Below are 71364 nucleotides of genomic sequence, written 5' to 3' on the forward strand. Positions count from 1 at the left end.
TAATGTAGTCATACAGAGTTGCAAATGAAGCCTGGGATTTGAATTTCCCGGACTTCATTTGCATGAAGCCGACCGGCGCCATTTTTAAATGCCGGCTAGGTCAGACCCCGTGCAGCGCGGCTACACGCGGCACGGACTAGCTAGTTCGGATTAGGCGTCATATCCGAACTAGCTGTACGCCTTATGGAACGAGGTGTACAGCTAGTTCAGATTAGGAAGCCTAATCTGAACTAGCTAGTCCATGCCGCATGTAGCCGCGCGGCACGGGGTCCGACCTAGCCGGCATTTAAAAATGGCGCGGCCGGCTTCATGCAAATGAAGCCCAGGAAATTCAAATCCCGGGCTTCATTTGCAACTCTGTATGACTACATTACCCCCCCTAGTTCGAACTAGGGGGGTAGTGTAGACATACCCTGGGTGAGAAGAGGAAGGAGAGGGAAGGGGAAGGTGGAGGATGAGAACCTTGGAGGAGGAGGAGGGAACTGGAAGGAGGAGGAAGGGGAGGAGAGGCTCAGATGTGGAGTTGGGAGTGGCGCTTGGCTCTGGTGATCCCGGGGTCAGGGAGCAGGGGTTAGGGGAGAAGAGGGAGGAGCAGGAGCAGGTGCAGGAGCAGGAGCAGGTGCAGGAAACATGCTGGTGACTAGGGACTGCACAGCTGTGCACATGGTGTGGCCCTGATCCAGCATCTCCCACCAGGTGTCTCACCACAGCTGGATATCTTTCTGCAGTCCAGGGTCAGCTCCGTGCATCAGAGTGCACAAGGTGTTCCCTCTGGAACTCATCCATGGGTCTCCGGTGTCTGCGGGTCCCTCAGGTTCAGGAAGTTGCCCCGGGTAGTGTTGACCGCCCCTCTCTCACAGCTGGTCTGTGGTGGAGAATAAAAAGAGACGGTCAGTCATCGGAGGAGACACTATGCCTGAAGCCTTCCCCACACCTCTGAGCCGAGAGCGACAGTTCTAAGCTCAGACGAAGGCGATGAGGTTGGAGCAAGACCATGTGCAGTCTAGCCAGTGGGCCCTTCTCTGTAGGTGCACAGATGTCCAAGGTGGTGGAGCCTCACTACCCCCACATCCTGGGGACAAGCAGGCATGTGAAGGTGCCGGCCAGACTGGGATCCTGTGGGCAGGCGGGGGGCTATGGAGTGGCTGGGCTTCCCTCCATGCCATGCACATGCCAGGTCCAGCAGTGGCAACATCCCACAGGGAGAGGACTTGTATCCCTGCCCAGTGAAGGAGGGGAGGACACGGTGTTGGGGGGAGGTGTGTGTGAGTGGCAAATGTTCCTGTGCCTCGCTGCACTGTCCTCAGGAGTGGATGCTGCCCCGTCAGTGTGGGCATGTCCGTGTGCAGGACTGCTGAGAGGGTGTAGGTGTGTGTGTGTGTCCATGTCCTCAGCCTCCTTCTAGTGGTGGCTGGTGGAGGGAGGGTGTCCCACCCCAGTGTCATGAGTATGGAACACCCTCCCCAGACATCCTGTGGCCAATAGCACAAGGGTCCTCTGGTGCAGCCTGCTGGGGCTGTGTGCCCTAGAGTGATGCTGCACCTGCTCCCACACACACAGGCTGCTGTGCGATCCTCTGGCCACAGAGGCCAAGCGACAAGTGCGCCCCAGCCCCTCCCTGCCCACCACCTCCATCCTGTGTGTGTGGGGAATGTGATGGTAGTCACCTGGTGTGGCTTCCCTGGCCTCAGACATGCCTGAGACACATCTGGGGTGTAAGGTAGTGGCTCCAGAGTCTGCATGGTCATGGTGCTGGACTCGTCCGGCTCCTCCTCTTCCTCCTCTTCACTGGCTCTGTCCCCAGGAGGAGGATGATAGGCGTCTTGAGCCCCAAGTCCACTACCGGGGGAGAAGGGACTGCTCCACACCCCCAGGATGTGGTCCACGGCCTCATAGTAGGGGCAGGTATGGGGTTCTGCCCTGGAGTGGGAGCTGTCCTCTCAGGACCTAGCATATCCCTGGCAGAGTGCCTTTACTTTCATCCACACCTGCTCCTGAGTGTGGAGCGATCTCATTTGCATATTTTCTGCCGATCTGTTTTGCGCTAGGGGTTTTTGCGCAAAAACAAGCAGTGTGGATGTTTTCTTTTTGCGCAAAACCCGCATTTTCCACAAGATTGGTATACCTCCGCACATAAGGATCTTGTGGGGAAAGGGGGTTTTGCGCAAAAAGAAAATGTCCACACTGCTTGTTTTTTGCACAAAAACCCCTAGCGCAAAAACGGATTGGCAGAAAATATGTGAAGAGATCCATATTTAATATATATTTAAATATACTGTACATAGCAACTCACTTGCTCGTTAAAATTATAGAAATTCAGTGCACTTGTTATGATAACCATAACTGTTGTGCTTAAATGAAAATTGCACTTTGTTTCTTAGGTTATGAATCAGCAGGTTCTGAAGACTGAGATACAATTTGAGTTAATATGTGTAGTGTATGCAGTACAAACCAAAGATACAAATCCTTTGCTTCCTCGAATATTTCAATTCACATATTCAGTTAGCTGCTCTGTGGTATTGCAAAATATCCTCCATTACTTGAAAAACTTGGCTCTTCCTCACTTTTTTGTAATATTGGCTGGCTGATTGCTGGAAGAGCAACAAAGTGGTTGAAGGATCCCCTTAAAAAGTATCTGATACCTTTCTCAGCTTGCTGAGAAAGTTAGGCATTTTGCTGATCTCTGCCAGGACAGTTAAGCTACATGACAGCCAAGAGCAATAAAAAGGGTGATTAAACTTTGAAGTAGGAATAAGAGATCCTCCGGAAAAGGGTTTATTTTCCGGAGAATCACGTCTAGACTGGCTCTTTTCTCCGGCTTATCCCCAAGCCGGAAAAAAGCGGCAGCCATGTTAATGCAAATACCGCGGGAGATATTTAAATCCCCCGCGCATTTGCCTATTCCAAAGTGCAACATTAGCATCCCTTTTCCAGAAGGGATGCCAGTGTAGACACAGCCTATATGTTTATGGAGACAAGAAGGAAATATTGTAGGAAATCTCTGACAAATTTAAGGTCCAAATGCTGCAGTCATGTCAATAGTGGGTAAATTATACATTGGGACAAATCATTGCTCTTGATATGTAAAGCTGCCAACTTGTGCAGGCTGGAATTCTAAGACCAACTTCTGATTACTTGTTTTATACAGAATTTAAATATTTAACTCTGGATTGTATTTCCATATAATAACATCCAAAAATGTAGCTCAATCAGCTCTCTAACAGCAAATTCAGAGTGTGGCTATGGAGCTGCTTCTGAAGCTGTTCTCTGGCCAGCTTGATTCTGAAAAATCTTGTTATTGTTCACGAAAAATATCCTCAGTAGATCACCACTTCACCAACCAGATATGACAGAATTCTGGGTCAGTGTTTTACAAAATGTTTTCTCTTGGGGCTAAATTGTGGCTACATTATTCCTGCAATGATTGTCGCTGACATCCCTTGTGAAATCATCAGAGCCTCGATAAGGATACATTTAGTCTAATGGGGCTACTTTAGTGATTAAGACAAGGAGAGTTGGCACTTTGTTGATGACATTTGCTAATTCTTTGGAGTTCTAGGTGTAGTGATACATTTCACTCCTTTTAGGTCATGATACCATTGTCTGTGCTAGCTTATGGGAAGCACTGATCTTGCTTAAGGAAAATGTTTTATATTAGCAAGGTGTTTGTTCTTGCTTAGTCTAAGTAGTCACTATGACTAGACAGTGGAGTCCACTGGCCTCTATTGCACAAAATATTATGCACAATAAATGTATTGAATGTCATGGAGTTGCACCAAGGTGAATTTAGAACTATATTTTAACAACATATTTTGAACCTTGTGTGGTCATTTACACCTGTGCAAATTGAATGCACTACCATATCAGATGTACACTCACATTTTGCACAGGTGTAAATGACCACATAAAATACAGGAAGTCTCCAACTTACAAACAGGGTGTGTTCCCAAAATTCCTTTGTAAGTCGGTTTGGAACTTGGAATGCATTCTCCCATAGGGTAGTTAGGTTCCCAGGCTAGCCCACAAAAGCCTATTTAACCCACACTGTAGCTGAAATACGATATATTTACAATGAAAAATAGTAGAAATAGTTTTTCATTTAAGCTTGAATGATGGAGCTTGAGGAAAGGCAAGTTTAATTAGAGGCAGTTAAGGAGGTAGGTGGAGATTCTGAAGGGGACTTCTGGGCATCCCTTGGCTGATATCCTCCTTCATGAGCTCTGTTCCATCTTCGGCCACCAGCCTTGCCAGACCTATCTCCCAGTCACCCTCCTTCCCCCATCCCCTGCAGGTTGCACCCAGCCTTTGTTCACCAGAAGCATAGGCCGGAGGACTCCGGAAGAGCAGGGGAGGAGGCGGCATGCAGCCATCAGCTGCAAAGAAGCACTGGTTTCACCTTCAATGCACCGTTCCTCTCCAGTCATTGGCTTCACAACCATCGTCTGCTCCTCTGGAGTCTTCTGCCCAGCGCTTGTCTGCCCACCACCACGTGTGTCTTTCTGCCTGTTCTCCAAGGCTACAAGTGAGCTCTTGTTTGTATGGATGGATGTTTTTAAGTCAGATGTTTATAACTCAGGGATTGCCTGAACACAGCCTGGTGACATCAGGTAACAGTCTGTCATAGATTACATCCATACACACAGTGATGAAAAATATATTCATTACAAATGTAAAGGAAAATTAATGTATAGGAAAACTTGAGTATTGAAATTTCTCTGGTATTTTGCCATTCATTGATCTTTCTAGTCAAACAGGGCTTGTTCCCTAATAGTTATGGAAGAATGCAAATAATGAAGTCACAGGGAAACAAAATGGGCCATGTTGCAAAGGCTGGGGAAAAGCTGGGGATGATCGGCGAATATCCTGCTTCCTGTATTAAACATTAATGCAGAGATCCAAACTAAAGTGCAGTTGTTCCTGGTTTGTGGTCAGGGAAAAATAATGGTGAATCATCTTCAGAACCAACAGATGACATAAAGATGGCCCATGGTGAGTAGATTACAAGCCAGCACAGCCGCGCAGCGCGGTCTGCACATGCGCAGTGTGCCGAACCGCACAGCTGGCGAGCGGGACTCGCTGCCACTTGGTGAGTCCCTGATTATGGGCCTCACTGTAACATTCATTTTCCTCACAGAGACAGTACAGGAGCAGAAGCTCAATAGAATGTGTGATATAGCAACATGCCTTACCTTACCTGGTGCCTTCTATGATATATGGTTTTGTCTGCCGGGTTGCTTTAGCCCACAGAAACAGAAGCCACAAAGGACATTAGAATGTATACCTCTTCCCAGCAACCCACATTCCACCCATGTTGAAGATAAAGAACCTTGCCCTATGAGACCCAAGATACCATCATTCATTTGCCTGAGGCAGAGATGAGGAAAGAAAAATCTCCCATAGCCATCAGCGTACTGTTGCATTTTGGGTGCACAGCTTAGTGACAATGGAGCTAAGCTGCAGCACAAGGAGTAGGAATAAGATCCTCCGGAAAAGGAAAAGGGCGCTTTTTCCGGAGGATCGGGGCCAGTGTAGACGCTCTTTTCCGGCTTTTCTAAAAGCCGGAAAAAAGCGGCGGACATTTTTATTTAAATGTCGTGGGGGATATTTAAATCCCCCGCGGATTTCCCTATTACGATCTCAAAAATTACCATGCCCCTTCCGGAAAAGGGGCCAATGTAGACGAGCCCCTAGTGTTCATTTATATTGGAAAAGTGGTCTCATATCTGTCTGAACTGTTTCCCTTTTATGACAGAGTACTGTGATTTTCTAGGGATCTAGTAATTGAAGTATAGTCAAGGATCTGGATCTTATACTTGCCGACAAATTGATTCTTTAAGGTATAAGAGAACACAACTGGAGATGAACCCTGAATCTAAAGTTTCTTTTTATTTTCAGGATTATCTGCACAGGTTCTTTCCATCTATTAATAAAGTAGGTGGTTGGGACTTAGAAGAGAAAATTAAAGAGATGCAGAAATTTTTCCACCTGACTGTAACAGGAAAATTAAATTCACAAACAGAAGAAATGATGGCACGGCCAAGGTGTGGAGTCCCTGATGTATTAGATTACAGCACATTTCCAGGAACTCCAAGATGGAGGAAGAATGTATTGACTTACAGCTTGGTTATATGCCACGTTTGTGCATTTTGTTTTGTTTTAATGCTGTCATATTATTCCATGCCTTAAATGACAATAATTTCTTTTCTTTTGCTGCTGAAAGGATTCTGAACTATACACCTGATCTGCCTCGTTCTATGGTGGTGAAAGCGATCAAAAAGGCATTTCAGGTGTGGAGTGATGTGACTCCACTGAGATTTCAAAACGTTGCCAGGGGAGAAGCGGATATCCTAATTCGTTTTGCACATGGTGGTGAGGCTACTGCTATGGTTTTAAGAATCCATGAATTACATTTATTTAAAGTTGAAGCTATACTTTAAAAGCTTACATGTTTTCATACCCAAAGGCTGAAGAGAGAACAATTATTTTCATTCTGAGTTCATCCGATCTTTATCATGTCCTGCAGTTTTATATTTGTGTATCAGTTTAACTAATCAACCATCACAAAATCCCTTGGAAGTTCAAACTGTAAAATGAGGAAAATAGTGTCAACGTATATGTGATTGTAAAAGTACTCCTCTGCTAAGATCATTATTCCTATATATGAGCAAACAAGGAGTCTTCACACTTGTGAACGGTTTAAACACCTTGGTCATATGCCTCAAAACATTTTTTTTGCCTCATTAGAGACAAACACAAATACAACAGAGCTTCTTTCCACTGTAGTCCAACGCAAGGGGGACTATTTTGGATTACAGTTTTATTTTAGGCTTCTAAGAAGTCTGAAAGGGGGAGAATGTGTGTGTATACGCACACGTGCACATACTTTAGTTCCTCTCTCACTACAACTACAGGGCACCCCTCTTTCACAAAAGCCTATGCAACTGAAGCACCGATTAGCATATTGTCATGCTTCATTTGCATAATTCATTAGTGGCCATTTTTGCGCAAGAGTCTTTGTGCAAAAAAGAGCCATCTACACAGCTCCTTTTTGCACAAAAACACCCTCTTGCGCAAGAGCTATTCTTTCTGAAAAAATTGAGAAGAATGGCTCTTGTGAAAGAGGGTGTTTTTGCCCAAAAAGGAGCTGTGTAGAGGGCTACTTTTTGTGCAAAAGCCTCTTGTGCAAAAATGTCCCCTGATTAATTATGCAAATGAAGCAGGGAAATATGCTAATCTGCACTTTGTTTGCATAGGCTTTTGTGCTAAAGAGATGCAGTGTAGACATACAAGTGTTAGTCCTCCTCTTAAGTGCTGTTTACACTAGATTTTTATTTTGATAAAGCTATGTCCCTCGGTCGGCCCTGTGAAAAATCCTGACCCTTGAGAGTCATCTATACTAGCCAGTGTAGACTAGTGCTAGGTCAAGAGGAGACTTCTCCCATTGACCTAGCTACCCCTTCTTGGGGAGGTGATGTACCTCCACCAAGGAGAGAACTCCTATTACTGTGGGTGCTACTTATGCTGAAGTGCTACAGTGGTGCAGCTGTAGCATTCTGAGTGTAGCCAAACCCTTAAAGATTCATTCCCAAACATCCAATAGTACAATAATGTTGTACTGTCTTCCTGGGTTATTAATTTTTGACAACTGTCCTGCAAATCCTTGAATTCCAGCAAGAAATTGTAGCCCTTCTTATAGGCAGAAGAGGAGAGTCAACCTTTTCCATCCAACCTCCACTCCAGCTGAAGATCCAGACACCTCAGCCACTCTTACGGGAGAGTCTAACAGAAGACACATTAAATTAGTTTACCAAATGAGAGGCTCAGTTTTTCAAAGCAGTGGTTCCCTAAAATCATTCACTTGAAGTAGCACAGGTAGTGCAGGTAGCATAATCTATCCTTATTATTGCCCAATGCTCTCAATTCTAGGACCTTGCCTTCAGATGCTTATAACTTTGCAAAACTTAAGCCAGATATTTTCTCACTTGGTTTCAGCCTCAGGCCGAAATTTTGGAAAGTTTCAGAGAAGATGAGTTAGCCATTACTGAGAAAATGCCCTCCATAAGACAGAAGTCCATGGGAAAAAATAGTTTGCAATCATGGAATTAAAAACCGTACCATAATGTGCACACACATGGGAGCTGAGTTCATTGAAGAGGCAATCTTAAGTGTGACATTTCCTACCTTTTGAATGTTTGACTTTGCAACCTTAACATTATTTTAGTCTCATTTTAATATATTATTATCTACAATGAATAAAAGCAAATTCTAAACTTCAAGATATGTAACTGTGTTTAAAATGAATCATTGTGTTAATTGATGACATATTAATTTCCTTTCCTATGCAGCACATGGCGACCAATCTCCCTTTGATGGAAGGGGAGGAGTACTGGCTCATGCCTTTGCACCAAGCCCAGGGATAGGAGGAGATGCTCATTTTGATGAAGCTGAGAAATGGTCACAAAATCATATAGGTAAAGTATTTCCTGTGCCCGTCGCAACAAATTCAGCTCCTTCTACACAAAGCCCTGGCATTTTCTTCCTATAACTGTTTGTCCCTCTCTCTTATATATAATGTAACATACTTACCTTTGCCTGCCAGAGCATATATATAAGGTCTGTATTCTGTGGAGCTCAAATCACTTTACAAAAGTGGGAGAGCAATATTATCCTGGTGTTTTTGTAAGTTAGACACAACTTTAAGTGATTGTCAAAAGTGATCTCCATTAACAAAAGGAGAGTCAGGAATAGATTGCAGGTTTCCTGACTTCCCATTCATGGCCTCTGAAAAATTCTTACTAAAACATGGGAGAGCAGATAAACTTAAATTAAACCTATAGGATTTCATCACAATGAAAAGATGTGAATTCTTCTGCTTGTGATTCTCCGTTCCATTGTATGTTAACAATTCTTTTCCTCTTTTTATTATATGAAAAATTTAGGAACAAATTTGTTCCTTGTTGCTGCTCATGAATTTGGCCATTCTTTGGGACTGGGTCATTCAAATGTTCAAGGTGCTCTGACGTACCCTATTTATCGCTACTGGGATCCAAACACCTTCGTCCTTCCAGATGACGACAGACAAGGAATTCAGCGATTATATGGTAATTTCAGCGTCAGATGTTAATTTTGATATAAAAAAATACCAAAAAGGGACAGATTTTGTCATACTTTAAGTACCTTACTCAGACAGCCAAACTGATTTGAATGGTCTACTCTCTGAGCAAGGTACTACTCAGTGAGAGTACCTAAATTTAGATCAAGCCAACATGATATACTTTATCCCTTCCGCCTATTCTTTCTGGAGTCTAAGAGCAAGCTGTCCATATCGCAAAACCACCTAATGGAGTTATAGACCGGGACTGACAAAGGGTCCCCTACACACCAGTGCTTTGCAGAAATCAATGATGGCATGCTGCTAACCTAACTGCCAGTGAGTAGTACCTTGCTCTACCAAAGAGGATATTGAAAGCAGTATGGCTGCTTGCTGAATGTGAGATTGTGCAATGTGGCTGTGTCTAGACTGGCCAGTTTTTCCGCAAAAACAGCTGCTTTTGCGGAAAAACTTGCTAGCTGTCTACACTGGCTGCTTGAATTTCTGCAAGAACACTGACGATCTCATGTAAGATTGTCATTGTTCTTGCGGAAATACTATGCTGCTCCAGTTTGGGCAAAAGCCCTCTTGCGCAAATCATTTGCGCAAGAGGGCCAGTGTAGACAGCACAGTACTGTTTTGCACAAAAAAGCCCTGATGGCTAAAATGGCGATCGGGGCTTTTTTGCGCAAAAGTGCGTCTAGATTGGCACAGATGCTTTTCCGCAAAAAGTGCTTTTGCGGAAAAGCGTCCACGCCAATCTAGATGCTCTTTTCTGAAAATGCTTTTAACAGAAAACTTTTCCATTAAAAGCATTTCCGGAAATCATGCCAGTCTAGACGTAGCCTGTAAGTATGGCAGAATCTGGCCCTCACATCACTGTTCTCGGAGTCAGGACCTACTCATTCTAAGTTACAGTGGCAAAACTATGCTCTAAAACTATGGCACTTGTGTGTGAACATTTGCTTCCATCAGACACTTCACAAAGGGACAGCAATCATGGTACATATTTCTCTGCATTTTGTCTCAAACAAATACCTTATTATTTCCGTATTTCTATTCCACAGGCAGAAAAAGAGAAAACTTCTAAAGAACCATGGTGTTTTTAAAGAGAATGAAGAAGTCAGCAAGTGTACTTTTCTTTCACACCAGAAATGTTTCATTTTATTTCTTTAAATGGCAAATGTTTGAAGCTTAATTTCTGCTCCTATACATTTAGGCTACGTCTAGACAGCAGTTCTATCACAAATAGCTATTTCGCATCTTTAAATGCACCCATTACTTCGAAATATATTCCGGTGTCCCTGTAGCCCTCGTTCCATGAAGGTTAAGGGACTTGCTGGAATAGCGCTTTATTCTGAAATTTCAAAATAATCTATTTCAAAATTAGATTGAAATAAGATATGCAATTTGCGTAGCTCAAATTGCGTAGCTTATTTTGACCTACGGGTGCAGTGGAGATGGACCTTTACTGAGATTTGAAAACCTCTTTAAATGTATTCAGTAGTTTCTATGAAAATAAAAATTCTCCCAGCACTATTCTGCCATCCTACATTCCTGTCTGGTGGTTTGCATTTCACTGGGGGGCTCGGTGACTACTATATGGTCAATGCATGCAGGACAAAAATTGTCAGGTGGGTGCTTGAAGTGCATCTAACATCACGACTTAGGCTCTCTGTTCCCAGCCCATTCCCTTCTCCTCCTTACTGCATATACATATCCAGACTCTGAGTACTCTCCACAAGGCCTAGAGAAAGCATGTAAGGCAGTGAGTGGTTCACAAAGTGTGGTCTGCAACCATCTTGCAGGTAAGCTGCAGGCTCTGGGTTCACACACCCCTATACTGGGGAGCCTACACTGGTGCTCCAGCTCTGCAGCTCCCCTCTTGGGGGAGGATCCACATGGGCCAGATCTAGCTCATGGGGACAGGAAGCAGCTCCATGCACTCCCACTCCTCCTCCTCTGAGCAGGGGGATTGGCAGTCCAAGAAACTGTTCACCTGAAAGCTTTCCCTGCTGCTTCCATTGGCCAGATTCATGGTGCCTGAGAGCGACAGGAGGTACAGAGCCAGGTAAGTGTCGTCCCCTCCGCCCCACCTTCATATCCAAACTTCACACTCCCATTCCCGTCAGGCACCATTACTTTTTACCCTGCAAGGTAAAGTAAGGGCTGGCAGAGCCTTGAGAAGATTGGATGGGTGGCTCACGGACTGGTGGTGTTATCGAGTTAACATCAAGTCAACTCAGGGATGGTCTAGACAGTATGTGGACTGAAAGTAGGAGAAGTAGCAATCAGCTTAATCTGCAGCAAGGGAGATTTAGGTTCAATATTAGGAGAAACTTTCTAAGTAACTATAAAAACAGTTAAGCTAGGGAGTAGGCTTCAAAGGGAGGTTCTGGAATCTCCATCACTGGAGGTTTTTAAGAACCAGTTAGACAAAAGTGTGTAGGAATACTTGGTCCTGCCTCAGCACAGGGAGCTGGACTAGGGGGTCTTTCTAGGTCACTTCCACCCTGCATTTCTATGATTCTCTGTAGAGCTTAACTGGTGATCATCACAGCAAAACTGACCCTCCAGCCTTCACCCAGCTCCCGTCCAACGTGAATTATTAACAAATGAGCTGGTCCCTGATATAGAGAAGTCATAAGACCAGTGAGCCTAGCAGCCCTGTCAGTGATATCTCAGGACAGCCATTCCCTCATAGAACAGTGGGGGAAGCTAGGGGATCCAATCGTTCCTCCCTGATAAAGGTCTGCAAAGCACAAACAGGGACTTAGCTTAAAAAAGCAGAGATGCCTTCCCTCAATCACTATTACAGGCACCTATCCTAAGTCTGTAAGTAAACACATGGGCGACGTCTACATTGGCCCCTTTTCTGGAAGGGGCATGTTAATTTCAGAGGTCGTAATAGGGAAATCCGTGGGGGATTTAAATAAAAATGTCCAACGCTTTTTTCCGGCTTTTAGAAAAGAGCGTCTACACTGGCCCCGATCCTCCGGAAAAAGCACCCTTTTTTGAATAAGTAGGAATAAGATCCTCCGGAAAAGGGCGCTTTTTCCGGAGGATCGGGGCCAGTGTAGACGCTCTTTTCCGGCTTTTCTAAAAGCCGGAAAAAAGCGGCGGACATTTTTATTTAAATGCCGCGGGGGATACTTAAATCCCCCGCGGATTTCCCTATTACGACCTCTGAAATTAACATGCCCCTTCCGGAAAAGGGGCCAATGTAGACGAGCCCATGCAGTTCTCAGATAGCCTTCTGACCCAGAAAGAGACTAGACAAGAGGGAGGGTAACTCACCTGAACAGTCAATGCCACTTACAGCCCAGAATTCATCAGCAACACTGAATTCCCAGAAAGACAAAGTGAAGATGATAAAAAAAACCAGACCCCATATCACTAGCTATAGGGTTTAGATCTAGCTTGGTGTGTATCACAGAAGAGTGGTTAGAGACCCCCAAGAGGCACTGGACTGAGGGTCTTCTACCATCTTAGTGGAGAAAGGGCAAGGGAGAAAACCCTGCATACTGGTTACTTACAGTGGATCTTCTGGAAACCTCAACTTCTCTGAGGGTATGTCTTTGCAGCAAAGTTATTTTGAAAAAACAGCCATTATTTCAAAATAACTTCACTAGCATCTACACAGCCAAACTGCTATTTCGAAATTCATTTGAAATAGCGGAGCACTTATTCCAAATTTGGTAAACCTCATTCCATGAGGAATAAAGCCAAATTCAAAATAGCTATTTTGAAATAAGTGCTGTGTAGACACATCGAAATAGGGGGCCTCCAGCCTTCCCAGGGTGCCCTGGTGGCCACTCCAGTCTCAACCAAGATCACTCCTCTCCTTCCTCCCTCCCCGGAGCCTTTAGGGGTTGACTCTGGCCACAGTGTCTGTGCCAGTTCCAAGCCTGCCAGGCCAGAGCCAGCAGTCACTACCCCTGACCCAGTGGCCCCAAAACATGAGCCAGCAAAGACTGGCAGCCAGCCCTCCACCACTCGCCAGGAGCAGTCTGCCAGCTCCCAGGAGCCTGACAGGGGCTGGAGAAGGCGGGCACCTTCCTGGTCCAGGGTGGAGATCATGGACCTTATTCAGGTTTGGGGGGATTGCCCCCAATGTCCATGATCTCTGCACTAGAGGCCTGGCACTAAAGGCCACATGTGAACCCAGGAGCAAGTTTGCATGAAAATCAAGTTGGTCTGGAGAGCACCCCAACCCTGAGCCTTGACCTTCCCCTCCCCTTTCTTCCCCTTGCTTCCTCCCCCCAAGTTTTCCCCCTTCCCTCTCCCCCCCTCTCTTCTCCCCTCTCCCGCCTCCTTTCCCCAGTCTCACCAGAGTTTCATTCTCCCCCCTCTCCCCCGGGGTTTTGTTAAATAAAGATAGTTTGTGTTCATGAAAATATGTGTATTTTATTTGACATCAGGAAGGGGGCAGAGGGAGAGGTAAGTGGAAGGACGTGAGGGAGGAATGAGGCACAAGCCCCCAGTGGGGCAGACCAGAGAGGCTCTGAGGGCTCCTCAGGATGGAAGCTCTCCCGCAGGGCCTCCTGGATACTGACAGCCCCCTGATGGACCTCTCAGATGGCAGCCTGCAGAAAGTTCAGACTGGTCCGCAGCAACGCGTCCACGAAAAGCACCAGAGTGCCCAGGGGCAGCTCTGGCTTCATGTCGCAGAGTGCTGTGATGTCCCGAGTGAAGGCAACCAGAGCACAGAGAGACAAAATGGTTTCCTGTCCCTCATGGAGGTAGGCAAGCAAGCAGGGAAACCTGAGAACTGGCTGTCCAGGGGGGTGCCTTTAAGCACAGGCCTCAGACAGCCTCAGGCAGCAGCCACACAAAGTAACTCCTGACCTGATGCCCTGCCGGACCTGGTTCTGTCCGGCCTTAAATGCGATTCACCGTCCACTCAGTGTGGACGCGCTATTTCGAAATAGCAAAACGCTATTTCAAAATGCATTTTGTGTGTAGACGCGCTATTTCGAAATAAGATAGTTTGAAATAATGCTGTAGTGTAGACATAGTCTGAAAGAAGAAATCAGGCCCCTGAGTAATTGAAACAGATACTTCAAAGAGTTTAATTGGAAACATGTGCACAGTAAATACAAACACTATATTATTTACAGGGGAGGGTTATTTACAGGTGACTGTTTGTGAGACACAGCATGGCCAGCACCTGAGAAATAAACTTAAAGAGTCATCAGCATTTGTACAATGCCCCTTAATAAATATAATAATATGGGTTGGGATTAAGCTGCTGGATATGGAATGGAAAACAATCTCCAAAACAGGAAACACCACAAGATTAGGGGAACTCCTATTACCTAATATGGTGAATTATCAGAAAGTGTCAATTCAACAGGGGGTCTCCACTGATCCCCTTCCCATATTCAGCCATCACAGGAAGATTCTCTCCCCATTGAGAACCACAGACAATGATATCCCAGACCCCCTCAGCCTTTTACCCTCCTTTGCTAACTGTTGTCTGGTGACTCCTCATAGGCCCAGAACCCAGGAGGGCAAGAGTAAAGTGCTGAGAGAGACTAGAAACCTAACTATTCAGGAAACTTTTTCTATAAGGTGGAGGATCATAGCCTCTAAATTTGGAGGACGAATGATATGTGCACAGTAAATACAAACACTATATTATTTACAGGGGAGGGTTATTTACAGGTGACTGTTTGTGAGACACAGCATGGCCAGCACCTGAGAAATAAACTTAAAGAGTCATCAGCATTTGTACAATGCCCCTTAATAAATATAATAACATGGGCTGGGATTAAGCTGCTGGATATGGAATGGAAAACAATCTCCAAAACAGGAAACACCACAAGATTAGGGGAACTCCTATTACCTAATATAGTGAATTATCAGAAAGTGTCAATTCAACAGGGGAAAACACTGATCCCCTTCCCATATTCAGCCATGACAGGAAGATTCTCTCCCCATTGAGAGCCACAGACAATGATATCCCAGACCCCCTCAGCCTTTTACCCTCCTTTGCTAACTGTTGTCTGGTGACTCCTCATAGGCCCAGAACCCAGGAGGGCAAGAGTAAAGTGCTGAGAGAGACTAGAAACCTAACTATTCAGGAAACTTTTTCTATAAGGTGGAGGATCATAGCCTCTAAATTTGGAGGACGAATGATATGTGCACAGTAAATACAAACACTATATTATTTACAGGGGAGGGTTATTTACAGGTGACTGTTTGTGAGACACAGCATGGCCAGCACCTGAGAAATAAACTTAAAGAGTCATCAGCATTTGTACAATGCCCCTTAGTAAATATAATAACATGGGTTGGGATTAAGCTGCTGGATATGGAATGGAAAACAATCTCCAAAACAGGAAACACCACAAGATTAGGGGAACTCCTATTACCTAATATAGTGAATTATCAGAAAGTGTCAATTCAACAGGGGAAAACACTGATCCCCTTCCCATATTCAGCCATCACAGGAAGATTCTCTCCCCATTGAGAACCACAGACAATGATATCCCAGACCCCCTCAGCCTTTTACCCTCCTTTGCTAACTGTTGTCTGGTGACTCCTCATAGGCCCAGAACCCAGGAGGGCAAGAGTAAAGTGCTGAGAGAGACTAGAAACCTAACTATTCAGGAAACTTTTTCTATAAGGTGGAGGATCATAGCCTCTAAATTTGGAGGACGAATGATATCTGCTGAGTACCTTCTTTGAAGGGCAGAGTGTTCTGAACTCCCAATAACATCAGAGGGAGTTTGAGGACACTCAGCAACTTATGGGACTGGACAATACAAGCACAGTTAAAGGCCCTGGATATCTAAAGGAAATCACCAAAATCCACAGTTAGATGCTTAAATGCCAATTAAAGCCACCCTTAGTGAATTCCCCCGGCATGTGTAATCCCCTAAGTAGTATAAGGGCCCTACCATCAATCAAACGTTAGCCCTGCCCCCTGACCCCGGAAGTCCCCCCCCCTGACCGCCAGAATTCCCTTCTCCCCTGTCACCAGAAGGCCGGCCACTGGATGGTAGTACATCCGGGTCAAGAGGGACAGCTGACCGGGTGTCATGTGACCCCCGTTAGGCCCGTCCCCTGTCACCGGAAATCCCGCCCTTTGGGGTAATTCATCCGGGGTCAAGAGGGGCAGGTGACCGGAAGTAAGGAGTGTCATGTGACCCCTCTAAGGACTCGCCCCGCCTCCCTCAACCAATCAGGAAGGCTTTTTCCCCTGTAGGACCGCCCCGCGAACCGCTTTGACCAAGCGGGGGGGCAGTTCTGGGACCCGATGACTCGCCCAGCAGTGGGTCGTGTGACCCCTCTAAGAACTTGTCCCGCCTCCCTCTACCAATCAGGAGGGGGTTTTTCCCTGTAGGACCGCCCCGCGAACCCCTTTGACCAAACGGGGGGCAGTTTTGGGACCGGATGACCCGCCCAGCAGTGGGTTGTGTGACCCCTCTAAGAACTCGCCCCACCTCCCTCTACCAATCAGGAGGGGTTTTTTCCCTGTAGGACCGCCCCACGAATCGCTTTGACCAATCCGGGGAGTGCAGTTCCGGGACCCGTTGACCAGACCTGAGGCGGGTCGTGTGACCCCTCTAAGAGCTTCCCGTGACACCCTTTGCCAATCAGAGCATAGCACTTCCCCGTAAGTTCTAGCGCCACACAAAAGAGGCCATCTTGTTCCAAGAGCGCATGTTTCAGAGAGCGTGCAAACGCTGAGCGGAAACATGGCTTCTTTCATCAACTTTGTTTTGGTGCTGAGAAGAAAGCGCTACATCAGCGACAGTTCTGAGGAGGAAGGAGAAGTTGAAGGGAGCCCTTTGGCCCAGCCGCTGATGGATACACCAATATCTGACGTCGAAACCCAACCGCTCACGATGCAGCCAGACAAGCTAGATGGCCTGGAGGAAGAAGGTGCCCATGGCTCTCAGGAGTCGGACAAGACGCATGGAAAGAAGCCAAATAGGTAAATGAAAGATCGAAGTTGGGGCATCATGGGGTTAGGAAACCGGATTTTGTAAACTTTAAAAAAAAAAAATGACCAGAGCGTCTTACATTATTTCTTTCTGGCAATCTTTTGACAGCTTGACGATGCCTTTCTAGCTGACCATCAGACCCGGGACAGCATTGCATCGGACGAGGAAGACGAACCGGGCCCACCTTGTTTTTGCTCAACACTGATACAAAGCATTGAAGAGAACGCCAAGGATGACGGCCATGAAGAATTCAGGAGGTGGCTGTGCATTGACCTAGTTGAGCCAGTGCCACATCATAAGCGTAAAAAAGTTATGCGCTCTATTGTACGCGTTGGTGTTTATACCGTCCTTAGTCACTGTCTTAGGGAAAAGCTTTTTGAGGACTGTGAGGGTTGTGTCATAAATGCGCCAGCCCAGCGGTACCATGACTGTTTGACTTGGACTCCAGAGGGTATAAACTGCAAGCTCCGGGGCCTATGTGCTGAACTGTGTTTGGAAAGCTTATTAAATACTGTTATTGCCGTAGGTCCGTGGTCCCCAACACGGTGCCCGCGGGCGCCATGGCGCCCGCAGGGGCATTTGCATGCACCTGCCAGGTGCTCGGGGTTGACCTGGCCCTGGGTACATAGCGCGTGGCGCTTGCGCGGGGGGGGGGTGCGCTGGCCCCGGGCGCGCGGTGCTTGAGGGTGGGGGTGCCGGCCCCGGGCGCGCGGTGCTTGGCGGAGATGAGCATTATTATGGGGTTCTGGATGTGAAAAAGTTGTTCGGAGCGAAAAATTATTGTGAGTTTTGCCACACAGTGTACAGTCATGACCACTCTTGCAGGTATTGTTGCCGCCTCTGCTTGAGCGGAACGTGCTCAGACAGCGTGGGCGTGCCGCTGCGGTGTCCTAGCTGTAGACTATTTTGTTGAGCCAAAGAGTGCTTAGTCAGACACATAGACTGCGCATCGAAAAAACAAGTTGAATGCCTGTCTAAAACTTTGTGTGATGTGTGTCAGTCTTACATGGACAAGCGGCACCGCTGTAAAGGGCGACGCTGTAAGCAGTGTAAGGGCTTGCTTGTTGGCAACATTGACAATCATTTCTGTTTTATGGACAGCCTTAGAAAGCCCGAAGCCTCAGAAAAGTATATTTTTTATGATTTCGAATGCACGCAGGAGACGGGGTTGCACACTCCCAATTACATTTTTGCTCTGGCCCTAAAGCCAGAAAAATCCTGGGAATTTAAGGGTAGCAAGTGTCTTTCTATGTTCGTTAAGACCTTTATTGGCAAAGAGTTCCGTGACTACACATTCATAGCGCACAATTCCAAAGGTTACGATGCGTACTTTGTCGTGAGACAGCTACTGAAGGAAAAGATGTGCCTAGAGCTGATCACTCAGGGTAGTAAACTAATGTGTGTGAAAGTTAAGGCCCTGGACATTCGTTTTATAGACTCTTTAAACTTCTTGCCCATGAAGCTTAGCAAGCTACTGCAGGCGATGGGGTTTGAAGGGTGCAAAGGGTATTTTCCACATTTTTTTCACACCAAAATTACGTGGGGCCTATGCCTGGTGTGGGACACTATGGTGTAGACAGTATGATGCCCAGGGAAAAAGCAGAGTTTCTCGACTGGTATCGGGACCACAGCTATGAGACGTTTGACTTGCAGAAAGAGCTCGCGTATTACTGTCAACAGGATGTTAACATTTTGAGACAGGCTTGTATTCTATATAGAAAAGAGATTATGAACATGACAGAGATGGGGGATGTAGCAGAGAGAGGCCCTGGTAAATTCACTGAGATAAACCTGTATATCGATCCTTTCCAGTACATCACGCTGGCCTCCATCTGCATGGCGATGTACAGGTTTATGCTTTTGGAGCCTAACACGGTAGCTCTTCTCCCTCCAGACAATTACCACCGGCAGAAAAAGAGATATTCGACCCCATCTATTCAGTGGCTGCTGTATACCTCTTACAAAGAAAATATACAAATACGGCATGCTTTACAGGGTGGGGCACTACAGGTAGGCCCCTACTTTTTAGACGGTTATGCCAATGTTGACGGGGTACGCACGGCCTTTGAGTTTAACGGGTGTTTTTTCCATGGCTGTGTCACCTGTTATTGTGAAAAAGCACAAAACCCTATGACAGGGACAACTTTTGGGTTTCTTTATTACAAGACGCAGCTTAAGACTGACTATCTAAAACGACTTGGTTTTGTAGTGAGGACTCTCTGGGAGCACGAGTGGGAGGTGATGAAAGAAACAGACAGGGAGCTTGCAGGCTTTTTAAACCGAGCCCAGTTACCCCAGCCTCTCAGGCCTAAGGATGCTCTTTTCGGGGGGAGGACAAACGCTATCCGCCTATATTACAAGCCTAACCCTGGGGAAGAAATCCACTATTATGATTTTACCCTTTCGTAAACAAAACCAAAGAATACCCTATTGGACACCCCGATATAGTTTATGACAACTTTGGACCCCTTGCAAATTATTTTGGAATTGCAAAAGTTAAGGTGTACCCCCCGCGAGGCCTCTTTTTCCCATTGTTACCTGTCAGAGTGGGTGGCAAGCTTATGTTCCCGCTATGCCAAACATGTGCGGAAACCGAGCAGCGGGAGACGTGCACCCATACTGATGAGGAGAGAGCTATCCTGGGGACATGGTGCACGGTGGAATTGACTGTGGCCATAGCAAAGGGGTATACAGTGGCTAAAATCTGTGAAATCTGGCATTTCAGTGACAAATCTGACAAACTCTTGTCAGAGTATATCAAATTACACCTCCGTCAGGAACAAGAGGCTTCAGGGTATCCCGGCTGGTGCACAGACGAACAAAAACAAAATAAGTACGTTAACGATTTTTACCAAAAAGAAGGCGTGCGTTTACGCCAACACGAGATCAGGTCGAACCCAGCTAAACGCCAAATTGCTAAACTGTTTTTAAATTCTCTGTGGGGTAAATTCGGCCAAAGAACAAACCTACCCAACACCAGCATCGTAAGAGACCCTGATGAACTCTTTCGGTACCTGTTTTCCCCCAATTACGAGGTTTCATCCTGCGAGTTTATCGACAATGAAACAGCATGCGTGTCTTGGAAGCACGCAAAAGACCGGTACTCTGTCTCTGGCAATACCAATGTTTTCATAGCCTGTTTCACCACCGCTTATGCCCACTTAGAATTATACAGTCTCCTAGATGGGTTGCAAGAGCGGTGCCTATACCATGACACTGACTCAGTGATATTTGTGAAAAGGGAAGGTGACTGGAATCCCCCTCTGGGGGATTATTTAGGGGACCTCACGAGCGAGATCCCGTCAGATCAACACATCACTGAGTTTGTGTCGGCAGGCCCGAAAACCTACGGGTATAAGCTGTCGGGAGGAAAGGCCTGTATGAAAGTCAAAGGAATTACCCTAAACGTAGCAAACTGTGAAAAGATCAACTTTGACAGTTTGAAAGATCTAGTCCTGGACTATTGCACGGGTCTGCAAGAAAACACCTCAAAAAAGATAGAGGTGCAACAGCCCTCGATTGTAAGAAACAAAAATCAGTGGCAAATAGAGACAAAAACCCTTAAAAAACACAAAGGTGTTTATAACAAGAGGGTCCTAGGAGAAGGGTTTAAAACCCGGCCCTTCGGCTTTTGAAAAATGGATACGAGGTGGAAACACCCCTTTTCTGCAATTCTCGCAGGGCCTAGCAACTGTGGGAAAAGTTACTTTATAAAAAACGTATTGGATAATGCCAAACACACACTGTCTGTTATGCCTGAGAATATTTTGTGGTGTTACAGTTGTTGGCAACCTCTGTATAAAGAACTGCTCTGTAAATATCCCTTTACTAATTTTGTGGAGGGTCTGCCTAATGCTTTTGACGATGACCATTTGTTTCCTACTAATAAAGTGAATCTGATTATCGTGGATGATCTGATGAACTCTGCTTGTGAAAGCGATGAAATTGAGAAAGCCTTTACCAAGTACGTGCACCACAGGAAATTGAGCATTATGTATATCGTTCAGAACGTATTTTGTCAGGGGAAAAAGAGCCGTACAATTAACCTAAACACTAAGTACATGGTTCTGTTCAAAAACCCCAGGGATAAACTGCAAATCGCTACGCTTGCTCGGCAAATTTACCTCGGCAAGGCTCAATTCTTTCTAGAAGCTTTTGAGGATGCTACCAAAAGACCTTATGGCTACCTGGTGGTGGATTTAAATGCGTCCACGCCAGAAGCTTATAGACTAAGAACTGGTCTTTTCCCTCCAGACTGGCCGGTGGCTTCTACTTTGAAAAGAACAACCGCCGGGTATAAAAAGAGATGATTTATCGGCAGACCCTTTTTAACAGCTGGGGGTTGCCGACCGAAAACATGTCTAGCTGCGTGAAGAGAAACCTGGCTCTTTTAAAATTACTTAGCAAATCACCCCCGCAGAAAAGGAAGGCTATACTGTGTTTGGCCTCTGACGATTTAGTAGCGGCCATCTCAGAACTAGCACTCAATACCTTAAAAGGAAACGTGCCTTTGACGCAGAATCAAGTGAGCGTGCTGAAAAAGAAACGCACGCTTATAAAAACATTGTCTAATAAAAGGGTCTCGCTTAAAAGAAAGAAGCATCTGGTGAAGCAGTCTGGGGGGTTTATCGGCCCTTTGTTAAGTTTTGCTGTCCCTCTGATAACGGGGCTTTTGAATAACCGATAATGGAGTATGCAGAAAAAATGTACCTGGTGCCCAGTCATCAGCTGGAGCAATTAAGGGCTCCCCCTCCAGTGGAGGAAAATATCAGAACAACTGCAACTCGCTTACTGGATGCTGAAATGAAGTCTGTTCTTCAAAGGACTGACTTAGCCGAATACGAAAAGGCTAAACTCTACAGCGCTGTGCTTCAGAGATACCTAACGTACGTGAGGCAAAGTGATGCAGATAAAAGGAAAATAAGTCTGTTTCTACCAGAACAGAGTGACACCGCCAAACCTCCAGAAACAGAAAACACCTCAGACTCTGTGGTTCAGGAGCTGTTGGATAACGTGAATAAGCGTTATAAGAAAAACGCCTCAGTGTTGCTAAATAAGCTGGGCCAGGATAAAACTATCGCTTCCTGGAATGATAAAGGTGCATTTGTGTACAAAGGCTCGGTGGTGAATGGTTCTAACATGCTTGACTTAGTCACAGCCGTCACCCAGACGCGTTCTGTCCCTAGCAGACATGTACCTAAAGGATGGGATGTGTTTATCAATGCCATGGCAGAACTAAACGTTCCATCTTCCATCATGGGCAGTGCAGACAACAGAGTTCTTTTGGAACGCCTGAAGGCCTCAGCCACTGACGCTGGGATGGATCGAGAAACACCAACTCCTTTTTTGCCTTCTAAAAAACAAAAATTGGCTAAACTGTCTGACTGGCTCAGTGTGTGAAGTTTGTCATGTTCTAAAAATAATTTTTGAACTTGATCACATTTTGCTTTAAATAAAACACTTCTCTATATATAGAATATCTATTTAATATATATATATATTATGTCTAGGTATTTTTTCTGAATTGTTCATTGTTTTTAAGAAGAAAAATTAAGAAAAACAACCATCAGTTGCCTTTAAACCCCTCACCTGGGGTGCTTTACTGCGTGTCAATTTAATTTTCACATCCACCCCGTTCAACAAAAGTTTTTCTTGAAAAAACAGGTCGCTGTGTAGATGACCCAACAACTCCATTGTCCTGCTCTGGGACGTCAGCCTTGCACACCTCACAAATCCTAGATTCTCACCATCCAGCTGTTTTTTCGTGTTGTCCAGGAGTGTCTTTGTAAAACAGTCAGGCGGAAAATTGCTTACTAGGCGGTCTCCCAATGTAACGTCCAATTGACTGAAAATAGAGGCCACTGGGTAATTCACCAGGCCTACCGCGGCATCCCTGGGGAGTGCAGTCCCATCGCCTTTTACTATCTTGCAACAAAGGTAGAGTAGGATGTTGTTTAAATCCATATAATCTATGCCATTCCCTGCTATAAAAAAGTCGATGGGGGCAGTTTCTGTCACGGCTGACAGAGGCGGCACCTCGATGTAGATGCTTTTCTCAATGCTGGTCTGAGTAGGGGCTATCTGAAACAAGTCTAGTTCAGATTTGGTGCACTCTTCCGACCCGCAGTGAACGAAAGCCATGTTGACTAAAATATATCTCTTTTACCAGGTACAGAGCGTGTCCTCTTTCTCCCTGGCTTCCTCTTGGACTTTTGCTGATGGCCTGTCCTGCGTGTCAAGGCTCTTCTTTTAAAGGGTTTCGGGGGTCCTGTGCGTCGCGGATATGACGCATTTCTCTTTCTCTTCCTCCTTTTAATATACATCAGCCCTGACCCTTCCTGTTTAGCCGGATTCCCCACCTTCTCCAAGACAGCCTGGGAAACGTGGCCTACCACATCTCTGGCTATGTTTTGAGCGGCTGTTTTTATGTGGGGTTTAATAATCTCTAGCCCTCTTCGCAAAAGCGGTACAGCTTTTCGAAAAAGGCTACGGAATATACCGCCCACGCCGGCCCCGTACATCACAGGGGCTCCATGATATCCAGGAAGGGCATATCCAGCCTGGGCTTTGTAATAGTTGCTGTAGACTTTGGAGTCACCGTAATTTTTTACGATCGCCATAATAGTGTTTTGCTTTTTAGAAACCTCGCTCTTTCCGGGAACGCAGGTGCAGCTTCACAATCACCTTGCCAAAGCGAAATGAAACGCATCTGTTTTGATCCGTCTTTATTTCAATGGTGATGGTGTCGATGTGGTGTTGACTGATGGGTACGTAATGAGGCTTATCGTAGGTGATGGTAACAAACTCATTGTTATTTCCTCTGACAGGGACGCAGCGTAACAGGGGGACAGAAAAGTCCCCCACAAACTGGTGTTCTACAATATCCGTGTATAGATACAAGGAGTTGAAACCCCCTGTGATGTCTGCTGAGAAGGGACTCTTCTGGACACTGTGCCCGGGGGCCAAACCCAGAATGTTAGCTAGCTCCCCGAGGGTAGAAAACGTAGCAGTAGCATCGGTGGATTTAAGTCTACATTTTCTACTCATGGGGTCATAATTCATGATAACATCAGGCGGTCCAGAATGACGTGCCACAATGCTATTCATATGTTCCAATAATTCGGGTATAGTTGAGTAATAACCTCGCCGTAGGATATAACTCCATGGTTTATCTCCAAAGGTGATTTGGAAAGGGGTGTCCTCAGTAATGTTGTTCCAGCTGTGTGGATATTGTATTTCCGCTAACCCCACTTCCCAGGCCCCCGGGAGATCCAACGACTTTATTAGCTGTATTGTAAAGGCCGAGCTGGTGTTTTGGGGAAAAACCCCAGAGCTGGCGTTGCTGGGCAGAGTGATGTAGAAGCCCCCGTCCCCCATTTCTCTCCTTGCAGGTGGGATTGTTTTTATTCTCGCTTAAACGTTACAGAGTTGAGAAGCTTCTACCCAACTGTTAAATTTGTTGGGCCACCCCAGCCATTTCACCAATAGCTGCTTTTTTCTTCCTTTCCCTTTCTCTGCTAGAACTTTTTCAATCCTGTAAATCCTGTCTTGTTTGGGGTTCACCTTTTGTAATTCTTCAGGGTAAAACGACCCCGTCACTGTCTCACCCTCATAATCTTTTAATCGGTAGACAGGTCTCTCACCCCTGGTTAAGGCTTCATCCACTATGAATATCTCATCGGTAAATGTTTGTTCATAACCTTTTTTAAAGGCACCTTTGGTTTTAGAGAGTCTCACGTGGTCCCCTTTTCTAAAAGGAACAACAGCCTGTTTTATTTTAACATCATCTCCATAAACACTTTTCCAGACCTTCAGAGAATTTGCGGGGTTCACATCAGCAGGTCTGGTCCGTATAGTTCTGTGAAAGCTCCAGCTGTAACTCTTTATAAACTCAGATAATATGTCAATGTAGCGAAAGGTATTGTGGGCTGTAAAATATCTCCACATCCTAGATTTTAAAGTTCTGTTAAATCGCTCCACAACCCCCGCTTTGACTTCATTGTTAGTAACAAAATGGTGGACACCATGCCGCTTTAACAATCCACTTAAAGGTTTGTTTAAAAATTCTTTTCCCCGATCCGTTTGTAATTTTTGAGGCACGCGACCTTCGCTGAAAATAGCTTTAAAGGCCTTGGCTACCTCCTTGCCCGTCTTGTCCTTTAGGCCTAAGGCCCAGGCATATTTTGATAAAATGTCTATCACTGTTAAAATATACTTAAAACCGCTGTTGCGTTTGGAGAACCGGTGCATATCCACCAAATCTGCTTGCCATTGTGCATCCACGTCTGAGACAATGGTCTTGTCTCTTTTAAAATGTATTCGAGCAGGCTTGTGCAAAGAGTAAGCGTCTTGGTCCGAAAGCCATGATGTTACCTGTCTTCTGTTCAAAGTTTTACTGTGCTTTTTGACTGCTTGAAACAGAGGGTTCACCCCACCAAAGCTGCCAGCTTCCCTGGGGGTGTAATGTATTTTCTCTAACAGAGCAATCTGCGTAGACATGACTGTTATTTGTGTTAATAAAAGATGCTGTAAGTATGGAAGGAACACATTCACACCAACACATTTCATACAAGTTTTATTAAGCATCTGGATTAACACACCCTTTTACAGCCATCTGCAAATGGGCACCATGACACCCCCACCACTATCGCTATTAGGGAGTCCGAGTTAATTCATTCTTGCACGTTTGTTCTCGAGATCCATGTGTCAGATATGAGCAAAACAAGCGGGCACAAGATAGATTTACTCCCACAGGATTACCGATGTGCAATTTCTCAAAGGTTTCTAGAAAGTCATCGTCGACCTGGCAAGAGATTGTCAAAAAAGAGAATAAGCTACAGCTGCTGGTTTTTAGATTCACAAAACACCCATGATGCCCCCCACCTCGATTTTTTCATTTACCTGTTTGACTTCTTTTCCGTTCACCTTGTCCGACTCCTGGGAGAGATGGGCAGCATCCTCCACAGGGACAGATAACGAGAGGCCGTCTAGCTCGTCAGGCTGCCGTGGGAGGAGTTGGGTTTCGGGATCAGATCCTGGTGTATCCAATAGCAGAGGGGGCAAAGGGCCCCTTTTTGCCTCTCCCTCGTCCTCGGAACTGTTGCTGATGTGGCACTTTCTTCTCATGTGGTGGAAGGCCCTCGTCACCAAAACAAACTCCAAACTTCTGGTGGGGGTGGTGAAAGAGTCCATGTTTCTGCTCAGCGTTTGCACGCTCTCTGAAACACGCGCTCTTGGAACAAGATGGCTTCTTTTGTGTGGCGCTAGAACTTATGGGGAAGTGCTATGCTCTGATTGACAGAGGGTGTCACGGGAAGCTCTTAGAGGGGTCACACGACCAGCTTCCGGTCTGGTCAACGGGTCCCAGAACTGCACCCCCCAAATGGTCAAAGCGATTTGTGGGGCAGTCCTACAGGGAAAAAAACCCTCCTGATTGGTAGAGGGAGGCAGGGTGAGTTCTTAGAGGGGTCACACAACCCACTACTGGGCGGGTCTTCCGGTCCCGGAACTGCCCCCTGATTGGTCAAAGCAGTTCACGAGGCAGTCCTACAGGGAAAAAACCCCTCCTGATTGGTGGAGGGAGGCGGGGCGAGTTCTTAGAGGGGTCACACGACCCACTTCTGGGCGGGTCATCCGGTCCCGGAACTGCCCCCCGATTGGTCAAAGCGGTTCGCGGGGCGGTCCTACGGGGAAAGCCCTTCCTGATTGGTAGAGGGAGGCGGGGCAAGTCCTTAGAGGGGTCACATGACACCCCTTACTTCCGGTCACCTGCCCCTCTTGACCCCGGATGTATTACCCCCAAGGGCGGGACTTCCGGTGACAGGGGACGGGCCTAACGGGGGTCACATGACATCCTTTTTTACTTCCGGTCACCTGTCCCTCTCGACCCGGATGTACTACCCTCCAGGGGCGGGACTGCCGGTGACAAGGGAGAAGGAACTTCCGGGGAGTCGGGGGGGGACTTCCAGGGTCAGGTGGCAGGGCTAATGTTTGATTGATGGTAGGGCCCTTATACTACTCTCCTACCCCATAGCAGAGCTGGCCGCATACCACCAAGGTCTAGCTTCCCACCGAAGTATATGAGGTGCAAGCTGGAAACAAGCTGGCACAGACAGAGCACATTGTCCTCCAGCAATCCCTCTCTTGTTCCCATTCAAGGTAGCAGGAGCTCTTTGATCTATTTGTCTGTGCTTCATTCCCCGAGCACTCATCCAGGTCAGATGTCTCTTAGGACCTGAGTTGCCACCATCTGGACAATGGGACTTGGGTCATTCTGTAGTACCTGGAGAGCTGGAATTACAGAGAATATGACTCACTTTTCATATAGTCACCTATGCCTGCAGTAGCTGGAGATTTAGTACCAGTGAGTACCAAGCTACAGAAGCTCTCTGTACAAACAAAGCTTTAGGTTCCTCCATTGGGATCCTTCCAAGCTCCAAACTGAGATGGAGGAGGGGGGAGAGGGGAGACCCTGACCCTACCAGAAACTCATCCAATTGGAAGGTGCTCCATTGACTCAATAGCTTCTGCTTTTAAGTTATTTTACATCTCCTGACAGAAATAAATCTGATGGTGTGGAGTTTGGGGTAGCAAAAAGTGGCTTCCAGGGAGCCGATGGAGCCCAAAGAGTGGATCACACAGGTTGGGAAGAGGCATTGCCAGGATAGCCAGGAGATGCACTGACTTATATCACACTGGCTGCAGTTTCCTCCAGGTACGTCTACACCGCAAAGTTAATTCAAAATAACAGCTGTTATTTTGAATTAACTTTAATAGCATCTATACATGCAAACCGCTATTTCGATATTAATTCGAAATAGCAGAGCGCTTAATTCAAATTTGGTAAACCCCAGAGCTATTAAAGGGATAGACCCTGGCCCGTGCCAGATCCAAGCCTACCAGCCAAGAGCCAGCAGTGGCCACTGGGGCCCCTGAGCCAGTAGCCACAAAACGTGAGCCAGCAAGGCACTGGCAGCCAACCCTCCACTGCTCCTCAGGAGCAGTCTGCCAGCACCCAGGAGCCTGACAGGGGCTGGAGAAGGCGGGTGCCTTCCTGGTCCAGGGTGGAGATCATGGACCTTATTCAGGTTTGGGAGGGATGCCCCAGCATCCATGATCTCCGCACTAGACAGAGGAACACGGCCGTCAATGGCAGGATAGCTGCCAGCCTGGCCACCAAAGGCCACATGCGAACCCAGGAGCAGGTTTGCATGACATTCAAGTTGGTGCGGTGAGACCCCCAACCTTGGGCCCTGATCTTCCCTTCTCCTTTCTTCCCTTTGCTTCTCCCTTCCAACTTCCTCCTCCCAGGTTTCACCCTCCCCTCTCCCACCCACTCTATTCCTCTCTCCCACCTCCTTTTCCCAGTCTCCCCAGAGGTTCACCCTGTTGTTCAATAAACCCAGTTTCTATTTTTGAACATACATGTCTTTTATTTGACATCAGGAAGGGAGGCTAGGGAGGAGTAAGTAGATGGACGTGAGGGAGGAATGGGGCACGAGCCCCCGGTGGGGAGGACCGGGGTGGTTCTGAGGGCTCCTCGGGGTGGACACTCTCCTGCAGGGCCTCCTGGATCCTGACAGCCCCCCAATGGACTCCCCGGACGGTAGCCTGCAGCAAGTGCAGCTGGGCTGATGGCAACAACCCTACGAGACGCACCGGTGTGCCCAGGGGCAGCTCTGGCTCCATGTGGCCGAGTGCTGTGGTGTCCCGAGTGCAGGCACTCAGGGCACTCCAAGACAGGACTGCTTTGTTGTCCCTCATCGGGGTAGACAAGCGAGCGGGGAACCCGGGGTGGGGGTAGGGTCCCGTGAAGCACGGAGCTCAGTTAGCCTGAGGCAGCAGCCCCACACACTATGTCCTAACCTGATGCCCTGCCAGCACTGGTTCCGGCCAGCCTGAACTTCGGTTCAGGGTCCACTCAGTGTGGACGCGCTATTTCAAAATAACAAAATGCTATTTTGAAATAGGTTTTGTGTATAGATGCATAATTCGAATTAGCTTAATTCAAATGAACAATTTCGAATTAAGTTAACTTGAATTAACGCTGTAGTGTAGACGTACCTCTTTCAGAGCAGACTAAAGCTGAATCTGTCCTTTGATGTGTGGCTGATGCACTTCACACCTGTGGTATCAGTTACTGCTTGCTTGTCAGCTAAATTTCTTTATAACTCACTAATGAATAGGATTTCACCTGTATTTGTTACTTACAGGTCAACAGATGTTCCATGTCCAGCCATTTCATATTTTTGGTGTCCGTATGTTCCAGGATGATGCCTAAATAAGCAGTGTAAAATAAACATCAATAAAAAACCTTCTCTTGTTAAGTGCAAGGTGATAACATTGGCCCTTTGGCTTCTATTGTGGGTCTAAGGTGAGCTGTAGGCAAGAAAATACTAGAAAAGTTTAGCGTCCACACTGAAGAGAATAAGAGAAAAAAATTAAGAATGTTTACATAAAACCTCATTTGCTTTAAACAATCTATGTTCCTCTTGCCACTGCTGTCAGTTATTGGAGATATACTAGGATAGTGTATTAATCTAGTGGTGTGAACAAAGGGCTGGGGCCAGGAATAAGTGCGTACTAAGCAAGGATCTCACATGGATAAATTAATTAGGCCACAGTGCTTGCCTGGCTTGCATGGGTGTGCTAAGGAAAGGATGGCACAGGGCCAAAGGGGAGGAATCTAGTGCTTCCTGGGCAAGGCAATCAGGAACCTGCAACAGCAGGCACTGTGTGGCGGTGGCCTGCCTACCTCCCAGTGATGAAGCACCAGTAAGGAACAGTGAACAACACTGAGCTTAGGTCTATAGTTTGAGTCCACACTAACTCTGACTACTAAAAATAGAGTGCAGGTAAGATGACAGAAGCAGTCGGAGGAGCTAGCCACCTTGAGAACAGACTTTTGGGTTTGGATGGGATCATCCTTGGAATAGTTAACCCCTCCTGCTACTCCTGCCACAGCTACTCTATTTTTAGCACACTAGTTTGATCGGAGAATAAACATACCCTACGTGACAGTGTGCCAGCCTCTGCTACTAAATGACTGCGCCATCTCAAAGCATTCTATTGCAACTTACAAATTCCTCCTAACACCACACTGGAGAAGTAGGAGAACATTAACATCTCCATTTATGCATGAGAAGTCACAGCACGGAGAGATTAATAGTAGCTCAGTGCTGCACACAGGGACTTTTTCTGTCTACCTCAAAGGGAATACCAAAAGGGACACGGCACACTTTCTCTCACCAGCTAACTTGGCTGCAACTGCCCGGATCTCTTCCCAGCTGCTGCAGAAGTATGTGATGGTAGTTTTGTAAAAGTTCTCCAGTAGCTCAGCCTTCTCTTTGGCCTAGAGAAAATCAGGGACACATGAGCTCTCTCTGGCTAGAAATGCCCTTTGACTGCCAACACATGCCTTTACAAACCACAAGTAAACAGTCTGTGTTCCTCTTGCCACTGCTGTCAGTTATTGGACTCACTCAGACTTTTTTTTTAATTTAAACAAGTAAATAAAAGAAAGGACAGGAGGCTGTGTAGAAGTGGGGAAAGTGGGAATCTATGGCAGATTTACATTCCTCTCACCCTCAGTCCTGTATCCCACTCTAATAGGGTACGTCTACACTACAACGTTAATTCGAACTCACTTAGTTCGAATTACTTAATTCGAACTAAGCTAATTAAAACTAACGGATCTAGACTAAAAAACTAGTTCGAATTAGCGTTTTACTAATTCGAACTAGCATGTCAACATTAAGTGGACCCTGAACCGGGCTTAAGGATTGCCGGAAGCAGTGCCGGCAGGTCATCAGAGGAGGACTTAGAGCGTGGAGATGCTGTCTCAGGCTAGCCGAGGGCTGTGCTTAAAGGGTCCCAACCCCCACCCCGGACAGACAGTTCTCAGGGGTGCCCCGCTTGCAAAGCAGTCTTGGCTTGGAGTGCCCGGAGTACCCACACTGGGCACATCACAGCACTTGGCCATCAGACCGGCTGCACTTGCCGCAGCCTGCCATCTGGGGAGATGGGGCAATTGGGGGGCTGCAGGAGAGCTTCCACCACAAAAGCCCGCAGAGCCAGCCCAGTCCTCCCCATCGGGGGCGCGTACCCCATTCCTCCCTCAACTCCTTCCACTTACCCTTCCTAGCCCCTCTTCTTGATGTACAAAATAAAGGACAATTGTGTTCAAAAATGGAATCTGTCTTTATTGAACAAAACTGGGGGAGACTGGGAAAAGGGAGTGGAAGAGGGGAAGAGAGAGGGTGGCAGAGGGGAGGGCAACTAAAATGATCAGGGGTTGGGAACAGGTCTCATATGAAGAGAGGCTAAAGAGACTGGGACTTTTCAGCTTAGAAAAGAGGAGACGGAGGGGGGACACGATAGAGGTCTCTAAAACCAGGAGTTGGGTGGAGAGGGTGCATACAGAAAAGTTCTTCATTAGTTCCCATAAAGAAGGACTAGAGGACACCAAAGGAAAGGAATGGGTAGCAGGCTTCAAACTAGTAACAGAAAGTTGTTCTTCGCAAAGCACAGAGTCAACCTGTGGAACTCCTTGCTGCTGGAGGCTGTGAAGGCTACAACTAGAACAGAGTTTAAAGGGAAGTGAGATCAAGCCATGGAGGTTGGGTCCATGGAGTGGTATTAGCCAGGGGGTAGGAGTGGTGTCCCTGCCCAAAGTTTGTGGAAGGCTGAGGAGGGATGGCACGAGACAAATGGCTTGGTCACTGTCTTCGGTCCATCCCCTCCAGGGTCCCTAGGGTTGGCCGCTGTCGGCAGACAGGCTACTGGGATAGATGAACCTTTGTTCTGACCCAGGATGGCCATTGTAAGCTCAGTGCTCAGGGTCGGGGGTCTCAGTGGACCCCCTTGATTTTCATGCACACCTGCTCCTGGGTGGCCAGGCTGGCAGCTCTCCTGCCCTAGCCGGCCACCTTCCTGTGCCTAGTGCGGAGATCGTGGATGAGGTCCACGATATCCGCACTAGCCCAGGAGGGAGCCCGCCTTTTGCGGTCCCGGGCAAGCTCCCAGGACCTGCCAGCCTGGTCCCGGGAAGAGGGGGAGGGCTGGGGGGCATCGGGTGGGTGGCTCGATCCGCACCAGGTGCAGGGTCTGCTGGCTGGGTGCTGGCAGGCTTGCACCTGGCACGGGCACCGTAGCCAGCCCGTGCCCCTTTAAGGGGTCCGGGGCCGGGAGGGGGGCATAGAGTTTCCCTGGTGTTGGCCGGAGTGGCCACCAGGGAAAGCTGGGGAGGGCTAGCCTCCCACTAGTTCGCATTAAGGGGCTACACAGCCCTTAATTCGAACTAGTAAATTTGAACTAGGCTTAATCCTCGTGGAATGAGGATTACCTAGTTCGAACTAAGCGCTCCGTTAGTTCGAATTAAATTCAAACTAACGGAGCGCTAGTGTAGCACCTATGAAAGTTAGTTCGAACTAACGTCCGTTAGTTCAAACTAACTTTGTAGCATAGACATACCCATAGATACTTACATTGCCCATCACACATTCCCCCTGCTTCTACACCACAAGCCTATGCTGTCAATAATCTCATATAATTCTGTAGGTCACTCACAAGGTGTCTGCAGATATCCATCTGGAGCTCCTCAGGGTTCAGCTTGGTTCTCCAACTAAGATGCTCATTAAGTATAGTTTGGAGCCTCTTCAGTCCCAAAAATGGGGCACAGAGATGAAATGTAGCTCTGCACTCCTGAAAAAGAGGGTTGCACCAGTGAATTGTTCCATAACACGTATTGTGCTCATTCAAATGGAACTCATGTCCTTGACTGCTCATCTACCCCAAGAATAAAAGGGATTCCCCTGAAGTAATAGACAGAAAATATGCCAGCATGACTTTAATAGGGGGAAAGGGATTCTACTTCTGGAGTATTGCATCCAATTCTGGGCACCCCATTACTTAAAAAATGTTGATACATTGGAGAAAGTCCAATGGAGGGCAACAAAGATGATTAGGAGGCTGGAACACATGATTTACAAGGAGAGGCTGAGGGATTTGGGATTATTTAGTCTTCAGAAGAGAAGAGTGAGGGGAGCTTTGATAGAAGGCGTTAACTACCTGAAGGGGGATTTCAAAGAGGATGGAGAGAGGCTGTTCTCAGTGGTACTAGATGACTGAATGAGGAGCAATGGTCTCAAGTTACAGTGGGGGAGGTCTAGGTTGGAGATTCGGAAAAACTATTTTCCTAGGAAGGTGGTGAAGCACTGGAATGGGTTACCTAGGGAGGCAAAGGAACCTCTAAATCTAGAGTTTTCAAATCCTAGCTTGACAAAGCCCTGGCTGGGATTGTTTAGTTGAGGCTGGTCCTGTTTTGGGCAGGAGGTTGGACTCAGTGACCTCCTGAGGTCTCCTCCAAACCTATGGTTCTATGATTTTATAATACTGAAAACTGGAGATAGCAGCAATGTTTTTTCAGAACAGATGTAGCTATGAAAGCTGCTTCACTAGGCATAGCTGTGGTCTTTCCTCTGTTGTGGGGAGGCAGGAACGTGGGGTGCAGAGATAGGCAGGAATGAACTCTTGGGATCAGACCCATGACCTATCCTGAACTCCAGTGAGACAACCCTGGCTGCTAAGGACCAGCCTGTCTGGGATTGACTCAAAAGGAGGGCAATGAACTGAGGGAAGAATTTAGGTCTCCACTGCGGGAAGGAATAGCAGAGCTCCCCTGGCATCAGGAGGAAGATTCTTTTTGCTTAGTAATTAAGTCACTGTCATTCTTACCATTGAAACCTCAGGGCTTGGATCTTGCAGGTGCAGCAGAAGCGTGACCCAGCTCTGTCTAACCTGCTTGGCAAAATAGTCCTTCCATTTTCTCTTTGCAGAGCCGGCCAGGATACCAAACAGGACAAAGGCCAATGCACGAAGAGTGTTGTCCTCCTATAGCCAAGAAAGCCACACAGGTTGGTAACGAAGAAATAACCACATCATGTATCTAGCACAGCTGTCTCTTCTACATTAGGGTAGAGTGATTCCAACTACAGAAGTTTAAAAGAACTGGAATTAATCAAGTTTGGGCCAAATGTGTTGATTCATCAAAATACTTTGAAGACAGTTCAATTTTGACAACATTCTTCCAGAAGCCAAGTAGGGGTACTTGGTCAGCTTCTTGGTGACCCATCTAGCAGGCTAACTGGGATCTTGGGCTTCCTGGCCCTCACCTTCAGAACAGCCTGTCTGGCAGGCTGACAAGGAGCCAGGAAATGTGCACCCTGGCACCTCTAATTCCCAGTGTTTCCAGGTTCCCTGTCTCCAGCATAGTCTGCCAGTAGACTGCCCTCAGGCAAGGCTCCCAGTAGAGCTGGGTTGAGAATAGTATTACGGTTTCACAAAGAGTTTTGAAATTTGGGCTGGGGGGTGTGTCCCCCAAATAGGAACAAAACCAAAATTTGAAATCTCAAACTTCTCTGCAAAATGGAATAATTTCAACCATCTGACATAAAAATCGTATGGAGCAGGCCCAAAACAGTCTATTACACCCTGTATGCCCATTTTCCTTGTATGCAGCTACCTAATCTAGTATTCATACTTCCTTTGCCATTCTCATTGGAAATAAAGATGAACAGAAGGGTGAGACTGAAGGAGCAGGGATGGCATCCTCATTTTCTTAATTCTCTGCTCCTCCATAAAACACATCTCTTCCCTAAGGCCTAAAATCACTTCATTCTGACATGAACAATGCCCAGTGAGGACACATCATGCATTGTAAATGGAGCCTCATCAATGTCAGCTGAACTGGGGTTGAAGGCTTCTGTTCACGTACATTATCGAAGTACTTCCGGATCTGTGTGGTGAGGTCTCTGAAGGAAGAACCTATGTCCTTCCCTTTCAGCTCGTTCAGAACGTTGGCCAGTGCCTTCAGGCTTTCGGCAGTGACTTCAGAACTGAAAGTGTCTTCTAAAGTCCTGATCAGTGCCTCCAGAAGAAACTTCTTGTACTTTTTCACCTGTTCAGACGTATGACATTAAAAAACACTTTCCACTAACCACATTTCTAATATTTTTTTTAGCAATTATGAAGCAGTGGGAATTTCATCTGCCCCCCTATTGACCTATAGCTATATTTTACAACAGGTACTAGCTACAATAAGCCAAACTCTGTGCCATATTACACCTATGTAATCCTATTAGATTTCTAATTACTTAGATTTGAAGGCCAAAAGGGACCATTGTGATCATTCAGTCTGACCTCCTTCACAACACAGAACCTCCCCAAAATAATGTCTGTTTGACTAGAGCACCTCTTTTAGAAAAACAGCCCATCTTGTTTTTAAAGTTGCTACTGATAGAGACCCCACCACAACCCTTGGTAAATGGTTCCAATGATTAAAATTACCATTAAAATGTATGCCTTACTAGCAGTCTGAATTAGTTTAGCTTCATTCCCCCTCCCTCCCCCATTGAATCTAAAGGCACATTTTCTAGCCCTTTGAAAATTCTTGTGACTCTTCTCCAATTTATCAACATCCTTCTTGAATTGCAGGCATGATCCTGACAGTATTCTAGCAGTTCTCACACCAGTGCCATAAGCAGAGGTAAAATAACTTCTTTATTCTTATTCAGAATCCCTCTGTCTATGCCTCCGAGGATCACCTCAGCTCTTTTGGTCACAGCTTTGTACTGGGTGCTTACGTTCAGCTGATTATCTATCATGATTTGAGTTTTTTAGTGTCTCTGTTTCCTGGAATAGAATCTCTCATCGTGGAAATAAAGCCTACACTCTTCATTCCTAGGAGTATACATTTACATATGATCATATTAAGTACATATTGTTTCCTTATGCCCAGCTTACCAAGAGAACAAACCTGCTGTGTATTGACTGCAAAGAGGTTACAGGGGTATGAGAGAGCAGACATTGGCCTAGTGCATTGTGCATGGCCTCTGTAAATCCTGAGCAATTGTTTCCTTTAGTTTCTCTAGTTATGCTGCATTGTATTCAGTATTCTATCTTACCTTCTCAGGTGCCCCATAGACTAAATTGCCTAGGCCTCTTACAGCCATTTGACGGACAATGCTGTTATTGTCCCGTGACCTTTCTTCTAAGCTATGTAAGATAGACTTAAGGATCTTCTTCTCCCTGAGTATGGGATCAGTCATTAGCTGAAATAAAATCAACATGTCCATTAGCTCTAATATGTTCATTAAGATAGCGAATATAATTTGAGGAGACACGTAATACACTGTAATTTATTATTCTATATGAATGAGTACTGTGTTAAAAACATGGATTTTTCCTTTTAGGCACTATAATGGGTGATTGCTCATCCCTTGAAAGCCTCTCAGTGACTGCATTTGATACCACAATCCTTTTCTCGCCCAGGTGCATCCTGCCAGTCGATCTTAGTGAGTCTTCCATGGCTCAGCCCTCTGGCCAAGTCCCAAAGTCCAAACAAATGCCTTTTAGGTCCTGTTGCCCTCACTAGGGTCTTCAGCCCCAACTCTGGACCCTTTATAGTCTGTTCTTTGTTCAACCTCTCCATAAGCCTTGTCCCCTTCATCGGGTTTATGCCACTGGGGAACCTGAGCCTGCCCACTACTCTTGGTTCCAACCTAGAAATAGCAGCGAGTCATTGCTTCATTTCAGTTTATTGCTACTTTTTCCTTGGGTTCTTCCTATGGGGCCACTTTCAGTTTCTCCCTCTAATTATATGTTTAAGGCTCGTAAGGACTCTCTCTCTGCAAATTCAGCTTCAGAAAATGCTGCCTGAAATAAACCCCTGTGAATTGGTTTGGCCAGAGAATAGCATCTTTTCTTGGCCCTCCACTTCCTGAAAGGAACTGACCTAATAAAGCCCTGTAGCTCCATATATCTGAGCCAGCTGGGCTCTGATTGGCAGCTTTCATGAGGCCTCTTGAAAACCCACGTTTGTGACTCCTTTCCTAGGTGGGGTGTAGAAAGATTTTGGGGCACAAACAGATTCCTAGAACCACCAGATGAGCCTCTAAAATAGCGACTTAGCGTAAATGTGAAATATGACACAGACGTTATAGCAAGGCTGTGGAGAGGGAGGATGCTCCAGTAGTTAGCAGCCTAGGACTTAGGAGGTTCCAGTTCAATTTCCTGCACCCTCAAAGACTTCCTAGATGATGTTGGGCAAGTCACTTGGGCCTTCTGTGCATCAGTTTCCTGTTTGCAAAATGGGACTAATAGTGTTTCCCTGCCTCACAGGGGTATTGTAGGGATACATACTTTTAAAGAGTTTTGAGGCACTCAGATACTACATTATCATTTTGAAGTACTCAGATAATACACGTTTCTAAAAGGATGTTTTAAGGAAGATGGAGAAAAATTGTTCTCCTTGGCCTCTAAGGATAGGATAAGAAGCAATGAGCTTAAATTACATCAAGGGAAGTTTAGGTTGGACAGCAGGAAAAACGTCCTGCCTGTCAGGGTGGTTAAACCCTGCAATAAATTGCCTCAGGAGATTGTGGAATCTGCATCACTAGAAATATTTAAGAGCAGGTTAGACAAACACCTGTCAGGGATGATCTAGACTGTGCTTGGTCCTGCCGTGATGGCTGGGGATTGGACTCGAAGACCTCTCAAGATCCCTTCCAGTTCGAATGTTCTATGAATCTATTATTCTAGATTAATGAGAATCTAAGATAGATGTTAATGTATTTGTATGTTGCTTATTTTATAGTATTAGGACACTAGATTCATTTAGAAGATTTGCTGAGCTAGACCAAAATCAGGAGCTGTTGGTCAGTATTAGCCCTAGGAATTGTCAGAAAAGGTCTAGTAATGCAAATTCTATGGCTACATCTACATTGGCATGATTTTGCGCAAAAGCAGCTGCCAGTCTACACTGGCGGGGAGTTCTTGCACAAGAACACTGACATTCTAATGTCTAAAATCAGTGCTTCTTGCGCAAAAACTATGATGCTCCCACTCAGGAAAAAGCCCTCCTGTGCAACTGTTCTTGCGCAAGAGGCCAGTGTAGACAGGCCACATTAATTTCTTGTGCAAGAAAGCCCAATGGCTAAAATGGCCATCGGAGCTTTCTTGCGCAAGAGAGCGTCTACACTGGCACGGATGATTTTGCAGAAAAGCGCCTCTTAGCACAACAGCACATGCCAGTCTAGACGCTCTCTTGCGCAAATATTCTAATGCGAAAACTCTTGCGTTAAAAGTATGGGTATGTCTACACTACAAAGTTAATTCGAACTAACAGCCATTAGTTCGAATTAACTTTAATAGCGGCTATACATACAAACTGCTAGTTCGAATTTAAATCGAACTAGCGGAGCGCTTAATTCGAACTAGGTAAACCTCATTCTACGAGGAGTAACGCCTCGTTCGAATTAAGTAGTTCAAATTAAGGGCTGTGTAGCCACTTAATTCGAACTAGTTGGAGGCTAACCCTAATCAGGTTGCCCTGATGGCCACTCTGGGCCAAACCAGGGAAACTTTTCTGCCCCTCTCCCAGCCCCAGAGCCCTTAAAGGGGCATGGTCTGGCTACAGTGCCTGTGCCAGTGGCAAGCCTGCCAGCACCCAGCCAGCAGACCCTGCACCTGGCATGGCATGAGCCAGCCACCCGCTGCCACCCAGCCCTCCGCCTCTCCCCAAGACCAGGCTGGCGGCTCCTAGGAGCCTGCCCAGGGCCACAAGAGGCAGGCGCCCGCCTGGTCTAGTGCAGAGATCGTGGACATTATCGAGGTTTGGGGGGAGGCCTCCAGCGTCCACGACCTCCACACTAGGCACAGGAATGCAGCCGTCTAGGGCAGGATAGCTGCCAGCCTGGCCACCAAAGGCCACATCCAAACCCAGGAGCAGGTTTGCATGAAAATCAAGTTGTTCCAGTGAGACCCCCGACCCTGAGCCCTGCGCTTAGTACATAAGAACATAAGAATGGCCGTACTGGGTCAGACCAAAGGTCCATCTAGTCCAGTAGCCTGTCTGCCAACAGCGGCCAACACCAGGTACCCCAGAGGGGATGGACCGAAGACAATGACCAAGCAATTTGTCTCGTGCCATCCATCTTCAGCCTTCCACAAACAGAGGCCAGGGACACCATTCCTACCCCCTGGCTAATAGCACTCCACGGACCCAACCTCCATGAATTTATCTAACTTCTCTTTAAACTCTGTTATAGTTCTAGGCTTCAAAGCCTCCTGTGGCAAGGAGTTCCACAGGTTGACTATAAGAAGAACTTTGTGTGAAGAAGAACTTTCTTTTATTAGTTTTAAACCTGATGTCCATTCATTTCATTTGGTGACCTCTAGTCCTTATATTATGGGAACTAATGAAGAACTTTTCTTTATGCACCCTCTCCACACCACTCATGATTTTATAGACCTCTATCATATCCCCCCTCAGTCTCCTCTTTTCTAAGCTGAAAAGTCCCAGTCTCTTTAGCCTCTCTTCATATGGGACCTGTTCCAAACCCCTAATCATTGTACTTGCCCTTTTCTGAACCCTTTCTAAGGCCATATCTTTTTTGAGGTGAGAAGACCACATCTGTACACAGTTCTGAAGATATGGCGTACCATAGTTTTATACTTCCCCTCCTCCTTCTTCCCCTGGCTTCCCCCTTCCAGCTCCCTCCTCCCAGGTTTCTACCTCCCCTCTCCCACCCTCTTTCTTCCCCTCTCCCACCTCCTTTTCCCAGTCCCCCAGAGGTTAATCCCCCCCGCCCCCAGTTTTGTTAAATAAAGAGAGTTTCTTTTTTTGAACACGTGTCCTTTATTTTTTACATCAGGAAGAGGGGGCTCGGGAAGGGTAAGTGGAAGGAGGTGAGGGAGGAATGGGGCACGAGCCCCCGATGGGGAGGACTGGGGTGGCTCTGCGGGCTCCTCGGGGTGGAAGCTTTCCTGTAGGGCCTCCTGGATCCTGACAGCCCCCTGATTGACCTCCCCCGGATGGCAGCCTGCGGCAAGTGCAGCCGGGCTGATGGTCGAGTGCTGAAATGTGCCGAGTGTGGGCATTCAGGGCACTCCAAGACAGGACTGCTTTGATGTCCCCATCGAGTTAGACATGCAAGCGGGGAATCCTGAGAACTGTCTGTCCGGGATGGGGGTCAGGTCTTTTTAAGCACAGCCCTCGGCTAGCCTGAGGAAGCAGCTCCACACCTTAAGTCCTAACCTGATGCCCTGACGGCACTGGTTCTGGCCAGCCTTAACTTCGGTTCAGGGTCCACTCAATGTGGACATGCTATTTCGAATTAGCAAAATGCTAATTTGAATTAGTTTTTAGGTCTAAATGCACTCATTCGAATTAGCTTATTTCAAATTAACTAATTTGAATTAAGTTAATTCGAATTAGTGCTGTAGTGTAGACATACCCTATTTGCGCAAAATCTTGCCAATGTAGACGTAGCCTATCTATATCTTGCTCACTCTCTCTTAACCAGCAACTAGAATAGGCAGCTAGGCTAGGCTAGTTTAGGCCCCAAAAATAACAAAGAGAAAATGATTAAGAAAGGTGTAATGAAGTTCCTTATGAGATTTCCTTATAAAGGACACATTCTACTATCTAAAATGAATTCCTGTGAACTGAACTGTACAATTCCCCAGAGAAAGGTAAACAACAGATAACAGCCTAATGGTGGAACTGCTCATACCTGAGCAAAGAAAGCTGTGCTGGTGACTCGCTGGTTTTCTGATGGGGAATTTACCCAGGGAAGGAGGCTCTGTATGATCTCCACTGTTATTAGTCCAGATCTTTGCAGAACCCTGGAAGACAAAAGGAACCACTTATGGGGCAGACTGTGCACTTCAAAAGCTTAGCTGCTATGACCATACAACTCTAAAACCTACGCATGGAAGCTCTGTGTTTCTCACCCAGGGCACCCCGCACAAAGCTATACCTGAAAGTTCCCTGTCAGTCACTCTATTTGTTGCCGATCCCTGAGGATGAAGTGCTGTCTCCTAGATCTCTTACCTCACCAGCAAACACACCCCCTCGTGGTGAGTCTGCGGATTTTCAAGAAGCATCCAAGTTTTCTGCATCCAGAGAGTTCTTATCAGTTTCTCATTCGTAGCCTTGAGAAGCACAGCCTCTAATGCTTCAATAGAAAGCCTGGGGGAAAAGAGGCACAGAACTGTAGTAACCAATAGAAAGGCACAGCCTAAGCAGTCAGGAAACCCCAGTTACTTGTCAGGTCTGTTGTTCATTGACAGTTCATCCATTGACAGTGTCCTGGGGACCACTGTTTTTGGAAGGACTTAATTCCAGGAGGTATTTCAGTCTCATACATCTCATATTACTAGTGTTGCTATGGACAACATTTTGCAGTCACTTTCTCCTATCTGCAAGGTGTATGGGCACTAGCACAGTACAGTAATATGGAAAAAATACACAACCAGACCCCAAAAGCTGGGACACAGAGAGATTAGTGATCACTAATGGTTATTTTGGGGCCCTATGTCCAGCGAGATGTGACAGGGTGCTGAGAGCTTGTACTTGGGGTCAGCACTCTGGTAACTACTAGTACTAATTAGCTTCCCCAGAGAAAGCCTAATTGGATAGAAATGTACCTGATTGCCTGGCTAGAGTGGGGCTATAGAATCAACAAACCTATTATCCCATTAATAAGGAATCTGCCTAAAGGGACACCCACAGGAGTGTTTGAGGGAAACAGAGAGCAAAAGAGACAAAATGCTAGAGGCATCTAGATAGACTTATGTGTAGTGCTGGGGAGGAGCCGGTGGTCGTGGTACATGTAGGTCTCAATGACATAGGGAAGGGTAGGAGAGATGTCCTGGAGGCCAAATTTAGGTTGCTAGGAAAGAGACTGAAATCCAGGACCTCTATGGTGGCATTCTTGGAAATGCTTCCAGTTCCACGCGCAGGACCAGGTAGGCAGGCAAAGCTTCAGAGTCTCAATGTGTGGATGAGACAATGGTGTAGGGAAGAGGGGTTTGGATTTATCAAGAACTGGGGACACTTTTGGGAGAGGGGGAGCCTATACAGGAAGGATGGGCTCCACCTAAACCAGGGTGGAACCAGACTACTGGCACTAAACATTTAAAAGGCTGTAGAGCAGTTTTTAAACTAAGAGATGGGGGAAAGCCGATTGGTGGGGAGATGCAGGGAGACTTCTCTTAGAGGAGAATCCGTTGATAGAGATTCTCTAAGCTGTAGTCAGAAAGAGAGGACAAAGAGACTGAGGCCTGAGGAGGCCTAGATAGTAGTGTTTGTGTTGCCAGAGGTTGGTGGTTTCAGGGAACTGACCTATAGCAAGCACAAACAAGACTTTCTCATATTAAAAGCAGGTGATGGTAAGGTGCCTCATAACCCTGAGAACTCCTGGGGAGTGTCACACAAATGTACTGGGATTCTCTTTGTTTTGCTCCCTTTCTTCTAATTACCTGCAAGGGTTGCCCTCACATAGTTGTTGTCCTTTTCTAAATAACCTCCTTCGGCTGCTCATCCTGGGCAAAGGCATCTTTTGTCCTAGGGTTTGGCTGATCTGCTGCAGAAGAACAGTGAACAACTCCGGGAACAGCTCCTGCACAGTTTTGCTCAACTGCAATGCTGACACCACTTCAAAGATGGCACATGTTGCCTGAAAGGAGAGCATGGTAAAAGAAGAGGTCTCTTCCTAACACTATCACACTCTCTCCCCTTCTGATACCTGCTGGACTAAATTCCCACTCCTGTCACTAACTTGATGAATGACCGAGAGCAATTCACTCCATGTGTGCCTTAGCGTCCCATATCTGTAAAAATGTGTACGACCTATCAAGGCATGTTATGAGTTGCACAAAACATTTGCAAAGCACTGTAAGAAATCTGATTCAAAGACTTTCTAATTGCCAGATATTATTAAGTGAATCAGCCACATACTCTAAATCTGCCATCTGTTGTTCCACAGAAAGCACAGCTGGAATCCAGGAAACAGTACTTCAGAAAAGAAGTGCCCATATGACAATATTATACCACTCATCTAGCTTTCCATCAGCATGTGTGTCACAAGGCAGAGAAATACATGTCTGTCGTCTAACTTACTGTGAGAGGTTCAGCAGCTGCTAAATGCAGGTCAGTTTCTGTCTCTGAGGTCGTGCTTCCTTCTTGGCTTGTTGGAGTCTTTATTCTTTCTATTAGGACCTTCAGGACTTGAGGGGCGAGCAAGGGATCTGTCCCCAGAGATCTCCACAGCTCAGTGGTGTCACTGCAATTTAACATAAGTTATATGTGACCCCTGGAGACTTTTGTGGCTCTGACTATATGCATCATATTCAAGTAAAGAACAAATTTTCTCCTTGACTATGATCAGGGCTCACCAACCGCGCTGTCCGGCGATCTGCGCATGCACAGATCGCCCAAACCTGGCTCTTCCAGGTTACAATCTACACGCCATGGGTGAGTAGATTGTATTATTTGTCAAGCCCTGCCTATGATGAGCAAGTTCAGAGTGCTGTCCTCCTTATATGGTCCTCATGTTTTACATATTGAGTTTCTAGTTACAGAACTAAGTTAAATTACATTTCAGGTTACATTTCTACAGTGCATGACTATTTGGGGATCCTGGAGGTATCCTGAAATAGCTACCCCACATTTACACAAGCAGCCCGTTATTTTGAAATATTTTTCAAAATAATGGGCACACTATTTTGCCATCCCAATAAACTTTGTTGCATGAGGGATAAGGGATGGCTTGAAATAGCACATTATTTCGACATTTGGTGCTGTGTAGAAGCGCCACATTTCAAAATAGGCTATGCAAAATATGATACGCAATTTGCAGAGTGCATATTGTGCATCTTATTTCAAGTTTAGGGTGCTGTATAGACACAACCCTAGTCTTACTGCACCATAACCATTAATGCTAGACTTCAGAAGGAAAGGACACAGAGCTCTAATCACAGTTCCTGTTTTCCTACTTCTCAGTAGATATGGAATCATGAGCATGTGATGCCCAAAGATCTACGGCCTGGGAGACAAGTTGAAGAAAGAAAAATGATCTTCCTACTAACTGGATGTACAACTATGAGAACAAATATTTGTGGCTAGCCCATGACCTCTTCACAAATGGCATTCCCTGGCCTCTATTTGCCAGAATGGGCATGTTCTGTTCACTCCCTATGGGGCACCTGGCATTGGCCACTGTCTGAAGACAGGATCCTGGGCTAGATGGACGTTTGGTCTGACCCACTACAGCCGTTCTCATGTTCTTAGATTCCTGCACTGATGACTGATAATTCAGCTAGGGATGTTTGAATGAAATGATAGATATGCTTACCACCCTGTCTTTAAGTACCAAGAATGACAATTCCATTCCAGCAGCCATACCCTTGCTGATACCAAAAGCCTGGTGCCCTATCCTTGCTAATCAGCCAGGAATTTGGATTTGAAGCTTTCATGCTACCAGAAAACGAACAGTCACTGGCAATTTCCAGGGTGATGTTAGTTCAGGGGTCTGGAGAGGCAAAAGTCCACTCCAGTGATGCCAGTAAAGGGAAGTCTTTAGGATGCCAAAGCAACTATTAATTAATGGAAACAGAATGACACTTAATTTCTCCCTGCACCCACCTTGACATGGTCTTGGACCTTTCTGCAGAAAGACCCAAGCTATTAACCTTTAGGAATTATCTCAAACTGTCTGTGGCTTAAATGAAGCCTTACATCTTCCAGTGAAGCCGTGGGATCCATGGTTACCAAAATGAACACTGTAAGGAGCACTATATACCTGTCCATCGGCAGACGTTTCATGAGGAGGCTGAAGATCACTGCCTCTAGGTGATGGTGACCTAGAATGGACACTGCCTCCACCAGGAACTGCCTCAAGCTACCCTGCTTGATGGTAGGCATGTGAACGTATATTCTACTCAGGATAGCTGGCACCTGGACAGAATAAAACCAGAAAAAATGTCCCTTTTCCATTCTCTCCATTCATTCTGCAGAACCAAAACGTTTATTTAGTCGTTTAGCAATTTGCTGTTCTTGTAGAAAATCCTTCCTTCAAAAAACAAGTATTTAGACATGGCTGCATAGATTTAACCCACAAAAATTATACATATCTCTGCCCATACCTGGCTGCAACACCGGGTTAAGACATGCTGAGGCCCTAAGCTATGTCAAGTTAAAGAGGCCTCATTGCATTTCCAAAAAAACATGTATTATTCTAACAGAAAGGACAATGAAAATAGAAATAATCTATCTATCTATCTATCTATCTATCTATCTATCTATCTATCTATCTATCTATCTATCTATCTATCTATCTGTACATAGGCAAAGAGGCAAGTAAAAACTAGTAATTTGGGGGTATTTTTAGAGACCCCTCATTATCTGAGGCCCTAAGATGTAGTTCACTTAGCTTGTCTCTTGGGGCCGGATATTCTCTTTTTGCATTTTACTCGGAGTCTAATTTTTCCAAGCCTTTCATGGCTGGAAACTGTGACAACAAGATAGACAACTAATCAAGCATCTTCCTTTTCCCTTGGGGTACGGCTACACTAGCTCGTTAGTTCGAGCTAGGTAGGGTAATGAGGGCAAGCAGAGTTGCAAATGAAGCCCAGGATTTAAATATCCCAGGCTTCATTTGCATGTTCCCGGGTGCTGCCATTTTAAAATCCTCCTTAATCCGAACTCCGTGCCCGCGGCTACACGCGGCACGGAATAGGTAGTTCTAATTAAAGATCCTAATTCCATGAGGAGTAACGGTAGTTCAAATTAGGATCTTTAATTTGAACTACCTAGTCCATGCCGCATGTAGCCGCGGGCACGGAGTTTGGAGTAAGGGGGATTTAAAAATGGTGGCGCCAGGGAACATGCAAATGAAGCCCGGGATATTTAAATCTCGGGCTTCATTTGCAACTCCGCTTGCCCTCATTACCCTACCGAGCTCGAACTAACGAGCTAGTGCAGATGTACCGTTAGATTATCTCTGTCTTCTGCTGTTGATTCCCCCATTGCCTGACTCAGGATAGGAACACAGATGGAATTAACTTCCAATCCCAGGGGGAGAAACAGCAAGACTTGTGTTCACTGCAAATGATGGCAAAGACCTGAAAGCCTGCAGGTTAGCCAGAAAAACCTCTCCAGCTTCTATTTTACCTCATCCAGCATGGCACCTCCACACTCCTTCAGGATGATCTTCATCCACAGACCGGCTGCTGTGGCACAGGAGGGGCTAGCAGACAGCATACGATCCAGTATGGCCTCAATAAAATCTGTGGCTTGTTCAGAGGGAAAGTACTTACTAACCACCTGTGGACAGATCAAAAACAGGAAAGATTGCAATGATAGTCGGCTCCAGTACTTTTAAGAAAGGAGGCCTAAGAGCTGTATAGGAAAATAATGTATTCATCAGCAAATTGCTAATTGGGCTCATATCTGGCAAGGCAGTTGCAATTAAAATTTTCTCTGTAATCTTTCTAGCTACCACATCTCTATTCTACACTAATAATATCAGGTTAGATCTTAGGTTGTACAGTTAGCACAACATTGTATGGGACAAACAGGATGTAAATTTCCAGTTTATATTCTATTATGTACATGACATCTTTTCACAAAATATAAAAATATGCAAAGAGATGCATGCACACAAATATAGGTTCAGGTAAACACACAAGGTGCCAAGACTGGTTTCTCAGCTTGATGTCCCGCTCACATATTTTCCCCCTGGATGGATGGATGGATGGATGGATGGATGTGCGCGCGCACATGCATGGGCATGTTCATGCAACTGTCTGGAATCTGTTTGTTTTTTACATGGCATTCATAGCATATACCTATGAAAAGCATGTTACTGATTACCCATGAATGCCTCACTCCCATAGCTCGCTCCAAGTGTGGAAAGACATCACAAAAGCATAAAACAATCATAGAATCATAGAATACTAGGACTGGAAGGGACCTTGAGAGTTCATCGAGTCCAATCCCCTGCCCTCATGGCAGGATCAAATACTGTCTAAACCATCCCTGATAGACATTTATCTAACCTACTCTTAAATATCTCCAGAAATGGAGATTCCACAACCTCCCTGGGCAATTTATTCCAGTGTTTGACTACCCTGACAATTAGGAACTTTTTCCTAATGTCCAATCTAAATCTCCCTTGCTGCAGTTTAAGCCCATTGCTTCTTGTTCTATCCCCATAGGCCAAGATGAACAAGTTTTCTCCCTCCTCCTTATGGCACCCTTTTAGATATCTGAAAACTGCTATCATGTTCCCCCTCGATCTTCTCTTTTCTAAACTAAACAAACCTAATTCCTTCAGCCTTCCCTCATAGGTCATGTTCTCTAGACCTTTCATCATTCTCGTTGCTCTTCTCTGGACCCTCTCCAATTTCTCCACATCTTTCTTGAAATGCGGTGCTCAGAACTGAACACAATACTCCAATTGAGGCCTAACCAGCGCAAAGTAGAGCGGAAGAATGACTTCTCATGTCTTGCTCACAACACCCCTGTTAATGCATCTCAGAATTATGTTTGCTTTCTTTGCAACGGCATCACACTGCTGACTCATATTCAACTTGTGGTCCACTATAACCCCTAGATCCCTTTCTGCCGTACTCCTTCCCAGACAGTCGCTTCCCATTCTGTATGTATGAAACTGATTGTTCCTTCCTAAGTGGAGAACTTGGCATTTGTCTTAAACTTCATCCTATTTACCTCAGACCATTTCTCCAATTTGTCCAAGTCATTTTGAATTAGTGACCCTATCCTGCAGATTAGTCGCAACCCCTCCCAGCTTGGTATCATCTGCAAACTTAATAAGCGTACTTTCTATATCAATATCTAAATCGTTGATGAAGATATTGAACAAAGCCGGTCCCAAAACAGACCTCTGTGGAACCCCACTTGTTATGCCTTTCCAGCAGGATTGTGAACCATTAATAACTACTCTCTGAGTATGGTTATCCAGCCAGTTATGCACCCACCTTATAGTAGCCCCATCTAAGTTGTATTTACCTAGTTTATTGATAAGAATATCATGCGAGACTGTATCAAATGCCTTACTAAAGTCTAGGTATACCACATCCACCACTTCTCCCTTATCCACAAGACTCGTTATCCTATCAAAGAAAACTATCAGATTGGTTTGACATGATTTGTTCTTTACAAATCCAGGCTGGCTGTTCCCTATCACCTTGCCACTTTCCAAGTGTTTACAGACGATTTCCTTAATTACTTGCTCCATTATCTTCCCAGGCACAGAAGTTAAACTAACTGGTCTGTAGTTTCCTGGGTTGTTCTTATTTCCCTTTTTATAGATGGGCACTATATTTGCCCTTTTCCAGTCCTCTGGACAAGGGAAAATGAATGGTGCACAGCCACTAGGACAGTCACCTAGTGTTTGTTACCTTAGCCATTTTGGAAGATGCTTGAAACAGAGCCTCAGGGTCTGGAGTTGTTAGTGCCTCACGGAGACAACTCAGCTCCTCCTCTGCTGACCCCAGGTTAGTGCACTGACCTAGGATAGAGAAAAGGAGAAAAAGTATGGCAACATTTAATAAAACTGAACCTCTGATCCATAGATAATCATACAGGAGGATCTATGGGGTATGTTATTACCAGCTGTGTGTGAAATTTTGGCCCCACTAAAGCCAATGACGAAATTCTTGTTGACTTTAACGGAGTCAGAATTTTACCGTCAGGCTATGTCTAGACTACATCCCTTTTTCGGAAAAGGGATGTAAATTAGACGTATCGCAATTGCTAATGAAGCGGGGATTTAAATCTCCCCTGCTTCATTAGCATAAAAATGGCTGCAGCTTTTTTCGGCACGGAGCTTTGCCGGAGAAAAGCGCCAGTCTAGATGCTGATCTTGCGGAAAATTAAGCCTTTTCCGAAAGATCCCTTATCCCTCCGAAAAAGGGATGTAGTCTAGACGTAGCCCCTATGTCTGAAAGTTAACAGTAATGGCATGTGATTCATTGTGATTCGTACAGGATTAAACAGGCACTGTATTCTGTGTGGAGCATCTTTCTCTGTATATCTGGTTTCAGTAGCCACTCTGCTCTCAGTCTCTTTAAGGGAAAGCTGTCCTGCTCTGTCATCTCCCTCTCCCCACCCCACTCTGCAGAGCGGGGGCATATGGGCATATGGCGGGGGAGAGAGTGTGTGTGAGACAATGTGTGTGTGTGTGTGTGTGTGTGAGAGAGAGAGAGAGAGAGAGAGAGAGGGACATGCTGGCTGCCAGAGAAATCTTAGAAACAGTGCACTGCCTCTTTAGATAGGCACTCCGTTACTCACCATACTTCAGACTGGAGCAGCACTATTGTATGTGTCCCTCTCCCCAAACTCTGCTCTGCAGAGATGATGACAAGGGCAAAGGGGTCACCCTGACTTCTGCACGTCTCCCTGCTCACCTCCCCTCCACACACCACTAGCAGCAGATAGGATGGAGCAAGGTCGGAGAGGGGCAGCTGAACACATGCTGCTGGCATGCTTGCTAATCAGCTGAGCGCTCCAGACAGAAATTCTGGGGAGAAGGGCAGATCTGGCCTGTGTGCTATATTTTGTCCACCCTCTAATATTTGCAGATTATTTATTATTTGTGCAGTTCTCTTCCAGCAATGTACTTACAAGGCCCCAGTCGTTCTGTTATATAAGTGTTGCTAACAAGACAGAAAGAATTACAGATGGAAAAAATGGTCATTACAACAATGAAAGAAAGTGAAGAGTTACTTACACCTGCTCATGGTCTCCTCACCTTGTATATTGAGAAGACAGTTGATACAGTCAACCACCCTCTGACGCGATGTCATAACTGAATCACAGGTGTATGGTGCTAACAGCCCAATCAGAGATCCAATCTGATGAAAAGTTTCCTGAGGCTAATTTTAAAAGAATGAAGAATGAAAGTTCTCCGGCTATACTGGACATTATTTGCCTTCTTTATTGTGAACTCCATTACTGTACCTGGGTACGGCACATTGGAAAACATAATCCTTGTTGTACATGCAAATTGATGGGGTCTAAATTAGCTGTAGCACTCAAGAAAAATCTCAGAGTCATTGTGGATAGTCCTCTAAAAACATCTGTTCAACATGCAGCTGCAGTTAAAAATGCTAATGGTATGTTAGGAACCACTAGGAAAAGGGATGAATAATAATATGATAAATATCATCATGCCACTGTTTCAAATCCATGGTACACTCACACCTTGAATATTGCAAGCAATTGTAGTCCTCCAACTTAAATAAAGTTAGGTTATAATTGGAAAAAGTTCAGAGAAAAGCAACAAAAATGATATGGGATCTGGGACAACTCATACAAGGAGAAGTTAAAAGGACTGGGACCATTCATCTTAGAAAAGAGATGCTTACAGGGGGGTATGATAGAGCCATATAAGATGATCAGAGATGCATGATATGGGTGTCCCTATATCTCTGACTGCCTGGGGCTGGGACTGGACAACAAGGGAGAGATCACTCAACAATTGCCTTGTTCTGTTTGTTCCCTCTGATGCACATAACACCCACCACTGTCAGAAGACAGGCTACATGAACCATTTGTCTGGGGGATCCAGAATGGCCATTCATGTTTTATGTTCTTATCTGATTAAATAGAAATAGAAATTCAACTTTAACAGCGATAGAAATGTAGCTGTGTTAGTCTGGGGTAGCTGAAGCAAATGCAGGACAATGTAGCACTTTAAAGACTAACAAGATTTATTTATTTTTATTTTTTTTTAAGATGGTTTATTAGATGATGAGATTTCGTGGGCCAGACCCACTTCCTCAGATCAGGAAGTGGGTCTGGCCCACGAAAGCTCATCATCTAATAAACCATCTTGTTAGTCTTTAAAGTGCTACATTGACCTGCATTTTGCTTCAACTTTAACAGCCTGAGAGTATAGGAATGCATCTATGACACTGACACAGCCAACCTATGTGTGACCACAATAACTTAACAAGCGGCACTGCAATTGTATCAAGAGTCTATTTATAAAAAAGATGTGCTTCCTTATACAAGAGCATTTCACTGAAAGATTGTGTTGTCAGAATTTTCACTGACTTGCCCGAGGTCTAAGGAATGTAGGTCGCACTGTCAGATGTAAATATCCAGAATCAGATTCTGGTCTCTGTTACACTTGTGTAAATCCAAAATAATGCCACTGAAGTCAGGGGCATTACCCTGGCTTTACACGAATATCACTGATCAGATTCTAGCTCTAATCCTTCAGTCCAGCTGCATCCTTGAGCATCCAAAGCTCCCACTGAAGTCAAGGGGAACAATCAGCATGCCAGAATGGCAGAACTGAGTCCTAAGTGTTAAGAACTCTCCTTACCAGATTTCTGGTGGACACATCGAACTCTCTGAATACATAGGCGACCATATCCCCTGCTGCACAATTCTCCACACTTCCTGAACTGAGCAGCTTCAGGACAAAATGGAGAGCTGCCATCCTCACCTGCAAGGGTAGAGATTATGCACGAGTTATTATTATCTCTTCTGCATGCAATATGAGACAGGATATGAGAGTCCTTTTGCTTTTGCTTTTATCTCTTTGGAATAGTGGCTGAAGTACAAATGATTAACACATCTGTTATGTAAATTCCTTGCAACACTGGCTACAGAAGTACCATGCAAATGCCAGTTTTCACTTTCAGGTGACACTGTAATTAGGAAAAAGGCAGCATTTTCTCCTATAAATGTAAACAAACTTGTTTGTCTTAGTGTCTGGCTGAACAAGAAGTAGGTCTGAATGGACTTGTAGACTCTAAAGTTTTACATTGTTTCGTTACAGTTAACAAAAAATATCTACATTTGTAAGTTGCATTTTCACGCTAAAGAGATTGCTCTACATCACTTCTATGAGATGAATTGAAAAATATTATTTCTTTTGTCATTTTTACAATGCAAATGTTTGTTATAAAAATAATATAAAGTGCATAGTACACACTTGTCATTGTGTTGTAATTGAAATCAATATATTTGAAAATGTAAAAAACCACAAAAATATTTAATAAATTTCAATTTTTAATCGCATTAATTTTTAGTTAACTGTGATTAATTGAAACCCTATTAATAATCTCACCCTAAAAATGTGTCTCATTGCCAGACTCTCCACTGAGTGAAATACTTCCCAGATATTAACAGCAATACCACTATTCCACACACAATCTTACCTTAGCACTCTGATCACTGAGAGCAGATTGCACTGCCTTCACAATCAGAAACTTTCTAACTCTTGTCTCAGGCACTGAAAGATAAGGAGAAGTGTGCAATATAGTATATCTTTGTTCCAAACACTCATGCTCCACATTAGAATGTGTCCTGTGCCCTATTTAAGAGTACTACCAAGCTTCACTCATATACAGAATCAGCGGGGAAAATATAGGACCAGACTCTGATCTCAGTTACACCAGTCTAAGTCTGAAGTATTTCCACTTCTGTAAATAGCACCATCATACTATCCTGATGGAAATATTGTAAGAGAGTTAGACAAATGGAGGTTAGTGAAGTTAGTCTGTGTTTACCACCAGTATAGCAGAATTCGGAATCTATTCTAGAGTGTCTAATACTTATTCAGTCAGGAGTACTATTTTGTTTTTATCTCATTATTATTAACATGCATCCGCCACAAGATTACATTTGTATTTGTACCTTGAAAATATTTTAGGCTACATTCAGCACTTAATTAACCCTGTTGATTTCTGTGTGACCACATGGGAGTTACGTAGCGCAGCACTGGGTCCCTTTAGTGAATTTCCAACCCTCTGGTGAGCATGCATCTAAAAGGGTGTCGCAAGGAGAAGGGAGAAAAATTGTTCTCTTTGGCCTCTGATGATAGGACAAGAAGCAATGGGCTTAAATTGCAGCAAGGGAGGTTTAGGTTGGACATTAGGAAACACGTCCCAACTGTTAGGTTGGTTAAACACTGTGAAAAATTGCCCAGGGAAGTTGTGGAATCTCCACCACTGGAGATATTTAAGAGCAGATTGGATAGACACCTATCAGGGGTGATCTAGACAGTGCTTGGTCCTGCCATGAGGGCAGGGGACTGGACTTGATGACCTCTCAAGGTCCCTTCCAGTTCTAATAATCTATGACTATATGACTCTATGTGTTGCAGCAGGGGCAGATGACCGTTTTGCGGGGCCCCGGGCAGCATAATTCCGCGGGGCCCCCCCTTTGCCACGGCGCATGCACAGTGATGCCATGCTCATGCGCGGTGGCACCACGGCGCGTGCGCGGGGCTTTTTGAAGCGCGGGACCCGGGGCGGCCACCCCACTCGCCCTGCCCTATATCCGCCCCTGTGTTACAGATCCTCTGTGCCCCATTTGCAGAGATCATGAGTATGTTATAGCCCTACCATGCCTGCAAAGCCTTGGTTCTTTAGATCAACCTATAGCAGCTCATGCTTTTAGCTCTGGATGTCCCCAACTCAACCCCCAGCACGATGGCGATGATCGCAGCAGTCACAGTTACTCCTGTGTTACTTACAGTCAGCACCAATAATAGCTGTGAGCAGATTCAGGGATGCCACACGAACAGTCTCATTCTCAATCTTCAGCTGCGAGTGCAGAAATGCTATGAGGTCATCAGGAGAAGAACGGGCTGCAAAGGAAGAAATCACATCCTCACTAACAACTGAAAGCTCATTCTTACCACACCTACAAAAGAAGGAAGTTACAAGGAAACTACTGTGTAATTTGGAGTCTCTTCCCCTACCTAGCAGTAGGATACAATAGCACAGCTCCATTTGATTTTCCATGATGAGCTGCTGAGTTGGAGAACAGATCTGTGGGAAGAAGAGAAGTGATCAAAGGAAAACTAATCAGAACAAGCAACTGAAAAGAAGATGCTCAATTAATTTCTAAGCACTCACTTCCTACCTTTCCAAATAGAGCTCTGAACCCAAAATAAATGGTACTGACTGCACAACAAGAATCAGAAACAATGACCGATACACTGGATAACAGAAGTTCATGCTTTCAAAGTGTTTTTAGCAGCAGAGCTAATTGAATCAAGACTTGACCCTTGGTAACTGGTTCAAATGGTTAATTATTCCACCATAAAAATGTAGGCCTTATTTGCAGTCTGAATTTGTCCAGCTTCATTTTCTAGTTATTGGCTCACGTTCTGCCTTTCTCTGCTAGATTATTACATATGTTTCCCCACATAGATATTATAGACTGCAATTAAGTCACCCTGTCACAGGATAGGTCCTCCCCATTTGGATGGGATCAGTTTTTACTATATAACTCTAACTCCCTCTAAGAACTGGCTTATGCTAAAATTGCTTTACAAACTGAGCTGGATTTTAGCTAATAAAATGAGACCACTATCTGCTTATTCTTAAGCCAGCAGAAACCAATAAGGCATGAGAAGGTCTCTGGGCTCTTCACTAGCATTCAAAAGATGTTTATTCTTAATATGCTTCAGATCTGCTGTGCTTAAGCTCAAGTGATACAAGAACAAGTTCCCCTCACCTGGTCGTGCAGAGCACTGCAGATGGCTTGAAATTTCCCTTCAGGTAGAAGGATCTTATATTCACCGGAGACTTCCAAGAGCTGCCTCAGACTCTACAACAGAGGGTGAAAGTTAGAAGGTGGGCATACAAAGGAGCAATATGCAATGACTGAAGCAGGTTCATGGAATTCATAGATTCCAAGGCCAAAAGGGATGATTGTCATCAACTAGTCAGGCCTTCTGTATGACACAGGCCTTAGAAATTGCCAAAATAATTCCTAAAGCAGAACTTTCAGAAAAAAATCCAATCTTGATTTTAAAATGATCACCTTGACTCTTGGTAAATGGTTTGAATGGCTAATATCCCACCACTGAAAAGGTAGACCTTATTTCCCATCTGAATGTATCCTGTTTCAGCTTGTAGCCACTGGATCATATCATGCCTTTCTCTGCTAGGTCATTACATATATTTCCCCATGAAGATATTATAGACTGTAAGTAAGTCACCTGTCACAGGGTAGGTCCACCCTGTTTGGATGGTATCAGGTTGTGGAGGAGTTAAAGAACTAAGGCAGCCCAAGTGACCTAGTCTCCCCAACCACCATAGCAGGCCTGGTTCTTAGAGCAGCATTGCCTAATAGTCAGGGTCAGTGCAGCAGCCCTTTAATGAGGCTCTTCAGCTCAATGACCCAAGCCCTTCTAGGTACGACCGTGCAACCTAGTGCTCAACCACCCTTTGGGGCAAACCAGTGTTGCCTAGTGGCCAGCCCTTCTCCACCAGGCTCTACCTACTCCACAGGGTCCCAGCCCAGGGCCTTGTCTTGCAGCTCAATGGGGTTTCTTCCAAAACATGCAGAGTCAAAGCCTAATACCTCAACTCAATAATGCTTAGTTCACATAGATTACTTCCCACCATTCTTCTGCAGCAGGTCATCTCAGTAACTCCGTGGTCTCTCCTCCATCTGTGGCATTGGATGGTTGTGGGGGGGTCAACTGGAACCACAGGCTGGCTGGTTTCTGCATCCTAGGGCACTGGCAGTCCCTCCACAAAAGCCTGCAAAGCACCTCTGCTCCCTTCAGCTGTCAGCCTAGACAGAACTGAGCTGCTCCCTTTTATATCCTGATTCCAGTTGGAGCATTCCCAGCAAGTATGAAGGGGCATAGCCCACAGATCATGATTAGCCCCCGCTGAACCATGCATGGTGGGTATCCTCTGTCACAAACACTCCCCCTTAAGAGGGTGTCCATTGGTGGACCTTCCTCTTCATCGTCTCCTTCCACTTGGGAGAAGTCTGTGTTTGCATGAGCCTTCCCTGCCCCAGTGTAACATACAGAAGTCATAGGGTTGGAGCGGGAAGTACTACCTCATGATTCAGGCACTGGTGTCCTTCATGTTATTAATCCATCTGAGGGGTGCATGGTTGGTGACCAGTTGAAAGGGCTTCCCCAGTACAGAATATCCCAGGGTATGTCTACACTACAGCGCTAATTCGAACTAACTTAGTTCGAATTAGTTAATTCGAACTAAGCTAATTCGAACTAATGCATCCAGACTAAAAAAACTAGTTCGAATTAGCGTTTTGCTAATTCGAACTAGCATGTCCACATTAAGTGGACCCTGAACCGGGGTTAAGGATGGCCGGAAGCAGTGCCGGCAGGGCATCAGATGAGGACTTAGAGCGTGGAGCTGCTGCCTCAGGCTAGCCGAGGGCTGTGCTTAAAGGGACCCGACCCCCACCCCGGACAGACAGTTCTCAGGGGTGCCCCTCTTGCAAAGCAGTCCTGGCTTGGAGTGCTCTGAGTGCCCACACTGGGCACATCACAGCACTCGGCCATCAGACCGGCTGTACTTGCCGCAGGCTGCCATCTGGGGAGAGGGAGCAATTGGGGGGGCTGCAGGAGAGCTTCCACCCCCAGAAGCCCGCAGAGCCAGCCCAGTCCTCCCCGTCGGGGGCTCGTACCCCATTCCTCCCTCACCTCCTTCCACTTACCCTTCCCTAGCCCCCCTTCCTGATGTACAAAATAAAGAAAACGTGTGGTCAAAAATAGAATCTGTCTTTATTGAACAAAACTGGGGGAGACTGGGAAAAGGAGGTGGGAGAGGGGAAGAGAGAGGGTGGGAGAGGGGAGGGCAACTACAATGATCAGAGGTTTGGAACAGGTCCCATATAAAGAGAGGCTAAAGAGACTGGGACTTCTCAGCTTAGAAAAGAGGAGACTGAGGGGGGATAGGATAGAAGTCCATAAAAGCATGAGTGGGGTGGAGAGGGTGCATTAAGAAAAGTTCTCCATTAGTCCCCATAATAGAAGGACTAGAGGACACCAAAGGAAAAGAATGGGTAGCAGGCTTCAAACTACTAACAGAAAGTTGCTCTTCACAAAGCAAAGATTCAACCTGTGGAGCTCCTTGCTGCAGGAGGTTGTGACGGCTAGAACTAGAACAGAGTTTAAAGAGAAGTGAGATAAAGTGATGGAGGTTGGGTCCATGGAGTGCTATTAGCCAGGGGGTAGGAGTGGTGTCCCTGCCCAAAGTTTGTGGAAGGCTGGAGAGGGATGGCACGAGACAAATGGCTTGATCACTGTCTTCGGTCCATCCCCTCCAGGGTCCCAAGGGTTGGCCACTGTCGGCAGACAGGCTACTGGGCTAGATGGACCTTTGGTCTGACCCAGGACGGCCATTGTAAGCTCAGGGCTCAGGGTCGGGGGTCTCAGTGGACCACCTTCATTTTCATGCACACCTGCTCCTAGGTGGCCAGGCTGGCAGCTCTCCTGCCCTAGACGGCCACTTTTCTGTGCCTAGTGCGGAGGTCGTGGACGAGGTCCATGATGTCCGCACTAAACCAGGCGGGTGCGGTCCTGGGCAGGCTCCCGAGAGCCGCCAGCCTGGTCCCGGGAAGAGGGGGATGGCTGGGTGGCAGCGGGTGGCTGGCTCGAGCCGTGCCAGGTGCAGGGTCTGCTAGCTGGGTGCTGGCCAGCCTGTGCCCCTTTAAGAGGTCCGGGGCCGGAAGGGGGGCAGACGAGTTTCCCTGGTGTTGGCCAGAGTGGCCACCAGGGAAAGCTGGGGAGGGCTAGCCTCCCACTAATTTGAATTAAGGGGCTACACACCCCTTAATTCGAACTAGTAAGTTCGAACTAGGCTTAGTCCTCGTTCAATGAGGTTTACCTAGTTCGAACTAAGCACACCGCTAGTTCGAATTAAGTTCGAACTAGCGGAGCGCTAGTGTAGCACCTATCAAAGTTAATTCGAACTAACATCCGTTAGTTCGAATTAACTTTGTAGTGTAGACATACCCCCAGGGTGTAGATCACCCACTTGATGGCCAGGGCCTCCCTTGCTATAGTAGGGCGGCAGGTCTCTCAGGAGAACAGCTTGCAGCTGAGATAAAGGATCTGGTGCTCCTTCCCACCTATTTCTTGAGATAGTACCACTCCTGGTCCTACCTCCGAGACCTCCATTTGAAGGATAGAAGGCTTTGTGAAGTTGGATGGGATAGGACCAGCTCTTGGTTCAGCTGTTTTCACAGGGCCTGGAAGGCTTCCTCACAGTCTTCTGATTACTGGACTTTCTGTGATTGGGTGTTCTTCATCAGGTCCAATAATAGGGTGCCCAGTGTGATGAAGTTGAGTACTAAGCAGCCACTGTGTCTGAAGTATTGTGGCACCTGTTTCTTTGTCATGGAGGTGGGGCAGTCACACAAGCCTTAGACCTTATTTATCAAGGAGCTATAGTTTTCCCCTTCCTACTGTGTTCACTAAGATGGCACTTGGCTGGATTCACAGTGAGTCCTGCATCTATTGGGGCTTACAATACCTTGCTAAGATGTCAGAGGTGTTTCCCCCAGCTGGTGCTGTGGATGACAATATTCTTAATGCACACGGCTGTATATTGCATATATGTTTGCAATATTTGGTTCATGAGCTGCTGAAAAGTGGCTGAGGCTCTGTGCAGCCCAAATGGCATCCTGCTGAATTGCTATAAGCCAAGCAGGGTGTGGAAGGCACTCTTCTCACAGGAAGCCGGTATCAGGGGTATCTACTAATAACTGTTGGTCAGTTCTAGTGTGGAAATGAACTTTGCATTTCCCACTATATTCCTCCTTGAGATTTCCCCATGTATGCATCCCAGTATCACTTCAGCTTTTTTGGCCACAGCATCACATTTGTAGGTCATGTTCAGCTGAGTATTCACCAAGTTTCCCAAAATATTTTTCAGAGTTACTGTTTCTCAGGAAGCATCCCTCAACATGTATGTATCACCTACATTGTTTTGTTCCTAGATGCATCTATTTACATTCAGCCATATTTAAATGCACATTTATTGTTAGCACCCAGTTTACCAAATGATCTATATCACTCTGAATCAGTGAGTTGTCCTTTCCATTATTTACCACTCCCCAATTTTTATTTCATCTGCCAATTTTATCAATGATGATTTTATGTTCTCTTCCAGGCTATTGATAATGAGATGACAGTCTAACTCCTTCCGGTACCTACACACTTTTCTTCTTTGCTGCTTGAAGCTTCCAGGATATCTCTGATGAAATCTACATATTTTACTACAGTTAGGCTCTTGTGTAGTCCTCTGATACTTTTAGTCAAGTCCATGAGACATTGATTCCCTCAAAATCATGGGCATTCCAATCCCAAAAGCAACCACATATTCTGGACCAGAAAGCCAACATAGATTGGGAGTAAACCATGGAGGAAGTGGGGAGGGGGGAAGGGCAGCAGGGTTGTGGCCCTGGATTTGCTGCTTGGCTTGTACTGAGCCAGCTCACATAGACTGAGCATGCTCAATCATACTACTGAAGCCAACTGCCCTCAATCCATCCTCTCACTATCAGCAGACAAGAGTTACCTTGGTCATGTGATACTGAGGGTAGATGAAATAAGAGAGACAAGGTGGGTGAAATAATATCTTTAATTATATTATCTCACCCACCTTGTCCCTCTAATATCCTTGAACCAACACAGCTACAACAGCCCTGTACACAACGGTAGATGAACTAGACGGTGATTTTATATCTATCTAGTTATATAATCTAAAGCAATGCACTTCAGGCCTTCTTAGTATTAATTTTCAGCTACTGGCAGTTTATTTAATACTGCCCAGAGACAACACACAGCAGCCCCTGCTCTGAGGAGTTTATTTATAATCTAAAAGAGAGACACAGAGTTGATAGGATGTACCAGTAAATCACAAGGAGGGAGTATCTTATGGGGGGGCGGGGGGAGGGAACAGGTGTTTTGTTTCTTACCTCCTTATCATCTCCAGAAACAGAAGATACTTTTCATGAGAGGCTTTTACCTACAAAACTTGTCACCTGGGTCACCATGTCTATAAAATCAAGACTTGCGTGTTTATCTATTATCTAACAAGTCACTATGTAGACCAGGAAACGCCACTGGTAGCAGCTAGTGCAGTTCACCTATGCGCACACATTGATAGTTATTTTAATAAGTATCTCACCTTGGTGACATGAAAAACATTAACATCCTCTTTATATTGCTCAAGGAGCCATGGGATCTGTTCGAACACCTTATCTTGATGATCTTCTTTATGCAGGAGGAGGCTCATCATAGTACCAAGGGCTTTGATAATGGCCTGCTTGACCTACATAGAGACACAGAATTTATGTTCCTACAAATTCATTCAATATCATGCAATGGGCCCATCTTTTCTACTTCTGACGAGTGCAATTTCCCTTTTCCACTGTTGAAACAGCCCTATCTCAATATTTCCTGGTAAAGAGTTAAGACTCATGGGCTTCGTCTACACTGGCATGATTTTCCGAAAATGCTTTTAACGGAAAAGTTTTCCGTTAAAAGCATTTTCGGAAAAGCACGTCTAGATTGGCAGGATGCTTTTCCGCAAAAGCACTTTTTGCGGAAAAGCGTCCGTGGCCAATCTAGACACGCTTTTCCGCAAAAAAGTCCCAATTGCCATTTTCGCGATCGGGGCTTTTTTGCAGAAAACACTACTGTGCTGTCTACACTGGCCCTTTTGCGCAAAAGTCTTTCGGAAAAGGACTTTTGCCTGAACGGGAGCAGCATAGTATTTCCGGAAAAGCATTGACGATCTTACATGAGATCGTCAGTGCTTTTCCGGAAATTCAAGCAGCCAGTGTAGACAGCTGGCAAGTTTTTCCAGTCTAGAGACAGCTATGGTGTTGGTTTCAGAATTATATTCTACTGCACCTCACAACTTTCCCAAGTGGGATATTTCCCCAGATTAGTATGCACACTAAACCAACTCATTCCTGCTGTAACTCTACTGGAAGTGGGTCTGGCCCACGAAAGCTCATCATCTAATAAACCATCTTGTTAGTCTTTAAAGTGCTACATTGTCCTGCATTTTGCTTCAACTACCCCAGACTAACACGGCTACATTTCTATCACTATGGAACTGAATAGACATCTGCCAGGAATGAATTTAGCCCATTCTCCTATATTCATCTGCATGTCAGGTGACAAAACTGGAATCTATGTACACTATGTACAGACAGAATTTCCATGAGATTGTGACATTATAATCTTTTTTAAATGTTTTACATCATACTCCGTTCTATCCCAAAGAACCTGCCATTGAACTCCATCATCACAAAGAGTGCCATACACAGAGAATTTAACAATATAATTTCTCATAAAGGTTTAGAAAGCCTACAATTCTCACCTCCAAATCTTCACATGTGGTCCATTTGCTTGTCACATGACGATAGAGGGGAAGAATTTCATCACAGAATTGAGATTTACCCATTTTGGGAAATGGCCACCTTTCCCAGTTCCTAAAATATAGATTTACTGCCCTTGACCATTTTTCCAGAACTGCATGGAAGGAAAAAAGACAGGCAATATGAAAAGGATGCAATAGTAATAAGGATACGTTGTTTTATCAGTGAAGACACCCAGGCTTGTAGTTTATTACAATTCCATGCCCAATTCAGGAACAGCTGATGAAATCCAATAACAGTTTTGAATTATTTCTCTTCCCTCCTTTCCGTTTCTTGTTTCTCAAAAGGCTTTCTTCTCTTTTGTCTCTCTCCATCTCTTTTTAATTCCCATCATTTGAAAACATATTTTTTTCTCCCTTGTTACCTCTTAATTAGAGCTGATTGTAAAGGTAGTTTAAATTAAATTAAAAGTGTTTACTCTTGTTTTTTTCAAAATTTCAAATTACAAAGATCATTCACATGTTTCAAAAATCAACAAATTTCAGCCACCTTTTTAGCTGTACAAAAACACTGAACACATCCTGATTAAAACTGTCATTGACATTTTTTCAGTTTAATATTCCATCAACTTGGAAAAAAATATGAAAAATGTAATAAAAAAACAAAATATTTTGACCAGCTGTTTTCTGAATGATTCATGTCCTCTGCAGTTATTGCTTATTTAGCCCTAAAACTGTATGATTTCCTATTGGGTTACAGTTTGTCTGAAAGATGTTCAGTGCCCCTAACTCCTATTAGCTATACTGAGATTTGACAGCATTTTGCCCTAAAATTAGATGCACCCGCTGCCCTTGAAAGGAAAATTAAGGCTCAATCCTATGTTCTATGAAGCTGATGGCAAAATTCCCATTTATCTCAAAGGTGCAGGATTAATCCCTTAGGCCTGATCTACACTAAAGGGGAAAGTTGACTTAAGGTACGCAACTCCAGCTATGTTAATTATGCAGCTGGAGTTGACGTATCTTAAATCGTGTTTTCAGACTGTCCACACAGTGGAAGGTTGACAGGAGTGTTATTCCTCATGAGAAGCAGGACTACCGGTGCCAACGGGAGCACCCACTCAGTTCGAATTAGTGGGTCTTCACTAGACCTGCTAATTTGGACCCTGGTGATCAACTGCAGCAGCATTGATCTTCTGCATAGTGTAGACGTGGCCTTACTTGAGCATCAACTAAAAAGCAAAGGAAGAGAGAAGTGGAGAAGACCAGAGGACAGAGAAAGAGGGTGAAAGGAGATGATAATTAAGAAACTAAAGAGGAGGAATGGGTGGAGGGGTGGAAAACGGGACATTTTTAAATGTAATTCAGTCTGTTGCCTGCACATTCTCCCCCAGGAATTTCCTGGCACATGGGCAGCATCAGCTTTTGTTTATTTTTAAAATATCCACAAGTCATAAAGGGCCTGAACTTACAAATGCTCAGCACCTCCAGCAAAGTAAGGAGCACTCTCAACTCCACTGAGTGCCACAGGAGCATGAGGACTCAGCCCCTGGTACAATCCAGTTCAGAGCCTGTTTGTAAACGATCAGTCACTTAACTCTGTACCAAGGCCCCTAAATATCCATTTTGGACATCTACAATAAGTGCTGGCACTTACCACCACAAAATGGTTGCCTCAGCCTGCTCTCGCCGACTAACATCCGCATGGAGCTCATGCTGTACAGGGTCATTCCCTCAAAAGGAATGCACTTGAGTGCTGAAAAGAAGGACCAGAAGAAAAGGAAGACAGTCAATTGACTGTTATCTGCCTTCTTACTATCGCATTTAGAAACACCGCTGGGTCGGATGCTATGGGCTCCTAGGTCATTTTGTGCTGCGTACACAAATGATAAGGCAGAAGTAAAAAATCAGTGGGGGATTTACCCTGAGGAGGAGCATTCTCCACCAATGTGCAGCTGTGCCAGATGCCCAATCCTCTCCCAGAGTAGGAGAGAGAGCACTGGGGAGGGATGAGAAATGGAATGGAGAAGAGCTCCACTAGACCTGATTTTCCTCAATCCTGTCCTTTAAGAACTTCAAATGGGGCATAAGAGCTTGCACCTTGGTGTGGATAGCTCATGGTCTAGCAACTGGAACCAGCCACAGCAGTTCATCTCATGCCCCCCAAATAGCACTCTGTGTAGCTGTACAGAGCGTGAACCTCTCTCCTTAAATGGAAGACAATAACTTTGAAACAAAAGATGGAAGTTGACATACGATAGGCTGATGATAGGTTGTCCAGCGTAATCAAAGTGAACACGTCAGACAGCTTCAGTGGTTTCAGATGACATTGAAGCTCATACATCACCTCATTGAAATAGCAGCGTGCCAGAGCCACTAATGTGTTGCTCGCTGCCACTTTTAGTTCATTTGTTGCTTCCTTAAAAAATACAAAAAGAGAGAGACTGAAGTGATTAAAGCCAACTACACCAGCCAATGCTGCTCAAATGAATCAAGTTCTTATTTCTGTTTTCCACCCAACTTTCTGAGAACAGAATCATGAGTCATAAATAATCATTGAATCGTTTGGCTAAACACTTGTCAGCCTTTCAGTTGTTTGCAAGCTGCTTAGACTATTCGCTATTAGCTATTTGTGGTGGATGATTGGCTATCATAGTGACATGATATTTTTCCCTCAGAGGAGGTGGGCAGCTTCAAGATATTCAGAGAATTTTCCTGAATAAACTATCCCCTAAATCCAAATACTGCTTCTTTTGGAAACAGCTCAGATTCTGTTTAAAGGTTTCATCCTGCTGCTTAACACCATAGTATCAGAGCACCTTCCACACAAAATCAGTATCAATAATGAAATCCCTAGTAGACTTCACAAAATACTTGCTTGTTAAGAAACGGTAGGCCTCTCTGCATCTGATATATGTCACAATATCCTGACCTTACAAAGCACTTAAGCACATGTGTAACTTGAACAAGATGAAACTAGTCACATGCTGCTTAGGACCTGGGATTTCTGGAGGACGGTGTGGGGATCTGTGGGCCCCTAGCAGTCATTAATCCTGGAGTTTCAGTATATAGTTTACAAAAAATGTTTTAATTAGTGTTTTAATGCTTTCATTCCTGTCATTAGCATATAGGGAAAACTAACTTACCTGAGTATCAGAGGGGTAGCCGTGTTAGTCTGAATCTGCAAAAGCAGTGAAGTGGGTCTTTGACCACAAAAGCTTATGCTCCAACACTTCCGTTAATCTAACTTACCTGAGTCTCTCTCATGTGGTTTGAGGCAAGTGTTATTATTTTGCTCAGTAGCCTTCTCTCTAGGACCTGGGCATCCTGCTGTAATACTTTCTCCAGGATACAGTAAATGTCTACTCTGTTTTTCTGGGGACAAAACATAAAAGAACAATTGGGGAAAATGTTTCCTTGATGACAATATAGTAATGCTATAAGCTAATATAGTAACGCAATATAGTAACACTTACGCTAATAAGCTTCTGCCCAAAAGAGTTTACAATCTAAACATGAAACAACTAGCCCAGGCTAAAAGAGCAGATCAATAGCCAGGAAAATAATTCAGGTCTTCTGATTCACTATCTGGAGTCCTCTCCACTAGACCACACTGATTCCACAGCCTGCATACTCACTCAAGTAACCCCTAGTCTTCATTTGTATAAAACTTGCTATGCCCTCCACAATCACCCCAGCTAGCAGCATTTCAGAAGAAGCTGAGCAATTTACAAATTTTTTAATCAGAAGAAGGGCCCTGCACTGCCCCCTTATCTAATTTCGTTTATTATTATTATTATTGTTGTTGTTGTTATTATTATTGTTGTTGTTATTGTTGTTCTTGTTATTATTAGCATCATGCCTTTTTTTATCCACTCCAGACAGAATTTGTAAATACAATTATAAAATACCCAACTCCTGCAGTAAATCTTCTGCAGCTTTTAGGGAAAATTAGCTCAGGAGTTACCTCTACATTGACAGTAGCACACTTGAAGGTCTCTTTTATGGGGTCCATCAAAGTTCAAATTCACAGATGATACTAAATATGGAGGAGTTGAAGGTATGAGTTGTGACAGAGAAATAATCAAGAGGGGCACAGAGAAATTAGAAACCTGAGCAGAACAAGACTGATTTCAGAGAACTGCAAACTAGCGCACCTAGAGAGGGGGTCAATATAACTGACATAATGAGAGGGAGAAAAGTGGGAAACAACAAGTGACCTGGAGTGACAGTGAAAAAAAAAGTCAGCCATCTGGGTTGGGTTTGTTACATACAGGAATCTTGTCATAAAGCAGGAAGACAACAGTTTCTCATTGTTCATCTGAGGTGTGACTGCTTCTGGCTTATTTCACTTTTTTGGCACCACATTCCCCAGAAAAGATCAACAGCTTGGAAGTAATTCAGGAGAAAATTTTAAAAAGTGCAGGGAGGCCAGCAGAACTGACTTTTAAATAGAGACCTGCAACCTCTATGGGATCTGACCTCATGCATCAGGGTGAGGTTGGGTGGGTGTAGGGGAGCCTGCCTTGACAATAAATGGCCACGTCTCCCTTTGACACGTGCGGATCTCTAACAAGCAAAACCCAGGCCTGTCTCAAGTCTGGTGCACATAAGCATGCAGGCAAGGTCATGGGAGAAGCTGTGAGAGGAAGGAATGTTTTGCATAACAATGCAGATGAAGCATGGTACGTGAGACTATGTCAAGAACACATGGCAAGCAATCTTGTACAGGTACTTCTGTTTCTGATAACCACAAATTACAGATGCAGCCATACAACTGTCAACTATGCACATAGCAGCAACATCCTGAGTGACAGGATGTACTCCAGATAGGGTATTGGGCATGTTACATATCCTACACAATATGTAATCAATTGGTAAATATTATTAGAACAACCAAGTCTCGCTTTGCTATAAAATGGGCTTAGTAAGAACAATCAGTGGGAGGGAATGAGCAGGATTGACCCACAGGTACTGCTCGATGTAACTAGAAGTAAATAGGCCCTACACACCGGTGATCCAGTGCATGGTGTTCCAATGCATGGGAAGAAAATGAACCCTGACCTCCTGCCTGCTACTGTAGGTAGCATACGGGTGAAGTGTAAGTGAACTAGTCTTTATTATTGTATTATAGTAGCTCTTTTATTAATTGCTTTTGCATTGCTTTGCACTATATTATTGCTTTAGAATGTATGGCATTTAAGGTTTAAATTGTGTAGTAATTGTTTTTAAGGCTTGTAAAACTTAAACAACTGTCATAACTGCTTAAAGCTTGCAATAAATAAGAAAGTGGTTAAGTATCCCTGGAGTGTCCTGGTTTCTCTTGGATCTAAAATAAATCGTATCACATCACAGTGGGAAAACAACTGGACTCCCCTGGGCTCAGATCAGGTCAGCTCTCCTCCACAGAGTCAGCACAACCGTGACTGCCTACTCCAGCCAGCCACCACCTCCTTGCTGCATAGCATGCACTGTGGAGTGAGGATGCTTAGGAGTCAGTGTTTCTTACCCTGCAGCACGTACATTGCACAGCAGGGGGCAGTATCAGAGACATAAAATTTAGACTTTAACATCAGGAAAAATGCCCCAGCTATAAGACATCTATCAGGTTATTACATAGTCTTCATTGGAAAGTGGTGGAAACCCAGTCACTAGGAGCTGTTAAAATTGGTTTGGCCCAAAAAAATGAAAAAGGCACTGCTGGGAAATTGGATGATCCAACAAGCCTTTCGCATCTGTCTCCTGTGAGTCTATAACTCTGAATTCAGGCAGCTGAAGGTGTGAACTGCCTGCTAAGGTCATAAAGCACTTTGGAATGTTCAAAGCCAATGGTTGGCTACACATTCCAGTGGTTGTGCTTTTAAAGGATGCTGCTGCAAACTGCTATTATTACTGCTCTAGTGGGGAGAGGCTCTGCCTCTTTCCATTCATTTTTAAATGTAAGGAGGATTTTTAATTGAAAATCATAATTGATAACTTATGAATACAAGAACCCCACACTATTCAAGCGAGCCAGAAATGAACTGCTTGTCTTGGCTTCCTGGTACTTGAAACTAAAATGCCTTCTGTGTTGACCCTTAATAGAGAAATGGACTTTGCTGGATGCGAGTATTAATAAAGGAAAAAGGGGTTTGGATTATTTAAGAACCCTTCAAAGCTATATCCCAATCATATGTCATTATAATTAAGAAGTGTTGTCTTGGGTTTAGAGCAGAGAGTCAGTTCACATGGGTTTTATTCACCATTCTTCTACTAACTCACTATGTGGTGTTGAGCAAGTTATTTAATTCCCCATGACACAGCCCATCAGTAAATGGGGATGTTTATCACTCTCCCAAAGGTGCTGTAAAACCTAATTCATGAGTAAGTAGGTAAGTGCTTTGAGGTTTTTGGATGAAGATGCTAAAGGAGGACAAAATACTGCTATAAGAGATTATAGATACCCCTACAGTGCACTTTTATAATATACAGCCAATGTACTCCAGTGTGTACAAAAGGACAGTGCTCCTCTGAGTGTCTCTTTATTATATCATCCTGATCTGTAACAGAATTTTGCAGGATGAGTTTTGCATGAAGACAGAAGGGTAAATACTGATTACACTGAAGGTGGGCTGAGCCAAGTTCTGTATTGAATTACTTCCATGAAGTCAAACAGAATTTGGAGTGGAAACATGGAAAACAGATGTGATTTGATGAAACTGCCTTACCTCATCCTGCTGAAGTTTTTCTAGCAGAACAGTCACAACGACAGCCAGTTTGGTCTCAGCTATCTTGACAATCTCAAGGGCAATAGAGGCCTTATCTTGATCGTCCATATGGTCCAGGAGGAGAACAACCTTGCTGTAAACAGCTGAAATTAAAGGAAAGGATTCTGCTGGTTATCATTGATGTTGGGATTCAGTGCTTGTGTCTTTAATTCACTATCTAGTAAAGACTCTGTAGGAGACCAGACATGGTGATAAGTGGACCTGGGAATCATGCAAATCCTTTTCTTCCCTCATGGTGACCATGTCTGTTTGCAGAGCTATTGTGGGGGGACGGATTATAATAAGGAAAAGCTGCTCCTTTTAAATAAGATCCCCACATAAACTAATCTTTTCCACCTTTACTATTAATTTAGGCATTTTGATAGCACACAGAATAATTTATAGCCAAGATTTTTAAAACTGGGTGCCTAAACTAAAACTCCTAAATCCATATTAACACGCCTACATCCTGATTCAGCAACTTAATCACATGCCTAACTCTATGCCAACAAATAAATCTAAAGTTAAACACATGCATGCTGAAGTGTTTTGCTTAGTCAGGGTGTCATTTCCAAAAGTGCTGAGCACCCAGAATTACCTATGGATGGTGCAAAAATCTTCTAGGGGTTCAGTATCTCTAGAAAATCAAGCCACTTTTCAAAGACCCCACTGTATGAATTTAGAAGTCAAACTTTATGCACTCTGTTTTGAAAAAAGGCTTCAGTTTTATTTTATGATAATTTAAATACTTGCAGAGAAGACACACGGACTAGGTATTTGTCCAGTTGCCTCTAGAGACCCTAAAAGATTTTCCCCCAATGCACAACATAAGAACATAAGAACGGCCGTACTGGGTCAGACCAAAGGTCCATCTAGCCCAGTATCCTGTCTGCCGACAGTGGCCAGCACCAGGTGCCCCAGAGAGGGTGGACCGAAGACAATGATCAAGCGATTTATCTCCTGCCATCCCTCTCCAGCCTCTGACAAACAGAGGCCAGGGACACCATTTTATCCCCTGGCCAATAGCCTTTTATGGACCTAACCTCCATGAAATTATCTAGCTAGGTGTTTTCCATGGGTAGGGTGATTGCCCCATACCTTTATGTGAAGCCTCAGAGATTAAGTCTTGGTAAGTCTTGCTCACATAGTCAGGATCAGTGTTACCTGTAAACTGAGCACTTGGGTGGCAGACATGTGTTTCTAATGGTTGTACACATCCGTACATGCCTCAATGCACCTAAAATGTATTCTACACGTAGAATTGGAGAGAACATTGGTCAGGATGCAATTGATCTCCAGATTTGAGGGTGGGGAGGAATTTTCCCTGGGTCAGACTAGCAGGGATTATTGTTTGGGAGGTTGGGAATTTGTCTTCTTCAGGAGTATGGGGCACTGATCAACCACCAGGATCATCAGGGCTTTTCTGACCTAATCATTTCTCTACCATTGCAAAGGCCTCAGGCATTGGTAGCATTTCAGTTTCTCCTATCCTCTGTCTGCAGCACACAGCATCTTAGTCTCCTAGGCCTTGGGCACATCTACACAGCAGGGCTAAAGCAGAAATAAGCTACACAACTTGAGCTATCAATTGTGCAGTTTAAGTTGAAATAGTTTATTTCGGCTTTTGGCGCTGTCTACACAGCAGGAAGTCGGGGAAAGAGCACTCTTCCTCCTACTTCCCTTACTCCCCATAAAATGCGGGTTATAGGAGTCGGAGAAAGAAGTTCTCCAGCTTGACATTATTTGACATTATGTTGAAATAATGGCTTGCTGTGTAGATGCGGACTATGTTATTTTGCAATAACATCAGTTATTCCAAATTAACACTGCTGTGTTGACATACCCTTCAAGAGTGACAATTTTTAGTCCAAGACAAGTTTTGGTTTCAGCATAGGGTTGCTAGGTGAAACGTAATGGTTTGTGACATACAGAAGATTAAAGTACATGATCTAATGACCTACCAGCCTTAAACTCTCTGAAACTGTGAAATAGTTGATGTATTAATAAAATCAGGATTTTATCTCCCATGTGTCTCTCAGCAAAAATTCTCCTGGAGACTTAATATTTAACAAGAAATCTGAAATGCCATATTTATCTGTCTCCATTGTAACAGCATTCCAAGGCATGGAGGAGGAATTGATCAGAATTTACCCTTCCCATGAAAGATTGCTCAAGATTAGGCGATTACCCATCCTTACCCTTCGATTCCAACACCCAGATGCAGATGGAATCAGAACTGTAACTTACATTGCCCATACAGTTGCAATAGTAATGGTGTAGGATTAAGAGCTAAGAAACGCTTTGTTATCCTCCATTTAATATGCTAGCTATCCACTTAATATCTTAAGTAGACAGCAGGTACATCTAGACTGCAGAGTTTTTCCAGGATACCAGAGATATCCCAGAAAAGCTCTGCCACGTCCAAGGAATGCGTCTGCTTTTCCAAAAAAATATTGGAAAAGCAGACATGTTTTTTCAGCATCTCTGTAAACCTTGTTCTACGAGGAAGAAGGGATGTTCTGAAAGAGGCTTTTTTTCTGACATTTGGCCCACTGTAGACGGGCCAACTGTCAGAAAAGCCTCTTTCAGAAGAAAAGTGATAGAACTTTGTAGTCTAGACACAGTCAGCTAGAAGAGAAGTCCTTCTGTGTTTTCTCTTCTAATTTCTCCCATCTCTGATGCTTTGCACCTCTAGATTTTGGCTCCAAGGATGCAGAAGTCATAAAATAAGGACCCATATTAAACATAAAACAACTGGAGAAAGGAAAGAAGACCTTCCCCATAACATCCAATAGTGACTCAGGTTGTCAGGAAAGTTTCCAGGTTCAGAGGCTGTAGGCCAGTCCTTCAACTCAAGTCAATTAAAAGGGAAGTCAGTAGAGGCTCACTGGATTTACAGCAGCTAATGATCTGGTCATATAAATGGAGAATATTACACGTTTCTATGCACCCATGCTCTTGAATGTGTATGTGTGGATACAGGTTGGATATAAAAAATACAATAGTGACCCTTACCTCTATCAATTACCTCCTGTTCACTCACAAATGTATTCATGGTTTAGTCTTTCCTCAACACCTTCTCTCAATCCTTTCTCCCTCCAACTAGCTCCAGTACTGAGAGATAGATGGCCTCTCAGTCTGTCAACCAGAACTTCCAGTTAAACTTACACAAGCACTATTGTGACATCCTTGTGACCAAAGCAAATTCCATAAACTGTTGATGACCAGGTAGGCACACAGGGACTCTGTCACTGTGCTGGAGAGAACTATGGTTAAGATGACCTGTCACCTGTCTATGACTTTTACTAAAAATTGCCCTAAATAAATTTTAGGTGCTGGGGAAAGGCAGCACTCCAGCAGACTCCACTGCTCTGAGAGCAGGCTAGGGTGCCACTACTACTTCCACTCCAGGTGGGTGAACAGCCCAGGGTACCCTGACTGCTCTCCAACCATTGCTCCAGCACAGCATCTGGCCCCAGGGATGCCCTGAGATGTACCACACCAACTACTGTGGAAGTCACAAAGGTCCCAGAAAGTCACAGAATCCATGATTTCTGTGATAGAAATGTAGCCG

At 45.1% G+C, this 71364-nt stretch overlaps 3 protein-coding genes across 3 annotated transcripts; all 3 read right to left on the reverse strand.

Moving 5' to 3' along the window:
• Positions 1-27006: 27006 nt before the first annotated feature.
• Positions 27007-36819, reverse strand: LOC142825331 (protein maestro-like). The gene is made up of 7 exons (XM_075917287.2): positions 36009-36819; positions 34820-35002; positions 33781-33936; positions 32614-32748; positions 30295-30397; positions 29257-29322; positions 27007-27336 (listed from the first exon to the last, which is right to left on the reverse strand). Exons 1-7 carry the CDS (start codon positions 36195-36197, stop codon positions 27263-27265), a joined length of 906 nt encoding a protein of 301 aa, XP_075773402.2. The 5' UTR covers positions 36198-36819; the 3' UTR covers positions 27007-27262.
• A 4084-nt stretch (positions 36820-40903) lies between these two features.
• Positions 40904-48424, reverse strand: LOC149525974 (maestro heat-like repeat-containing protein family member 2B). Its single transcript, XM_089776560.1, has 6 exons — positions 48313-48424; positions 46061-46213; positions 44691-44845; positions 43010-43172; positions 42370-42566; positions 40904-41077 (listed from the first exon to the last, which is right to left on the reverse strand). The coding sequence occupies exons 1-6, from the start codon at positions 48319-48321 to the stop codon at positions 40936-40938; spliced, it is 819 nt and encodes a 272-aa protein (XP_089632686.1). The 5' UTR covers positions 48322-48424; the 3' UTR covers positions 40904-40935.
• A 10779-nt stretch (positions 48425-59203) lies between these two features.
• Positions 59204-70942, reverse strand: LOC142825344 (maestro heat-like repeat-containing protein family member 2A). Its single transcript, XM_075917301.2, has 7 exons — positions 70806-70942; positions 67752-67894; positions 64297-64419; positions 63301-63463; positions 62702-62800; positions 61048-61199; positions 59204-59988 (listed from the first exon to the last, which is right to left on the reverse strand). The coding sequence occupies exons 1-7, from the start codon at positions 70843-70845 to the stop codon at positions 59824-59826; spliced, it is 885 nt and encodes a 294-aa protein (XP_075773416.2). The 5' UTR covers positions 70846-70942; the 3' UTR covers positions 59204-59823.
• Between the last annotated feature and the right edge of the window lie 422 nt (positions 70943-71364).

This window comes from Pelodiscus sinensis, chromosome 1 (assembly GCF_052426305.1).
Source record: "Pelodiscus sinensis isolate ZL-2025 chromosome 1, ASM5242630v1, whole genome shotgun sequence".
In the NCBI taxonomy this organism is placed as follows: domain Eukaryota; kingdom Metazoa; phylum Chordata; order Testudines; family Trionychidae; genus Pelodiscus; species Pelodiscus sinensis.

Coding starts and splice junctions, on each gene's coding strand:
- LOC149525974 (XM_089776560.1), bottom strand. Junction 44,846..46,060: donor GAGGTGCCATGCTGGATGAG/GTAAAATAGAAG, acceptor TATTCTGTCCAG/GTGCCAGCTATCCTGAGTAG. Junction 42,567..43,009: donor CAGCTGCTGAACCTCTCACA/GTAAGTTAGACG, acceptor CTCTCCTTTCAG/GCAACATGTGCCATCTTTGA.
- LOC142825344 (XM_075917301.2), bottom strand. CDS start 70,845: ATGAATACATTTGTGAGTGAACAGGAGGTAATTGATAGAG. Junction 67,895..70,805: donor ACAGGAGGTAATTGATAGAG/GTAAGGGTCACT, acceptor CTTTAATTTCAG/CTGTTTACAGCAAGGTTGTT. Junction 59,989..61,047: donor CCACATGTGAAGATTTGGAG/GTGAGAATTGTA, acceptor GTCTCTATGTAG/GTCAAGCAGGCCATTATCAA.
- LOC142825331 (XM_075917287.2), bottom strand. CDS start 36,197: ATGAACATATTAGAGCTAATGGACATGTTGATTTTATTTCAGCTAATG. Junction 29,323..30,294: donor AGTTGCAGCCAAGTTAGCTG/GTGAGAGAAAGT, acceptor CTGCTTATTTAG/GCATCATCCTGGAACATACG. Junction 27,337..29,256: donor CATGGAACATCTGTTGACCT/GTAAGTAACAAA, acceptor CTGTAATTCCAG/CTCTCCAGGTACTACAGAAT.